Here is a 71,527-nt window from a genome sequence, read left to right on the forward strand (position 1 = left end):
AGGACTCATCAAGCTGGGGTTTTTTAATTGCTGATGAGCAGCAAAGAGAGCTCCTTAGTCCTACATTAATTGACATGAGCAAGGGTATTGCTTTCAACCAGTAGCCCTTCAGCATTGCAAGACCTGTGTCAGTCATTGGATGATCTGCATTATTTTTGAACACACAACTGCCTCATTATGCTTTGTTCTTTGATCTTAGGGCAGGAATCCCAACAGAGAACAAATTATGAAAAATTACTTCTGTTTTCAATGTCTCAATGACAGGAGCCTGCTAGAAAAAATTAGTGTCTGGATATGGATTTTTCCAACTTGTCAATCAACTTTTGTGCCAACACTTGTTTGCATATTTCACATGCACTGACAGTGAATGTCTTCAGGTGTGGAAGATTTAATTCTACATTTTCAGGCTGATGCTTGGCAAGGGAGTGGCTAAGGCCAGAGATTTGCTGTAGGATAAGCACCTTATGTTCATAATGCCGTCTAGTCAGCCTCTGAAAGCATATCATAGAAATCAGGTCACTATGTGCCTATGAGAGATCTTAAACTGAGCATGACTTGTCTATCTTCTGCAGGCTGACACAATTACAAAAGTCTCTCACCCAAGAAGATATTGCACCAAGCCAAGTTTCTGTCAGAGGCTCAAACTGCACCCAGGTTGTTAGTTCAAGAACTGTTTAGGCTCATCTGACAATACTGCACAGGTATAAGGTACTCCTTATATAGGAGGCATTCAAGCCCAGTCATTCAAAAGTTCAGTGCATGCAGAAACACCTGTTCAATGGATGGTTGTGATTGGCTGCTCATTAGGCACTTGTACAATCTCTTAACTATATTAATGTGCGCATCTGTTTGTGGTAAGTGTAGTGCAATCAAAGCAGCTAGTGGGTCCTGGCTAATAGGATCTCCAAATCCAAAATGTAAACAGCAGCAGGGTTTCCTTCACCTGACAGGCAAGATAGCATTTAGAATTTAGGTCAGTGAAGAAGAGTGGTTTTCTGCTGGGTTCTGTTTGTTACTTGGTCATCAGTACTGATCCCAACCGCAGAGGGGCAAAGGAGACATTCCCATGGCACCATCTGCTTAGTCTGTGGACAATACAGCTTGCTTTGTCTCTGAAAATCAAGTCTCTGTGGTGTGCCGTTAAAATCAGCTCTCAAAACCAACATGCACTGGAAAATGTTGTCTTTGCTTGGTGCATTTTCAAGACAAAACTTCCTGTTTGTGTTGTTGTAGAGCCCTGTGTCACAGCCATCACCTGCTGTGTGGCATGTTCACTTAGCAATGCTAAAACCTATTTGCATCCCAGAATTTTCCCCGAGAGATCAATATGCCTGGGAAGAAAGATGTTTTCATACAAAAGAAGCGTGAAGAGGTCCATCTGTTGACAAACGGTCTCGGAGAAACAGTGAGATGGTTGAAAACAAGATTTTGAAGGAGATAATGCAACAGTGTCTGCAAGGCCCTCTTCAAAGTGTTCTTTTCAATTCATTGGCTTTCTGGTTGTTAACTTTTTATTACCTGGGAAACAACAAATGATGACAGTTGTCACTGGGCTCTTACCTTGAAGTTGTTTATATGTACCAAGGTTAAACAATTCATTGTTTTCCTCTTACTTAGTTAAATATATACCAGCACTGCAGCTTTCTTCTGCAAAAATCTTCAGGTGAATGGCTGATGAAAACAGAGATTAAAAAAATATCTAAGCTGAAGTTATGTCTAGCAAAACACTATATGCATGATTGACCTTTTCTAGTCATCATCTTTGATGATCTTTGAAAGGAACTTTGCTAGACTTCTATCAATTTCAGTCAAGACAACAGTTTTGAAAGGAGATCCTTAAGTCTGAAAGTGAAGACAACCTGTTCTTTGTGATTTAATGCTATACTGTGCTTTGCACAATTTCTTGTCTTTTGAAAAACAAAAAAAATCTCTCTTCTTCCCTGCCCCAACTTCTTCCCATGCTTTCTTCTATTCCTAGATGCGATTTTACTTGATGCCAAGTCTTCCTGACTAGAGGTTCTCACTGACTACAAAAGTCATCTTGACGTTCTTGCCTATACAGGATTTTATCTAAGGGAAATTGTGGAGAATGACTGGAGTGCACATTGCCAAAAAGGGTGTAAATGGCGCTGCAATGCATTTCTTCTTTCCAGAAATAACTTTTGTACCAAGGACAGTTTCAACTGCATGATTTGAGCATCTGTTGTTGTTGAGGACTGTTGATTGTAGAAATCTGTCCAGGCAAGGGCTAGATAGTTGCTGTAAAGTGTATGAGGGAAGAGACTGACAGTGCCACGTGTTTTTGAGGTAAAGTAAATTACCTGAAAGCTGATTATTTAGGCCTGTTGTGTTATAAACAGAAAATGTTTAAAAAATACATCTTGCTTTCTAGATTAAGAACACTGCTTTGGTGTAAGGCTGCCTCAATACTCAAATTTTCTGTGGTTATAAGAGTGAAAGGTAAAAGCTGAGGTGTGCCCCAGACATTTGGATCTTCCAGATCCTGGCAAGGTAAGTACCTTGAGAGAGAGTTAGTGAGTTGTTGGAATCTGTTCCAAGAGCGATTTAGGCACATGCCTGCATTTCCAAGAGAGGTCATAAAGACTCATCTGAAATTATGGTGTCGTACATGTACCTGAGTAAAATCCAAGGACTGTGCCAGCCTCTGTGCCTGAAGTGCCAGTGTGGTCTAGTGCTGATGTATATAGCAAGGGCTTAAGTTCCCCTGTAGTCTTTGCATCCATCCCATTCCTGTACTTGAACAGCTGAATGTGGTTATACATGGCAGTGAAAGGAACATGTTTGATTTTCATACATCCCCTGGTTTAACAAGTCATATTACTGCCTTGTAATCAAGGCATCTATATAATGATGTCTGTGGCATGCATGCCAGTCAAGATTTATTGGGAGAATGCATCATTTTCTTGCTGTGCTTTGTCTTGTTGTCTTTCTCAGCCACAGAGTAGACTGCTGAGTAAACTATAAAAATCTTGATTCATTCATTATTCCAACCCCAACTCTGAGTTATATGTACAATTTTTACAAGCAAAAAAATGAAGAATACTAGTTCTTCCATAAATAACTGGGATTGTCTGCCTGCTGTTAAATGGCATCCTTCACACAGATCTGTGTCATGTTCCATGGCACCACATCCATCAGAGATCATGCTGCCAAAGTGAATGTAGGCTATACCTGGGTATTTTAGGGACAATTTGTTCATCTTCTATCCCTGACAAAACAATATGAGGAGAACAATATGTAGCTTCCAACAAAGCAAAGCTACTGAATTATAAATGGATTTTGCAATGGTCTTTAAAAACCTCTAAGCTACTAAAATGGCTTACTGAGAATTTTAATTACTTAGAAGAGGTGGCAAATGTTCTCCTTTCCCGAGTTCCTGCAGCACATTTTTTGCAAACACTCTTTGACAGACTACAACTAGGAGAAGCCATGTCTGAAATGAAGCACTGCGAGAGTTACTTCTTTTTCCCAGGAATTCCCCAAATCTTCCCTGCTGCCAACCACAGTGAATCACTAACTCATGGTAAATCATGCAGGCTCTGAGATTTTTGTTTGCAGACTAGCACTGTTTCTGAGGGTTTTAAAGCACTGTCTGTTTACCAGCATGGACAAAGACCTACTATCGTTTGTTGGGATAGGAAAAGAGGGAATGGATTGAAACTCGAGGAGGGTAGATTTAGACAGGATATCAGGAAGAAATTCTTTATGGTAAGGGTGTTGAGACAGTGGAACAGATTGCCCATGGTGGCTGTGACCTCTTTTCTGGAAATATTCAAGGTCAGGCTTCTGACACTGGGAAGTAATCAAGTACCAGAACACCTAGCTTTTGAAAAGGAAATTAGGCATTCCAGTTACATGGCTTTTGCAAAGATTTTCTGTGTGAAGGATAAGGTAATGTGCTATATCTTGCTTGAAGAAACCACAGTTTGTGTGCAAGCTTTAATTATTTGTTTGCTCAAACTTTGTCTCAGAATTTCAAAAGCAAACAGCTAATTTGGGTGCTTCCATTCTATTTATCCACTTTAGGACACTCCAAGGAGGTTCAAGTCACAATAATACTTGTGGTCAGATGCTTGTAGTCACGTCTCTGAATTTTCCTTTTCCTTTCCATGAATGAGTGTTTTTCTTCTGTATCCTGTATCTTCCTGAATCCTTTGAGTTACCACTTCATAGTATCTGATTCTTATCAGACTAGCTATAAGGAAGAAATTTTTTTATGATGAGGGTGGTGAACCGAGGGTGGTTGCCGAGATAGGTGGTTAAGTGCCCCATCCCTGACAGCATTCAAGGTCAGGCTGAATGGAGCAGCCTGATCTAGTTGAAGATGTCCCTGCTCATTGTATAGGGCTGAACTATAAGATTTTTAAGGTCTCTTCCAACCCAAAGCAGTCTATCCAGAGTTTTATCATTCTCCTATATATTGCTGAGCTTTAGCATAGCTCAGGGGATCTGCACTATAAAAAGGGTGTGTAGACAACTGAGTTTACAACTTCATGTTGTTCTTGAAATGCCTTAAACCAAGCAGTACGGTATCACCTTCAACTTTCTATTTCTGAGCTGAGAGAGGTTTATAAATTTGAGCAAGATCATTAATGATCATGTTACTATATTTTGATGACTTTAATGTGAATTTAATGATCTTGGACTGATCATTTATAATATGCCTGTGGTAGAGATGAATGCTGAACTTGCACTCCTGTGAGTCAGAACTGTAACAATGAGATCCATTCAATTAATAACAAGAGAATAACACATGAGAGGGACAAAGAGGTGTTTATTGGCTTGCATTTAAGTCATGCAGAACTATAAAAAAATTCCAAGTAATTTAAACAAATTTGCGTATCCCAAGTAATGGGAGAGAGCAGGCTATGAAGAGATGCATAAACTCTTCTGTAGGAAGTGGCATGTTTTACTGACAGGAAAGACCAGAGTTTGGTGATCCTGGCCAAAGGTTCAAGCATGCATCTGTTAGGGGAATGGTTTGACTCTCAGTGGCCTTTTCCAACTGAAACAATTCTATGATTCTGTTATTGACAGTAACTCCCTACAGCCCCTCCTAGCATGTGATTTAGAGAGAGAAGGCCAGAGTGTAATTTGGACTCTTTCTGAACATGCTGAGGTTTGCATAGGATGTGCAGCATTTTTTATGGCATATTTATTTACATGCACAAATGCACACACAAAAAATGCTGAATATTCCTCTCCAAGGGAACACTTGATGTGATATACACCCAGCACTGGGGAATGAGCATAGGAAAAAGAGTAGCTTGAGTTTTTATTGTATGAATATGAACTTCAACACTTAGCAGTGCTATCCAGAGTCTAGAACAAAGGAGGCAGGCATAAAATCTGAAGACTGTACATAGTTAATATAAAGCAGAGCAGGACAGAGGAAGATAGTTTGATCTCTGCTAATTCTTTCATTTTATTTTTGTCACTATTTTTAAATTATGAAGACATGTAAGCATCCAAAGACTGATTGAAATAAAGCACATTAAAACCTCATACTTATATGCTAAGCAGGTAGGCAGCTCTAATGTGATTGCCTTAAGGTGGAAGGGCTGCCACAATATGGAAAGAGTAATTTATCTCTGGGACAGCTCAGCCTTTGCCCTCTTTGCTCAGACTGCCTGTGCAGGTGCCAGTGGGTTCCAGCTCGGATGCTAGTGACTGAACAGGGGCTGTAAACAGGCATCCTATGACCACCCTCTCCTCCGCTCCACCTCCTCCCCCCTTGCCCCATCGACCAAACAGGGGAAATATGAGCTCATGGTCATACTGCTGTGTAATGTGAGGGGCTGTGGTCTTGTGGCATTTTATGTGCTGTTTTAGTGTTGGCATCTGTTGCTACTTCTCATCTACCCTAGGCTTTGGAATTGTGTCCAAAAACATCTGTCTTGGTGGGGCCTGCAATGCCAAGATTCAGGGATGTGGAAACAGAAACAGGGTAGCTTTCAGCAGTGGTGGAAGCACATTTCTTGTCAGCCATACTTGGTCAAGGAAGACTTCTGATTTTAGGCGAAAATTGAGGTGTAGGGATAAGAAAAGTAAATGCATCGGTGCCCAGGTTTTTCTAAGATTGTTGAAGGCTCAGAGGCATAACAGAGCAAGAGCTGGCAGGGTTTTGTGTGTGGTTAGTTTCATGTCTGGCTCTTGTGCCCTGGTGAGTTCTAGTTTTGGTTTGGATTATGGGTTTGTGGTGGACAAAGAGAAGACTTCATGGTTCAAGGCATCCCAGGGGGCTTCACAAAGCACAAAACAACAGTTGCATCCATGCTGCACCAGCACCAGTACACCTAAGCTGCGGTCAGAAGGGGTGAAGTCTGGAAAAATATTCCTTGCACTTTTTAAGCATCCTTCAATATGCAAAATCTTATAAAATTTGGAATTGTCTAACAAACTCCAATAGATAATGCTAATCAGTGACTCAAACCCAGAACTTTTGTTCTGAAAATGCTGTCTCTTTCTAGATTCGTTTTCATACAAACAATCAGAACACCATGGGAAACCGATCAGATCAGATGTGTATTTTTCATTCTTTTAGGTTTCTTCCTACTTGATATCATAAAAATAAATGAAATAGAAAGTTTCTTCTACATAGAGAGAGGGATCCTTCCATTCCAAAACCTGTTGGGACAGAATATATTGCGCTCCTGAAACCCCCTTCTATCCCTTTTCTTCCCAAGAAGAAAATGTATCCAAACCAGCCTGTCTCCATAAGCTGTATTTCCTTTGATCAAAGCATATTTTCTGACAGGAAAAAATACTCTGTCAGTGTTGATCTCTAACGTATATATCTGAGTGTGCATAGATGCATATTAGCTAGGTTTTCAAACTTGAAGAGGATTAAGAGCTCGAACTCATTGAAATTCAGAAGGAGTGAGACATTTTACTTCCTTGGAAATGCAGGCCCTAGAGATTTAGATCCCCAGGGGATGCAACCAGGGGAAAAGAAAGCTATTAACTTTGACAAGAGCTCTCCATCACTTTTTCTAAGAAAATACTCCACAGAAAAAAAAATGTGTTGTTAGTTCTGGATTGAGGAGGCAGGTGAGGACATTTAGATGTAATTTATGATTTCTTTTGGGCACCATGCAGGTGCATTTCTGTGATTATATCAGTGGTTTAATGTTACTGTTGACAGTGGTGGCATGGTTGAATCTGCAGCAGGGATTACATCTATATCCATCTTGTATGTGTGTATCCCCTCCCACATAACTTTCAGCTTTGGATTCCCATAGTGTGGATTTAAATGCACTGAAAATACATTTGTTTTTCTTAGCTGCCTTCTGAAGGTTCCCCTGAGCTTTACAGGCCACTGCAGAAGTCACAAATTGGTTTGACATGGAGCCTTTGCAAACACTGCTCTACAAGAATAGTCATATGGAGTCACACCAAAGAGCTGGTCTTGTAGGACATGGTGAGAAAAGGATCAAGATGACAAAAAGCCTTTCTCTGGTTTAACTGTTGAGTTTCTGGCGGGTAATTATTTAATGCCTTACCAAGACAGGGTATTAATTTGTCTAATCTGTTTTGGAGCCTTTTTATTTAGGCTTTTACTCTCTGTACTAGTCTTTGGCAAGTTCAACAGTCAATGGTGAGTTTTGTTAATATTGTGCATGAGAGTTTTACTTCTACCCTTTATGGAGCCTTACAGCCAATTTGCTCTGCTGGCAGAGGTGTCCTTCCAGCAGCAGCATAGGTCCAGTGCAATCTGAAGGTAGAGAAATGTCCTGACCACAGCATGGGAGCATCACAGCACAGCAGTTGCAGCACAGACTTCTCTCCCACCACTTCGTCCATCACCCTGCTGTTACAGCAGCTGTTGGGTAAGATACGCTGTAAATATGCGACAGATCTACCTACCAGCTCCCTCTATAGGAAAAAGATGTGAAACAGGAGGAGCTCTGCCCACCGTGTGCGGGAAGGGGCTGGCACCTGCACCCATCCCACCTGCACCTCTGTTGCATACAGTTAGCACTATCCCCCACGGGCTCTGCCAGCAAGAAAGTGGAGCTTCTGTCACATTTTAAAGCATTGCAGTGAGGAACTCTGATTATTTTCTTAGACATTTATTTCATGAAGGCTATTAATTAAAACACAGAAAAACCCATTAACACATCCTTAAAGGGCAAGTGCTTTACCTCAGGTCAAGTTTCAACAGCTTTGCCACTTTGTAAACATCTTCTCCATTGGAAGACAAGTATAGCCAGTGATGAAATTTCTTTTAAGCACCCTATAGCTTTATCTATGAACAACTTTGGAGAGTGACTGGGTTTTTTTTAAACCTCTAATTCCTTGGATTATACATATTTTAAATGAGATCAAACAGCTTTTATGTGCAGAAAGCCAAAACAAATAATGAAAAATGCTACTTTGCTACCTTTTCCTAGGTATTGATGGTTAAATAAACTTTTCAGGTTGTTTTGGGGTTTTTGTTTGTTTTTTGTTTGTTTGTTTTTAATTACATGCTGAATGTAAAAGATGCTTTCAGAAATTAATCCCATTCAAGAGTTAAATGATCAGACCAGCTCATGAAAAGAATATTTTTACTTCTATTGTGCAATTTTCTGTATATTTTTGCTATCATAAATGTGATTTCCTTTTAAAAAAACCCAAAAAACTATTTAATATTTGTTGCTAATGTTAGATTCTCTTTCTAAATAAATAAAGTGAAACCTCTCGTAGCTCACTCTCTCAGGGAAAAAAAGTAATAGAGGACTAGCTTAGAAATTAAAGACAGTTCAGAAAGAAAACAACTTTCTACTTCATTTTCTCACTGTCTTTTTTGTTTTTACAACACTAACAGCAGAACCTATGAGGGTTACACTGACTCTTCCAAATCTTGTCTCAGAAATGAGTCCCGCAGCTCCCTGCAAAGTAATTGGTCTAATTAGGTGGTAGGAAGGAGCTTTTCTAAATTCCCCAGAAATTAAGACGTGTCATCCGCTTAACATCTTAGCATCTGTTACTGGCTCTTACACATTTCTCTTTACCAGTCTGAAGGACACTTTCCTGAACCTTTCAGGGAGGGGGGAAAAAAGCCACCACCAACAAAAACCAAAACAAGCCCTTGAAACCTGGAAGAAATTGTCACTTTCTTTGGTGGGATGAAGCATGTAAGGCATTTCGCCCCCTCCTTTTTCCTCAGCTTGATGCACATTTGCCTGGGTGAGTACAATAATTACTTTGTTAAGTGAAAACACAGGAGGATACAAGCATAACCTTAAATCCTGTACTAATCCTTACTGATGTGGTAATGTTGTCCTGAAATATTTTCCTTGGCAACTGATTCCTGTGCAAATGTTATGCTCTGTGTTTATATATTTGGAGTTTTGTTTCAAATGGGCTATTTTAAATCTCTTAACAGTGAGTCAGTAGAATGACAACTAATTTGTTGTTTCTTTTTTTTGTTTGTAACTTTGCTGTTGTCTGGCAGCAAGTAAGTAACGATTTAATTATGGCTAATTGCTCATGCAGTAGGAATAATTTTAAGAGAGAATGTGCTTAGAATACTGGGTAAGGTACTGAGGCATTGGGAGAGTTTCAGACTTACATGTGTAGAATAAGGGGAGAGGTGTAAAGCCGTTGCAAGCTGAGAGGGTTAATTTTGCAATGAAGCTGTAACTGACTGAGATTTTATAGAGAGACCCTGATGCTTCCTTTGTTTCTGTTGGTTTGGGGTTTTTTCCATATACTCTCTTTCATTATTTGCTGAGTACTGGCACAGTGACATACATAAGTAATTTTATTAAAAATACCTGTGCAGGTAGAGTTCTGAAAGTCCATTGCAGCAGCTGGGTACGTTCCATACTCATAGTATTCCCAAAACAGCTCATGTTTACTAAGAGTCAGATAACAAAGCCAAATAAGTGTCACCTACAAAATGGTTTTCTTTGCCTTCTCTTTTGTTTTAATTGCAGTTCAGGCAAATTATGCCCCCTATTTCTTCGATAATGGAGCCAGAAGCACAAATGGGAACATGGCACTTTTCAGCCTTTCGGAGGACACACCTGTTGGTCAGTATTAAAATTAGTATGTTTAAATTGTGAACTTGGAGCTGCTTGCTCTGTTGATTAGCAACATGTATTTTGTTGTATACTGTGGTCTTACATGTTTTTCACTCAAGCTTGTAATTGGTCTCAATTTAAAATGACACATTTGAATTATAGCTGCACTTTGGAACATGAATTTTAGCTCCCCTTTTCTTGTCTAGCAGTCTATTCACAGCAGCAGGGCACAGACCTTTGGGGTCAGAAATAATTTCATGGTAGTGAAGGGCTTCTTACCAATTCTGTACATTCTTATGAGAAGAAAGCCTAGTTGCTTGAAATTTTATCAGCCTTGATAAAAGCAAGCTCAACAGTAACAGAGGTGTGATTCAAACAGTTACCACATTTTTTTGTGGTAGAAATATTTGCATTTGGAGTGAAAATTAATTTGTCTAAACTCATAGTTTAAAAAAAAAGGTTATACTGAAAATTCAAAAATTGATCTTTTTCAGCTTTCAGCATTTTGAGGCAGGTTTATTAATGCTTCTTGTAACTGTAGTTGCACTAGGAAAAATTAAATAAAAACAAAAAGGTAATTTGTAATCAATATTTTTCCATGGGGGAAGAATAGCTTCCTAACATTAAAAAAAAAAAGTAAAATACACTGTGGTGATGAATGCCACCTTCTATTTAGACATTGCACTAAGGTTTTGCTTAGGATTTGCTTCTCTTTGTCTGTAGCTTTTACAGGCTAAATCAGAAAATTATTTAGCTATTGCAAATTGAATGTCAGAGCACCCATTTATTTGCTGACTCGTGCGTTGAGGAGAGATGGCTGAACACAGGAGGTTTCACTTGAACTTAAGGAGAAATTTCTTTACTTTGAGAGTGACAGAGCACAATAGGCTGCACAGATAAGTAGTGAAGTCTCCTTCTCTGGAAAATTTCAAAACCAGCCTGGATTCATTCCTGTGCAGCCTGATATAGGTGAACCTATGTTAGCTGGGGGGGGGTGGACTTAGATGATCTTCAGAGGTCCCTTCTAACCCCTACTAATCTATGATTCTGTGCAGAGTATTGCAACCTAACCCCTCCTCTCTCAGGGCAGCTGGGAGATAAGGGTGAGAGAAGGATCCAGGGGACACAACTTTCCCTGGAGACCCACGCCGCTGCTTTTGCCTTCCTAAACATGACCAGGGTCACTTACAGCTTTGAGAAGCAGCTACCTGGGATTTGCTTGCTGTCTCAGTTTCTGACTCGACGGTGTTAATGACAGACAAGATCCACATCAGGTACCCTAGGCAGTGAGGAGAGGGTGATTGGAAAGCAGTCCCTTCTCCTTTGCCTGCTCAACCAGAGAGGAGGAGGGGGAGAAGGCAGCACGTAGCGTAGAAGTGATGCATCTAGCCAGTGAACTTAAAAAGAACATGTTTATGATGCAGCAGGGATTTGCAATAAGCTCAGTCAAGCTTAAACGAAAACCTCAGCTGAAGGCCAGATGTAATGTAGTGGCACTTGCAAAAGCCAGAAGCAGACCAAGGAGATGCAGTTTTGCTGTACTTCTGCCCAGATTCACATGGAAACTACACTTGCTCAGCTTTGGCAATTTGGACAGCTCTCCACCTGATTAGTGGAGTAAGATTAGCCAGTGGAATCACTTATTTTAACAGTGTAGATAAGTCTCGTAAAGCCAGGTAGCCAGAAAATGGGACTCCCACTCTGTTTGGGGTGGTGTTTGCCAACTTTTCTGCCCAGATCACAGGCAGTACAAATCGCTTGCCATCAAACTCCCATCCCCTGGTGTGATACCAGCTTGCAGGCATTTAGCATCAGCCTCTTCCTGCCACTTCTGGGAGCCTCCAGCCACCTGCCTGGGGATAGGGACTTAAAGATGGTACAGAGCTGCAGCACAGTCAAAAATGTCCTTCCTACCAGGACTGCAGCGCTACATGGTCTCATGTGACAGCACTTCCTGCAGAAGCAAAGTGCAGCAGTAATTTTCCCACGCTGAGACACAGTATCTGGTGCTCCAGGCAACGGAGTGTTTATGCCTCAACAGCAAAACAGCTGTGTGCAGGATAAGAGCATTCTTGTAATTAGCCTAAGTAAGGATAATGGCAAATATGTGATAGGCTTTTGCATGTGCTTTGTAACAGCAACCAGACAAGGTATGTAGAGGCCCCTGAAGGGTTTATGCTTTGGTAGCTGCAGTGACAAAACTCAGGCTGCTCCATGTTCAGCACTGCTGTGCCTCTTGCTTGCTGGCTTCATCCAAAGTATGTTTACATATGTTTATATTGGCTGGTCTGTACTTCTAGTTTGCTGTATGAATGCTCTTTAAAAGTCAAAAGAGAAGCAGCGTCTGGTGTCGAGCTCTTAAAGGTGCCATCAAAAGCATTTCTGTGAGGTGAAAGGCTAGGAAGGTCTCAGTATATATTTTTGCAAAGCGCTTTGAGAAACTTTTGGGAAAGAGAAGCAGGACTTTACTTTTGAGAAGTACAAATGTGGTAGCTTTGCCACACAGGTTCCAGTGCTTCTTTGCCTTAATTCCCAGAAGGCCTTAACTAAAAGCTATGACTGCAGCAAGGTCCTCTCTTCTGAATGCACTTTGAGAACTGGGACATGGCTGCAGTCTTCCTTGTGCTTCCATAAAGTCTGGAGTCATAGGCAGGATGTTTTTCTGGGCATCAGCCAGTGTCATATCTGAGCACATCCATGGACAACAGCTTTAACAAACCTCCAGGAATTTACAGTCTTTGGACCTGCTGAGGTGACAAGCAGTTGGCAATGTGTTAATTATATTCCCAAGCATCCATAGACAAAGAACATGCCTCAGGTGCACCAAAAAGAGGCAATGCACAACTGTATGAATGCACATTATCACAAATCACATTATCATGTTCATATTATCCTTAACCTTCTTTTCCCTTGTATAATTTTGCTTACTTACAAATAGTTGTAATCTACCAAGTTATGCACATTGTGACCTAAATTATAAAAACAGCAAACACTATTTCTGGGTGAAAGCTTGAAAATGTCTACAGATCCCAGACCCCATTTATTGCAGAGCATGAAAACCCTTAAGGTATTAAGGGTCAGAACAGCAGTCCCTTAAATTGCCAGGCATAAGAAGAATGGGAAGAGTTCTGGACTGAAATTGCTGTTGCAGTTTGTGTGGCTGTTTGGCAAGGCAAGGGGGTGATTGGCTCTTTGCAAAGTGTTGCCTGTGTACATACAAAGTGTACGTGTGCTCCTAATCAAGGTCTTAAGGCATGTGGAGGATGCTATTTCAGGTTGTTTGTTTCATCTTATCTCATTAATCCTCATAAGGCCTCATAGTAAGGACAGAGTGGGACTGGGAACAGTTGCAGGGCAAAGGATTGAAGCATACTCAGAAGGCCTAAGTTCATTACTCTCTCAAAGCCCAAACACCATAAGTGCTCTGGAGACCTTTGCATGCCTCTCATCCTGGCATTTTTCCTTTTTGTTTTTACCCCTGACCCCAGCTATGCACTCCTCTCCATTAAAAGCCAGTTTGCATGGGGGTTATAGAGCTATAGCTGCTAACTACCTACCCCACTAACTGACTGATCCCTTCAGGTACCTCCATCCTTCCCCTGTTGTTTCTGTATGCACCTGGTCTCATTTCTTCCCATTGTTCACAACTGGCTGTAGAGACACCTTTCGTTCCCTGTGGTACCCAGTTTTATTTCTGATCCAGCTGATGCTCCCCCAACTGGTGAGAGTCCCTAGTAATGTGTTTCCTGGACCTTGCTTCAGCAATCCCATCCTGGCATTCTGCCAGTTCTCTGTATATCTGTATTTCATTTGGCACAGACATAGCAGCTAAACCTCCAAACAATTTTTTTTATTATCCCCAATTTATTTTCAGCCTTCCTTATCACACATATCTGAGCAAAATAATTAACACACTGCTTTTTTAAATAACAATTCCTTTCTGACTAGAAAGGACAGAGACATGGACAATTTTGTCAAGCTGTGGCTTGAAATCTAGAGACCCACCAAGACCTCACATTTGGGCTACATTTTTGATGAGGCAAAGAAATTCAACTTTTTGCAGAAACTAAACTCTCCCCCCTAGGAAAGGTAGAGAAAAAAAGTGTTAAACACAGCTGCCTTCCGCATCAGTGCAGCAAAGCGAGCACTGCACAAAGCAGATCAGAGCCCCCTGTGAAGCAGAGCCCTGCACAGAGACACACTGAAGGCTCACAGGTGCAGGCACTGCTGGCACTTTGGGTTTTATTCTTCTAACAGAGACTGCAGATACATCATAAAATTGTCCCCAGATGGCTTCCTCTTGGAGATGCTTGCTTTGAGTGCTGTGGGGACACTTTGGTGCAGTCCGTCGGGAGCTGTTCTGGTCCCCATGCTGAGCACTTGTTACCATAGCCCCTCTCCCCACTGCAGGCACTTGCAGCTGCAGGACCTGTTCTGACTGCTGCGGTAGCAGCCATGCTTTTTTAGAAGAAGCAGTAGCTAGTAATGAAGGAAAAAGAGCTGGTTTTCATGTAGTCTTGTGTGTGTTCCATATCCTCCAGGAGCATGGGCCTTCCCTTTGCTTCCAGTGATGTTGGAGTGTGAAACAACAGTCTTTAGGTTTCATGTTAACTATCAATCATATTTCCTGGTGGAGAAAAAGGTGCTTGGCTGAGCCAGGTGGAGAGTAGATGCCTAACTCCATGTGAGGTGATATTTGCTGTGCTATTGGGAACGGAAGCATCCTGCCCTGGGATCATGGCCTTCTCAGCATCATGTTAATAGATGTCAGCTGGGATGGCAAAGGACAACTGACCAGACTGAGCATGAATCCAAAATGTCCTTGGCTTGCTTAACTTGGAGAGGATTGGATTGCTAGGTGTTGTACAACAGAGAGGGAAGCGTATGTCTTCAGTGAGAGGGAAAAACAAGCCCCAGAGCACATGACAGAGGCTAGCTGTAAATACATGTAAGTCAGAAATTAAATTAAATGGAGCAATGACATCATGGGACAGTCATTTAGCCTGAGTGTCAGGAGCAAAGAGCAAATGACTTCTAAGATAGAATAGGAAAATAGAGTGAAAACCTTCTGGGAAGCAGCCATAGCAGGGAGCAGCATGCAGCTCCCTGAGACTTCTTTGTCCCAACCTGCTGGACCATTCCCTAGATGCTTGGAACATCCAGATCTTCCAATCAGGGCCCTTAGACAGCATTTGCTACATCCCTAGCTAGAGACCCTTCTATTTCCTGATCTTGATGAGAGGGAGATGCTGTTTACTTGGTACTCACTGATAAGATTTTGTCTGGGTTTTATTTATTTCCTTTTCAGCAAGTGGTGGCAGCACACTGTGAAGAGATTTTTTAATTGGCATTAATACTGTTCTGAGAAGTGTTCCAAGGGTGTTAATGATATGGAGAGTATGGTGCAGTGAAATTACAATTCAGACAAAATTAGGAATTATAGTGAGCTAGAAAATAAATTTTGATCCATGATCCAATTTAAAAGGCACACAAATGTTCTGTATGATGGAAAACCAAGCAGTATCAGCTTTAGCCAGGGAGCAAGCAATCCAGCATAAAGATCAATGATGTCCTTTATTGTTTGCTCAGAAACATCAGTAATCTTAGTCTGTACCAATATCAATGTTCATTCACACATTTAGCAGCAAAAAATATTTCTGTTTTCAATATATATACTTAAAAAATCTTAGAAAATGTAGGAGAGAAATTTGTGAGATTGGAAGAACAAGCCTAAGTTCAAATGCATTCACCTAAACTTTCACAGTTTGCTCTTCTCTAGCACCTGCCCTCTGATTCCTGAGCAGCAGTTTGCAGTTTCTATGTGATCAACATTGGTTGTTCAGGACAGGCCCAGTTGCAGCCCTATACCTTGTGTCTGGTTGTTGCCTGTAGTCTTTGAGAGACCCCCACATGTTAATTGTGGTGTCCATCCTCATTTTTCACTGCCCAGGCAGTGCTGCTCAGCTGCTGCTGCAGACATCTGCACAAGCTAGAAACAGGCAGGACAGCCAGCAATATAACAGCTGGAAGGGACAGGAAACATGAAGAAAAACAAAAGAAAAGCCACTAAGAAGTAAAAACTTCTAACATCAGAAAAAACCTGAAGCACTGTATTGACAACAGTGTCAGTGAAGTGCTGATATCTGACACCTGAATTCTCCATTTGGCTCCAGCTGTGATATTAAAACAAAGCTTTTGAAAAACAAGAATAGATGCAGTCAGTACTGGTGCTGCAGAAATTTCAATAGTCTTGAAAGTTCTGTCTCTTATGTAGACAGTTATAGCAGAAGGCAGGTGTCCTTTCAGGACACTATTTTGTATCAGATCCAGTTTATTCCTCTCCTTGCATTTCTTTGTACTTTCAGAGTTCAGTTGTTGCATACCTTCATCATCTTTCCCTAATAATTTTTGGGGAGCTCAGTTATAGATAAGTTGTTATTTTCTGCTCTGTTTTGTGGGAAAACTCCAAGAAAACTGTAGAAAGCATTTTCTTGTTTTATGAACCTGTTTTGCAAACCTTGACTATTTGTTGGCTGGCTGAAACATCTTGTTTACAGGGTCTATTGTTTTTGCTCCTGTGGGCCCATTGGTTTTTGCAACGTGAACATTTTTCTGTATAAAGTTGCCCAAATGTTGTTCTGGTAATTATCATAAGAGGGTTTACTCATAAATGAACACAGATCCCTCATGGTTTGCCATAACCTCTTGCTATGCAAAAATGACAGCCATGTTTTCTAAATATCACTGCTGTTTCCTGGATATTGCTTGTCCATCCAGTCCACTGACCTCTTTGCTTCACATTTGAATGCCAAGAAATATGCAAATGAGGATTGAAAGGTTGCCTTGCAAAACCAGGAAACATTCAAGAAGCTGACCTGTCACTGCTGTGGGCAGTGACAGGTCAGCTCAAGAGTTAAACAGAACCAAAGCTCAAGAGTTAAACAGAACCTTATATATCTGGTTAGTGAAAAATTCCACTGGCACTTCAGAGAGGATATGAGAAAAAGATACGAATTCAGATATCTCAAACTCAGGAGCAGAACAGTTTAAAACTGGAGTTTTCTGGATTCCCTTTAACTTCCTTAGCAGGAATCCTTCCATCATATGTGTCCCACGCACAAGCAAACCTCTTTAATTTACCAGTGAGTTGCTTGGCTACCATATTTCCAGTGCAGTGAGCTTTGTTAAATATAAAGTACAATGTCTGTTCCAAACCTCAGCAATTGAATGTCTCAGGTAATTTACCCAAGGCTGTATGGATTTGAAGGAAACAGCAGTGTTTTATATTTAATGCTCAGTTAACTGGTATTCAAAGTGCTTGAAGTTATTTGGATGGAGATATTAATGCACAATAGAATGACAGGTGTATACATTTTAAAAAATAATACTAATAAACTCTCACCATGTTTTGAAAGTGTGGGTGTTATAACTCCCCCAGGAAGTATCACTTCTGATAAACAACATCAGATTACTGGAAAAACTGGCACCAACTTCTTAAATGTTTGAAAACAGAAATAACACCCTCTCTTTACCCAGCTTGTGAAAGAAGTACATTGATGAGTGTGGTGGGTTGAAGTTTCCACCAGCATTAACTTTGCCAGACCAACTCAGTTAGAAACAAATGAAGCATATTTATAAGCAAAATCTACACTCTAGAATGGAATGCAACGAATATGTACAAGATACACAGTATTTGCAGTATTATACAGATATTTACAATTAGAAAACAACATGAAAATCCCCCTGGTCAAGAGACTGAGAAAGCCATTCCACTGCTCCCCCAACCCCTGTCCCAAGACAGGAGTGGAGAGAGCAGCAGTGGATTAGTCTTAGCCAAGGCCAGCCAAAGCACGTTATCTCTCCCGAGCAAAGCAAAACAGCCGAGATTAGAAGAGAAGAGAAAAGAGAAGAATTGTTATGGTACAGCTCCTCTTATTCAAGATATTTACCCAATGAATTTGTTTAGAATAATCTTTTGTTTTCCTTTTTACACCCAATGGTGATTTATTTTTTCCCCCCTAATTTTCTGCTCAAAATCTGTAACTAAATTTTAAAGGCATAGCTTAAAACCACAACAATCCACCCTTCTAAACAATTTCATTGGCTGCTAATACTGTCCAACTCATCTAAAATAATATCAACAATAAGTAAATTAAGTTCATAGTCCATTCTAGCTATCTTAGATGTAGATGATTCAGAAGTGCAAAAACCAGGAAACAAGAGGGGAAAAAAAAAAAAAAGAAGAATAAAAAAAAACAGAAACCAGTTTGTTTCTCCACAGATGAGGCAAAGAAAAGGAACAGGGACTCTTAGGTGACTCAGGGCTCTCAGAGTTCTTAGGGTTTGTGCACCATAGATTCCTCATGGATTCTTCCTTTGGGCACAATGTTGTATCTGTACAACACTCTGAATTTAAATTCTCTCAGATAAAGTTTGATTTCTTTGTGGAATACACTGGATTTCACCATTCTCTTGCATTACCCAGTAAATATGATCAGGACCTTCCGCAGAAACCACCCCTTGGACAGGTTTAGCCTCTCCTGAAGGAGAAAATACCCGAAGAGTTTTACCCAACAGATTCTTTTCTCTAACAACAGGAATTCTATCACACTCTACCTTTTGTAGCAAATCTGAGTGTGCAGGTCCAGCTTGATTCACTGAACCTCTACTATTCACCAGCCAGGTTGCTTGTGCTAGATGTTTCTCCCAGTTTTTCAAAGATCTACCCCCCATGGCTTTGAGAGTGGTCTTCAGCAAACTGTTGTAGTGTTCAATCTTCCCTGCAGCTGGTGCATAGTAGGGGATGTGGAATATCCACTCAATGCCGTGCTCTTTGGCCCAGATTGTTTTTGAAATGAGTTCCGTTGTTGGACTCAATCCTTTCTGGAGTTCCATGTCTCCACAGGATCTGTCTCTCCAGACCGAGAATGGTGTTGTGTGCAGTTGCATGTGGAACTGGATAAGTTTCCAGCTATCCAGTGTTTGCCTCTACCATAGTAAGCACGTATTGCTTACCAGAACAAGAACGTGGTAGAGTGATATAGTCAATCTGCCAAGCTTCACCATACCTGTACTTGGACCATCTGTCACCATACCACAAGGGCTTAATTCGCTTTGCCTGCTTAACAGCAGCACAAAAGTCATAGTCATGGATGACTTGTGTGATAGCATCCATGGAAATGTCTATGGATTTGTCATGAGCCCACCAGTAGGTCACATCTCTGCCTTGATGTCCTGATGAATCATGAGCTCGCCAAGCTAAGAATATCTCACCTTGGTGTTTTCAGTCAAGATCAAGATCAGTGTCCATGTCTACTTGAGAAACTTGCAGCTAGATCTGCCTGATGGTTGTGTTGCTGTTCCTCAGTAGCTTTGCTCTTAGGAATGTGAGCATCAATGTGTCTCACCTTCACTGGAGTTCTCTCAACTCGATCAGCAATGTCCTGCCGCAGGTCAGCTGCCCAAATAGGCTTTCCATTTCTCTGCCAACCATTCTTTTTCCAGGCCTTTAGCCAATCCCACAGAGAATAGGCTACCTCTTCCTACAAGCATCTAGTATCAGAAGTGGAATCATTGTTTGGAGAATTTATTCAAAGATATGAGCATGAGTTGGTGTGTCAAGGAGAAAATTTGAAGACAGGGAGCTAATGAGGGACGGTGAAGTAGGAAAGACTTTTGCATCTAGTAGTTTTGAAAGTAGAAAAGTCTGCAAATGTCCTGAGCTTCAGAGCCTGAGCCCAGCCCTATGGGAGCTCTGCCTTTAGTTGCCAGATCTTCTGCCTGCTTGTTTGCAATTTTATTCTTCTCAGAGAGCAGAGGATTGTTTGGGCCTTTTGATACTGCTGAGATTGTCTCCTAGTCATACAACATTGCTTCTGACTCACCTTGTCTGTGAGTTAGCTAAGAGCTTGTCATCTGTGTAAACACTATGATGGGAACAGTATTGATTTTGGTGTGGCTCCACAGGGAAGGGCCTGAAGTGAGAGAAACCAGCAATGATAGACTCAGTTTAACCAGTAGGCTAAAAAGTGACAATCAGGACTATTGAACTGTCTGCTTATCCATATTTCCTAGCAAGTGGGTTTGACTCACAAAAGCTTTGCCTGCCACAGGGTAGCTAAGTCCCTAAGGAACAGACCAGTGAAATACTCACTGACTGAAGTAACCACAGGGAAATGATATTGAATGTCAATTTTTCAGGTACCCATGTGTACACTCTGAATGGAACTGATCCAGAAGGAGATCCTGTGACATATGGCCTGGCTTATGAAGCTGGATCAAGACACTACTTTTCTGTTGACAAGAATCTTGGAAATGTTACACTAGTTGAGGAGCTGGACAGAGAGGTACAGTGAAATGGTACTACTCTGCATATGTGGAATTTCCTTCAGTTTAATTTGATCCTTGGCTTTGGGGGACAATGCCAATTTACTTACTCCTGAAAAATGTAATGTTCTTTGTAATTCTGAGAAGATGTACTTCACCCATCATGTTGTTTTCCAGCTGACTTGTGCCACCGACATTGCTATCAACTTTTTTGTCATTTGTCTGTCCAGCTTTTACCAAAAAAGTTTACTCTTTATTCCTATTTTCCCACACCTGCACCCTAGCAAGACCATGTGGGTTAAAGATGTTCCCAGTGGCCTAAAGACAGCCTTGTTCTGGGAACACAGAATATTGTATATTGAGAAATAATAATTTTTAACAAATCATGCCTTTTTAGGGAGTGTTCCTTGAAAAAGATGACTGATTCTCACTAGTGCTTTATAGGACAATAGTGGTTCCCAGACCTACCATTTTTTGACAGTAACCACAGAAAGTCCGAGGAGCCCTGCAGCTGGAGCCTCTGAGGGATCTTCCAAGCCTCTCTGTGATTGCTTTGTGGTATTAGTTGTTACTTCCATCTACTTACTGAGACACACTTAAACCTACAGTAGCTTTCTCAGTTAGGGCAAACACTATCAATCTAACAAACACATTTTCTTGGTTTACAGAAAGAAGATGAGATTGAAGTTATTGTCAGTATTTCAGATGGCTTGAGTACAGTAAGTATTTAATTGTCAAACTGTCCTCACATACCTCCTCCCATTAAATCAACTTACAGGGGCCATCTCATTTTATCAGAAAACATAATCTCATTAGAATCTTACCTCCTGTTTTAGGAGTGACTTAACTCTCAGTAACTCAGGTCTCATGCCAGCTCTTGTTCAGCTCTTTGAGGGTAATTGCAGTGTAATGCAAGATGAAAGACTTGTCTTAGTGGCCCACTGAATGACAGCAGCCACCTATGAAGATTCACTGTCAGCTCAGTAGAACTGATACACAAGAAAGATCTGAAAGATTTTTGCATGACATTATAGGAACTAGTGTTGGACACCCAAGAGCTTACTGTCTCTCTACACCCTAAATGTTGCTCTAGCATGACATAAAAATCATTTGCTTAGGCTAAGGTGATGGGGGTTTTCTTGTCTTCTGCTGAACAAAGCTTTAATCATATGTAATCATTAAGGGCTTATCAAAGATATTGCCCAAGCATCCAGTCCTAGTTCTACAAATTCTCTTGGCATTTTCGGTTTACAGACAGGTATTGTCACAACCAGGATATTAATCTACCAATAGGAGGAGCTGAGCTTCTTCACTTCTTCCATAAAAGTGAGACCATCTTGCTGCCCACAAGACTGGATAGCATGGGAGCTCTTCCTTATCTTGAACAAATTAATTGGGATTACTACAACAAGTGCTCAGGAGGTGCCAGCATCCTATAGGCACAACTACCCTGTCAACCTCTGTAATAAGGAAATAATGGTATCACATCCAGATATCCACTTGCAAACAACTGAGAAGTTTTGTTGCTCATATGTTTCCTTCTGTTTTTTTAGAAAGAACTCATATTTTGTTCAAGACAGATTGTTACATATTAGTAGCAAGTATTTGTACGTCCATGTTATACATGCTATTAACTAGTATCATGATATCAAATGAGGCATTAACGAATACTCTGGGCTGTACTAAATTTTAGTCTTTAATATGTTCACATAAAATACATCACAGTATCTTGAATGCCATAAAGAAGAAGAAAGACTTTTGAAAATCAGCCCCAATCTGTAATTTATTACGTAGTCTGAGACTCCTTATTCAGATTTGAGATAGCTGTGTGTTCTCCACAAAACAAATTCCTCTGGAGTATGGGATTTTCTGTATTCTGTGTGTTTAGTTTTGGTAGTGCAAAGATCCTCTATTAAAGCATAATTTTTCATTGCCTTTGACTACACCTTAATAGGCAAATGTACAGTATCTGTTGAAAAGCAACTTGTCATGATGCGTTCCTCATATTCTACTCCAGGTTTCTGAGAAAGTCAGAATCCTTGTAATGGATGCTAATGATGAAAGCCCAGAGTTCATCAATACACCTTACATAGTCCACGTCCCAGAGGTTGGTGAAATTCTTTTGCATATTGAAGTATGTTTCAGTTGGGAGTATGGAGGAGCTGGTATGTTTTCTGTAAAATAACAAGATGTACAGGACTAATTTGCATTTTTTTGGTTTAGAATTTGGGCAGATAATGAATATTCACTGAAAACTTAGTGATTAAGTCTCTAGGTACTTAAGGTGTGCTTTTCTGTGGGTAATCTCCAAGATTTGAGTCACTGAGAGTTTTTAGAATTAACTTCAGTGGGAATAGGATGTGCTCCATTTTAGCTGAGATTTTCTGTCATTTTTATTCCAAAAAAAATGTTCCTTCCTTCTTGTTCTTCTCCTGTTTCCCCCATTTAGAATCTCCTCCCTCTTTTCTTTTTGCTCTTTAGTTCTCACAGTGCATATATACTCTTGCTAACATCACTCTCTTTTTCTGCCTCCTTGCATGCTCATTTTTCATTTATTCTAACTCTCCTGGTCTTCCACTTCTGTGTGACTCTGATTACTCTTTCTGGTCATAGAACACTCCTTCTGGCAGCAGTATTTTTAAGGTTGAGGCAGTGGACAAAGACACAGGTTCTGGAGGAAGCATCACCTACTTCTTACAGGTAAGGCCCTCCTCTTTGAGGGTTAGACTTGGTACTAGTGTCTATTGGACTAATTTGTACTGTGCACAAGAAAAAAAGTATTGACAACACAGATACTGACCATTGCAAGCAGTCAAGTGCAGTCCAGCAGGCAGAAGGAGGAGTTAGAATTGCCATCCTTGCCAACAGGACTCCTCAGAGCAAGTCACTTACTGACCCATTCTTTGGAGTGACAGGGAGAAGCAAGTCTCATATGCAATCTTGTAGACATATGAGATTTCTAAAGCATAAGATAGCTTTCTTCAGAATGCAAAATATACTGGAAACCCAAGTGTGAATTTTGGTGTAGCAGGCTAGTGCATAACTGAAACTTGGATCACAGCGTGAAATATAAGGTACTAAGTCTTCTCACTGATAAAACCATGTTGGCTTGAAACCAGCCTTTCAGTTACTGCCAACTGGTAAAGAACAGAAAGGGCTTCACATTTAAAGCTGATTTTGTGTATCACAGAGTTTCTACATGTCAAAAGGGCAACTTTTTGCATTTTATTCTTCCAATTCCTTCTTCCTCCAAGCAGCTTTTTCCAGATGAGCTGCAGTTCTCCTTATTCAGAAGACAACAGAAGAAAGGAAAAAATCAACCAGCCAAAAAACCCAAATTGTTGCAATAGTTACTTTGTGTACACGTGGGAAGATATTTACATAGCCCTAAAAGTAATCCTCTTTAGAGCTTGGACATACTGTGAAAGAACACCTTGAGTACTGTCTTGAAATTTAGTTTTGTTTTGACTGATTATGATGCATTTAAAACAAAATAAATGCAGGATTCAATTATGCACAGGGCTTTTTCCAATGGGCTGAGGCCAAGGAACAGCAGTTTCAAAGTTTTATGTCTAGTTAATGTATCTGTGCGGTTAAAAAAATACATCTATTTGTTGAAAAAATATTGCCACATCTTTTGGCACAGTCTCTGGGAATGCTCAAGTTGCATAGAAAAAATCTCTTCAAAAGCCTAGTATGGACAGGTGGTGATGCCTACTGAAAGGCCAAGATTATCTCTGCTGTGAAGATAGGCTGAGAGCGCTGTGGTTGTTCAGCCTAGAAAAGAGAAGACTCCAGGGGGACCTTACAGCTGTCTTCAAATATCTGAAGGGATCCTACAGGAAGGCTGTAGAGGGACTTTTCATAAGGGTGTCTAGCAATAGGACAAGGAGAAAAGGTTTTCAACTGAGGCAGAGTAGATTTAGACTGGGTCTTAGGAAGAGGCTCTTCAGTGCGAGGGTATCTACTGATACCATCTACAACTACTTGAAGAGAGGTTGTAGCCATGTAGGGGTTTCTCTCTTCTCCCAGGCCACCAGCAACAGAGCAAGAGGACACAGTCTCAAGCTGCACCAGGGGAGGTTTGGGCTGGATGTTAGGAAGAAATTCTTCACAAAAAGAGAGACTGGCCATTGGAATGGGCTGCCCAGTCACCATCACTGGGAGTGTTTAAAAAGAGACTGGATGAGGCACTTAGTGCCATGGTTTCGTTGATTAGATGGTGTTGGGTGATAGGTTGGACTCAGTGATCTTTCCCAATCTGGTTAATCCTGTATTCTGCCCAGGGAGATTATGGATGTCTCCTCCCTGGGGGTGTTTGAGGCCAGGCTGGTTGAGGCTTTGAGCAGCTGAGTCTAGTTGAGAGGCCTCCCTGCCCATGGCAGAGAGGTTGGAGAAGATGATCTCTAAGGTCCCTTCCAACCTAAGCCATTGTATGATTCCATGATCTGACAGTGAACATTATGTACGGATATGCAAATGAGCTGGCTTACAGATAGCTCCAGTCCAGAAGAATGGAGGGAAACATTTTTAATTTAAATTAAATTAAATTGGATATCTTTAAGTTTTATTTGTATATATATAAAAAAAAAAACAACAAAGAAAACAAACACCCACAAAACTACTTCTCTATGAATGCATGCATTCTATGCATGCAAACTTTCTGCCTTATTTTTGAATCCAGTAGAACTCTGCAAAACTAAGGGATAACACCTTTTTAATTCTTCTTTTTCCCCTTATCCTTTTTTGTCCCTGTCATGTCTCTTCCATGCAATGAACTCTGTTAACCAAAGTTTAAGATTTTGCAATGCAATACCAAAAGATTTTTTAAACTCTACATTGCAGGTAACTGATTTATTCTGAATAATGAGAGACCCTTGGCTGGTTCATGAATTGTTCATAAACACATAGAGGTGAAATTCATCAAATGTATTATTCACCTAAACCATATCATTATTCTAGACTTTTCCCTTGGCAGATGAAATAAAAGATTAATCCCTATGGCAATCTTATTACCATAACTGTAATCTCTTGCTGTTTTTTCTTTTCTTCTCTTCTAGAACATCCATGCTAATAAGTTTACAATAGACCGCCACAGTGGTGTCCTGCGCATCAAAACAGGGGTCGTCCTGGACTATGAGAAATCAAGAACACATTTTGTTGTTGCTATAGCCAAGGTATAAGACTTTTTCAGGAAACTAGAGGAAGTGGGGGGTTGTATTTGAGTAGAACTGCCTAGTTGAGATATAGGTGTGCCTTAGCAAAGGTACTCACTCTGTAAGGTCTGCAGGTGGGGGGTTGTAATATTTACAATTTAGGGAGCAAACATGATCAGTGTCTGCTCTTGCACAACATCTAGAGGCACTGGGGACTGAGTTTCCCACATTTCACTCAGGCCCTGGTGTCAGAATAGTGAGCCCCACTGCAGAAGGTCACCTGTGTATTTTGAGTCACCTAGAAGCGAAGGATTGCCATATGTGGCTCCAACTTCAAGAAGCATTAGCCTCTGAGCAAATGCAAGTTCTCAGGGCTCCCTCATGCTGTCCAGGGCATGGCTCTACCACACAAGGACAAACCGCTGGCAGGCAGACCTGTGGGTCAGGCACAAGCACAGCTGGGCCCAGTGCAGCACATGTGGTGGGCTTCTGTTCTGGAAATATCTGTTGGTGTTTCGTTCTTTCACTTCTCTGGTGCCTTGTGGCAGGAGCTTATGCAAATCCTGCACATTCCTTCTTGCCACTGTCTTTCTCAGAAGGCAGAATCCTCAGTCTGAGGATTCATTAAAAGTTTATGGATTCTGAAGCAGTCTCTCAGGATCTTGTGGGGACCTGTCACAGAAAAACTCACTTGGGTGGAAAGAGGATATTTTTGCTTATGGGGACTTGAATTTCTCATATTTTATGAAAAATGTACAGATCTTTTTTGGTATTTATTTAACCAGAGTTCATTTGAGGAGAAGTAACAAAATTTTACTTAAATGCTGCCTTTAGGGGAGTAAGAAAGAAAAAAAGCACATCTTTTAAAAAAAAGAAGGAATTTTTTAAATTGATACAGAAGACATGCTGAACAATTCATACTCATATACACCAGCATGACTACTGACCTCCAGCCAGTGCTCTGAGGACGTTAAAAGCTTCTGAATTTGCGAGTCATCTTTCTAATTGCCTCTACTGTATTGGTAGCAAAGAGTTGATTGTAGTCAAGTCCCCAAAGATTGTTAATACACTGATGGCTATCTAAGTTCTTGGCTGCACAGTTCCTTTTCTGCTTTCACTTTATCATGTAAAAGTTCCTAGAAGACTTTGATCATGTGCGCTATTTAATTTCTCCCTCGAAATGCACTACCTTGCTACTGCTCATTGTCTTGAATTTATGACAAGGCTATATGTAGAATGAAAAACTGTAGACCTTAGTCACTAACCTTTTGCAGCAGTTTCTAGCATTCTTTTCTTTCACAAAAGAAGGTTGAATTCCCTGTTCCCTGTGTTGTTGATGAAAGATCACGTATGACTGCATACACAGCCACTTTTAATATAAGAAATTACTTCTGAGACATTGCAAGCTGTCTTCCTAACTAGAGAGAGAGCAGGACAAATGGAAAGGAGAAGGGAATACGGCAGCAGGGATTAATCTGTGCATTGAGACAGAGAAGGCATTCCAGACACCATGCTTCTGAAGGCTCATGAGGTGCATACAATGCTATTAACTGACTTGCAGATATGTTTCAGCAGAGGGATCTGATGATGACTTCTCTTCTAGGATGGTGGTGGGAAGCTCAGGGGAGATAACAAAGTGTTTTCAGCCACAACAACAGTTACTGTCAATGTGGAGGATGTTCAGGACACTCCTCCCATGTTCATCGGGACTCCCTACTATGGATACGTCTATGAGGATACGCTTGCCGTAAGTGCTGGATTTCACCTCAATAAGAGAACAAGTGCAGTCTTTCACATCTCAGTCAAAATAGCCCTTTGCTTTCTAGCTCAGGCTTTATTGGAAAGCAGAACTTAAAATTCATTTGACTCATTTGACTCTTAAGTGAAATTAGGTGACGTGTTCTTATTTACAGGCACGGGAAATGTGCTGTGCAAGGCTTCCTTTTGCTCTTAAAAGTAAAAAAGAATTCTGCCTAGTTATGTTGGTCTAAGCCTAGACTAAGTGCTCCTCTGAAACCTGAGAGGCACTTGGCTGAAGGCTTAATCAAATTGCCATTTACCTCACCTGAACACATCATGCTATTTGTGTGCTGTGTGCTCTCACAGTGCTTTTATTTTCAAACAGATCAGCCAGGCACCTGGCAAGGTGTGGGGAGAATTTATGCCTTGCAATACAGCTTAGCAAATTAGTTTGTTATACCCACCACAATGCTTTCAGCCAGCTATTATTCTTGAAGCTGTAAACTTATTAATTTTCTCTATACCTAAGCAGTAGCATGATATTTTATCATGCTGATCTTTTGTATGGATCAGCTTTCACCTTGATTCATAGATTTCAAGAATGGCTTGGGTTGGAAGGGACCTTAAAGACGATCTAGTTCCAACCCCCCTGCCATGGGCAGGACACCTTCCACTAGATGAGGTTGCCTTGAACACCTCCATAGAAAGGGGCATAAAATTTGATTAAATTTTTTTTCTTATATATGACAAGAAGTAGTTTCTACTCATTAAATTACCCAGCATTAGACTACTGATTTCTTTGGCAGTGTGATTGCACACTCTTCACCTGATCCTCCCTTGAGTTTCAGGAAAGGTCATGTCTTTTCTTCCTGTCCAAAACCCCAATGTACTTGGCAGCCCTTGCATGATTGTATATTGCAGTTCAGTGTGTGGGCTGTTACATTTCAGCAGAGCAGAGAAGCAATGCTTGTGTACTTTGCAGACATTTGGTATGAATTATGTTATGAATATTGATTTATTCTGCATAGTTACATATAGATCTTAAAATAAATATCAGGTGCACACAGGAGTTAGTGTTTACTATGGAAGTGGGTGTCAATAAATGTTAATTACATCCACCTTGAGCTCATAACTTACACTATTATGATATTATAATGATGGAAGCACAAATTGGTCCTTCCTAGTGTGGATTTTGCTATTAGAATGAGCTCCACAGAGAGAGACACACTAGCCAATTTTAGTGCTGTTTACACATTTGGTGTTAAGTTTGTAAACTTGCTTCTTTTCTCCTTGGTGGAGTTATTACAGTTTCCAAGTACTCTGTCACCTTCAAAGGGACCACAGTATCTTTTGCCCACTAGGCAGATTTAATTGCAGCTTCCTGCATAAATGATGATAAACACAGTTCTGTATTTCTAGTTGCTCTAACAGAACCTTGCTCTTGTTTGAAAAATTCACTCAAGGGTTGTCATGAGCATGTTCTTTGTTGCCATTTGTGATTAACTGAAAATTACTTCAATGTTCCCTGTTTTTTCAGCCCCAAACAGTAAGACTTTAGTTCAGTTGGGCGAGCATTTTAGTGCTGACAATCATCATCCCTCTGTGTTGATAGGAGTAATCGCACAAACAAATGGTCTCCAGCACACAAATCCTGTTCCTGTGGCCCACAGCCACACATGGCCTTCTGGTATCTTAAGGGGGCCTACAAGAAAGCTGGGGAGGGACTTTTTAGGGTGTCAGGTAATGATAGGACTAGGAGGAATGGAAAAAAAACCTAGAAATGGGTAGATGCAGATTGGATGTTAGGAAAAAGTTCTTCACCATGAGGGTTGTGAGACACTAGTGTGGGTTGCCCAGGGAGGTGGTGGAAGCCCCATCCCTGGAGGTTTTTAAGGCCAGGATGGATGTGGCTCTGAGAAACCTGATGTAGTGTGATGGGGTTCCTGCCCATGGCAGGGGAGTTGGAACTAGATTATCCTTGAAGTCCCTTCCAACCCTAACAATTCTATGATTCTTTGATTCTATGATTACTTGTGCAGAAAGACATTGAAGGTTTAAGGACAGTTAAATCACCATAGTTTTCATCAGAATTTTGTACTCTAAATGGTGTATGGGCCAAGTTGATTGTGATCTTTGTTTACTTTTGCTGCCTGTCTGAACTTAATTCAGTAGGAACAAAATGACCCTATGGTTCCTGCATCAGCTGCCTGTCTCTCAGGACATTGTGTGGCCATGGGGCCTACAGAGCTGCTACCAGAGGGCATCTGGTCTCAGACTGATTGCTGTAAATCCTCTGTCCAAGTTTGTGGCCCAACTTAGGTGCCCTTGGCCATAGCTTCTAGCAGTTCCTGCAGCCAGACAGCCTCTGGGGCCACATGGACTCTGAAGCCATTCCACATTTGAGTAGTCAGCACTGCTACAGCAGTGTGCACAAAGCAGCTCATGGTGAGTAGTGCAGTGCTGCTGCTGGTCCTTCAGTGCTCACCCAAACCTGAGTTGGAAACAAGGACAAGAGAGCTGGATACTGGGCAGACTGGCACTGGTCTCTTGGCAGGTGCATGGCACGCCCCATGGCTGCAGCAATCTGTGGCTCTCCTTGGGCAGCTGAGGCCCGTGCACCAAAGCAGTGTTCTGCCATCAGCACAGGCAGTGGCATGATGCAGGCAGCAGGCTGGAAAAGGCAGGTCACAGAGCAGGTGCATAGGAAGTAAGCAGCAGCAGGGGTGTCCCCACTTTGTATGGAGGTACAGTGCCTGTGCTGCAACATCACTGGGAACCTCTAAAACTATCAATGTAGGAACAAAACAGAGTTGGTCCAAGGAGTAGCATTCAGCTCCTGCTCTGCAAAGCCATGCACTAACTTTTCTCTGAGTGGGAGTCAATGGCCTTTACATTGTTCCCATACAGCACAAGCAAAAGTACCCACTCCCCCCATCCATGCCTCACTGTAGAAAGCTCAGTTTATTAATACAGAGTTACAATTTCACTGCTCTTTGGTCTCGGCACACAGACTATGATTTCCCATTTCCTCCCAGGGCTCCGAGGTCCTTACTGTTGTTGCTCTTGATGGAGACAGAGGAAAACCTAATAGTATTCATTACTGCATTGTAAACGGTGAGTAGACTTGCCTTGTATGAAATCTGAAGGGCATTAAATTAGAATGGGATATGCCAGAGTTTAATAAAACTGAGACAAAATCTCGTGAAATAATGTCAGGTACTTGAAACAACTCAAGGGCCAGAGAACAGCCAAGATACAATTCACTGAATTTTAGCGCCTGTTTCACAGAACTACCTCTAATTTGCCAGTGAAGAGACACTAAGTGTAAATGCCACTGGAAATAGAGTTGATGTTTACAGAAGATGAAGGTTTTTCATCAGCTATTCTGAGAGCGTCTGTCACACATCTTTTAACAGCATAAATGTGAGACACATGAATTGAAGGTCATTAGCTGGTGAAGTTAAACTCCAAGCCACAACTTTAGGTTTGTTTGATTCTCTTTCCTCTAAAAGAAGACTTCCATGACACCCAACCTTCCAGGTGTGAGATAACCCAAAATTTCAGAACAGAAATCTGAAATATAGTTGCAGAGATATGTAGTAAGTTCTTCCTTGTGCTGTTATCTAAACAGCAAGGTCCAGAGAGGTCAGAGAGGGTTGCAATTCAAGTTTTGCTTTGATATGGGATGGGACCCATGCTAAGGTTCCTTCTCCTCAATGCAAGGGAATAAATGGAAGAAGGTAGAAATGTTGAGACAAAAAAAGGTTGCAAAAGAGAATAGAGTGAAAATGATAAAAGGTAAAACAGAAAAATGGAGAATGAGAAGTAAGGACAAATAAGTGGGATGAAAACATGCTAGACAAGGGAGAAATTGAGTAAGGAGAATGGGCAAAAGATGATGAACTAGTCAAAATGTCAAAGCAAAATAGGATTAATGAGGAAAGATAATTAGATTTCCAAAGAAAAAAATGAGCAGGACAAAAGAAAGGTGATATGGGATTTGAAAAAAAAAAAGGTAAGTGATTAGGAAACATTAGAAAATGAAGATGGAAGGAGATGGCATGTGAGTAGCACAAAATATGACTTAATGAAGAGCAGACATCTTTTGTGCTCATTAATACCAGATTTTGTTAGCCTGAAAGGGAAAACAAAGGAAGAGAATGTGCTTTTAGTGCATAGAACGTTGAAGAAATAAAGAACAGAAGAGTACACCAGGCTTCTGCCCCTGCACCTCAGAACCTGCCATTACTTGTGATAAGCCATTATTCCAATACCTGCAGGCTGGGTTGTTAAAGGGCAAGAAAATACTAACAGCAAATAGGAAATTATTTATTCTTTATAAGCAGTATTTTTAATGCAGAAGAGTGTGTGATAATTTTTAGAAAACACTCCAGTCTTCAGAGCATGCTGTGTGAGGGAACACACATAGTGCTCTGCACTCAGAGTTATCAGTTTCCCTGTGATAACTAGACAATAACATGAGGCACGATGGCTTGAAACCACTATTGACTTAAGCTTCTTCTCAGTCAGGATGTAGTTTCCAGGCCAATGTATCTTAATAATTGACCATTGTATGAGTCGATGTCTGTTCAATGTTGTGTCTAGTGTACTTTAATGAAGTTGCAGTTATTGCAGGTATTAGCAAAATGGGAAATTATCAGATGGTTTAAAAATCCATGTTAGAATTGAATTAGTGAAAAAGAAAAATTACTGAGCTTTCAGGTCATCATCCTTTATTCCTGAAGGCTGATCTCCTTCACTGTAAGGGTTTTACTTGGTTTTCATTTCAATGGTAGGCTCTCCCACAAAGCATATGTTGTGGTCAATATTGTACCTGAGGTAGCACACAGGGATGCCCATCACCCCTTGGCAGAAGATGGCAAGACCTCCTGAACTCCTGGAGGTACCAGCATGCTTTTGGCCATGCTGGTGAGATGAGTGCAGTCAATGTGATGAGACCCCACTGTCTCACTGCAAGCTGGCATTTCCTGGCCAAGCTGGCAGCCCATGGCTTGGAGAGCAGCACTCTGCACTGGGTTAGGAAATGGCTGGAGGGCTGAGCCCAGAGAATGGTGGTGAATGGTGCTGCATTCAGCTGGCAGGCAGTCACTAGTGCTGTCCCCCAGGGATCAGTGCTGGGCCCCATCCTGTTCAATATCTTTGTTGATGATCTGGATGAGGGGATTGAGTCAGTTATCAGTAAATTTACAGATGACACCAAGTTGGGAGCAGGTGTTGATCTGTTAGAAGGTAAAAGGGCTCTGCAGAGGGACCTTGACAGGCTGGACAGATGGGCAGAGTCCAACATGATGAGCTGGGGTTGCTTAGCCTGGAGGAGGTTCAGGAGAGACCTTATTGCTGTCTACAACTACCTGAAGGGAGGTTGTAGCCAGGAGGGAGTTAGTCTCTTCTCCCAGGCAATTAGCACCAGAACAAGAGGATACAGTCTCAAACTGCACCAGGGGAAGTTTAGGCTCGAGGTCAGGAGAAAGTTCTTCACAGAGAGTTGCTAGCCATTGGAATGGGCTGCCCAGGGAGGTGGTGGAGTCATCATCCCTGGAGGTGTTCAGAAGGGGATTGGATATGGCACTTGGTGCCTTGATTTAGTAGTCATGAGCTGTTGGGTGACAGGTTGGACTTGATGATCTCTGAGGTCTTTTCCAACCTCATTGATTCTATGATTCTATGATTTGCTTCAGCACAAATTGATCGGGTCTCAAAGGACTGCAGCCCTGTAACTGATCTTACATGCAGATCAATGGAATTTAGGTGGGCAGTAGCAAAGTCAGCCTGCAGCTCTGTCCTGTCCATGTCAGACTCTGCTGCAATGCAAAAAGCCTGAGGCTTACCCTAGATTCTCCAGAATCCCTTTTTATTCAAGACAGACATGCAAGAGGCTGAGAAAATTTTAGCAATGGAATGTCTAAGGCCAGGAGATGCTTCCCCAGAGAATCCTGTCTGTAGGAAGAGTGACTATGCTCCTTTCAGACAGATTTTCAGACTTCACACCTTAGCTGATATTAGTGAAATGTTCTTGTTTCTCAGAGACTTAATTATGCATTTGCTAATTAAAATGAGGAATGTCTATTTTTTGTCTAAACCAGCATATAAAGAAGTCAGCATAATGGAAATAAATACCAAATTTGCATGCCTAGTTGCTGAGGCTTGAAAAGAACCTGACCAGGGTGGGAACAGGAAAGTGAGGGCAGCTTCCTACGCTGGCAGAGCTTCACAGTGATTTTGATCTTCATCTGTCTTTTCACCTCACTGTGACCAGGCATAGAAATGCATCATTTTTCAAAAGTAACTTCCAATCTACTAATAGATATGAATGAACTAAATAGATATGTGAACTAAAATGTGCTTTATAAAGTGTATAGTTAATTGCTCATGCTTGTTCAGGGAAAGGAAATACAGCATATAACTAGAGAATCTTTGTTTTATTGCAGGAAGTGAAGGCTCTTTTGAAATCAGCAACACAACTGGAGCCATTTCTGTTATAAAAAACCCAAATCAGCTGAAGAAAGAAGTGTATGAACTAAAAGTTCAGGTACGTTCAGGCCTGTTAGTCTTAAATGCCATGAGTAGGCATGATTGTCTAAAACAGCTCAGTTTATAGGTGACTTTACATGTTTTAGACACTACGTCCTATGTTTGAGCAGAGCACCAAATCTAGAGTGCCTTTGTTCCTTGGCATATTTAATTTCTTAAATTACTTCTTTCAAATGAAATGACCTTGTCCTAATTTCATGTCTGAGTCTAGAGAATCAACATCCTTTACAGTATGTAGATAACTGTTCGCTGTGTTTTCAGATTTTATTGAATTAATGCCTTGTAACCTGAATGTGGTGCGAGAGGTAACTGTCAAATCTATTAGTAATAGGACTGAGACAGCTCATGCAATATCTTACCAGTATCAAGTCCTGAAACATTGATCAGCAAAATACAGATACATGCTAACACCTTGACAAGCTAGTATCAGTGTGTCAGACTACATTACTTTAAGCAGTTACTAAAGACCAAGAGTTTAAAAATGTGGACTTAAATTGTGAGTATTATATTATTTTTCTTCAGCAAATGTGTATTACCATACAAGAGTTTGTCATGGCAAGGACAATGTTGTCTAAAGGCAGCTTTAAGGCCGTGCACACTGCCAGAAGCAGTGTAACATCCTCAAGGGCACTTACTTGCTAGTAGGCTCAAGCAGCTTCTGAATCTGGAAGATCATAGAATTCCCACTGTCTGAGTTAAAATTGGGCACCATTTCTTCCCCTAATCTCTGATTTACTGCAGTCTGCTAGAGCCTCCCAGATATAGGATTAGTTAAGCCCTTACAAGCTTTTCTGATCTCCTAATTACATCTGTGGTGACCTAGATCTCATGCAGCCTACAAAATCTGCCTGAGGAACCAAAAGGGTGTTGTGTTACCCAGCATAGGTAGTGACAGGCACCTCAGTTACCAGACTAGCATCTTTAGAGAAATTTAGCAGTCTAGTGCCTTGGATTTTGAGTCCTTTGAGCAAAAAAGCATGTCAGAGAGAGCTGTTCTGTTACAAAAATGGCAGCCAGAGTTTTTCTTCTAACACAGGAAACATTTTTGATTCAATGCAGTGAATCAAATTCCATGTTGGAATTGTTAAAACTGAGACAAATTTGATCTTTCAGTTATAAAAATGCCAGCTAGGTTTGCTTGTCTTTCCAGACTGTATCCAGTTTTAATTAAACATCTAGACAACAAAACTTAATTATAAATCAGAGACTAAATCTCAAAGTGCATAATTTTTCTCTTTCAAATATTTGCCTAAATACCACAAGTATAATTTTTATCATGGTTTTCGAGGCTGCAGTCCTTGCAGCAATGTGAGAATCAACTACCTGTGGTACCACAGCAAATGTAAAGATTGTATTCCTTTTCTAATCTGTCAATACTTTAGGCAGGAAATTATCTTGCCTCTATTAGAATAGCTATCTTTAGAGAACTGCTTTCACCTAGGGTGAGTTACTAAACTCACAAAAAGAGGAGGAGAATTTTTTCACTGGGGCTTTATTGGAACTGGTTTATTACCATAATCTTCTAATCATCACAAACTTCAGTGTGTAATGGACTGAGATTTCTAGAGAAATATAAGGTTGTGAATCTCCATACAAGTTAGTGTGTTAGTGTGACTTGTACATGCAGAACAATGCCTGAACGTCAAACTGAAGAAAGAAGAGTATATCCTCATCATTCTTCTCTCCCTCTCTTGCCTGCTGCAGGCATCAGAAGTCAGTCAGGAAGTTGACAGCTCAGTGTACGCTTTTGCCACGGTGACTATACGGGTGGTCGACCTCAACAACCATCCACCAACATTCTATGGAGAAAGTGGTCCCCAGAACAAATTTGAACTGACCATGTATGAGCATCCCCCAGAAGGTGAAATCTTAAGGGGACTGAAGATTGCAGTCAATGATTCAGATCAGGTAAATGTAAACTATGTGGCCTTTCAACTTTCATGACCTGTTTTTCCCAAAGACTAAAAAGAGCTGTCAAGTGGGGAAATGTCATTTCAAGAACTCAGCTATTTCACATGCATTCCACCAAAGCCTAGGGCAGATACAGTAGTTGTAGGGTCCATTACCACAGAAAGTCTGGATCAGAAGTATACATATTCTGTAACATACTGTTGTGTCAATGAGAAGGGTCATCCTAAAGCTGCAACCCGGTTCTTGTGGTGACTAAAGTTGAACAGTCCTTGTGAACGTCCCCTAACTACTATTTGCATTCATTTGTTGTCAGTCTAATGTCCAAGAATGTACTCCCTTTGGAGATTTACTTAGTTGCAAGTCAATTTAGTAACTTCAAGTGCAATTGCTATCTGCATCTTCTCAATCCCCGGAAACAATACAGTTTGTAGCCTTACATTGGTTTTATTACAAGATATTGTCCTTCTGATCTTTATGTTACAGCCAGAGTCTGCAGTGGATGCTCTGATAAACGATTCCCATTGGAACAGTAGTTTTAAGTAACCTTTTAAAAGTATGCCAGAGCCAACTCTGACAGAAAAAAAAAAAAGCAGTAAAATTCCATGGATCTCAGCCTGTGATCTAACTGACCTGTGAGGCACATAGATGCTATGGTGATGGTTGCTATAGGGATGGCTAAGCTAAATGCTGTAAGAATGGCATCCATGTGAGTTAGCCTGGAGTTAGGTAGTGACAAGAGAAAAGCTTAATGCATCCAAGAAGTGTATTTCTATTGGAAAGAGTGCTCTTATATAACTCTGTATGTAAGAGCTCTGTATTGTGCTGTTTTGAGTGTACTGTACTTTATCAAACCCACTAGCTTCTTCCTCCTCCCTCCTGCGGCTCTGCAGCAAGCAGATAAATGACTGCTTTCAAAACAGTGCTCCATCTATCCTGCTGTTGTCACGAGGGATGTTGCTGCAGAAGGAAAGAAGCAAAACCATCTCTTCCACTGAGAGACAAAATATATATATGTAGTATATGTCAGCTGACAAAATATTCAGTCTGCAGGTTTGGCTATAAAATAAGCAGAACATTGCTAAATACACTGTATAGATTTCTCAAGAAGCTTCCTAGTACAGCATTAAGATATCACTCTAAGGGCGTTGGGTTCCTTCTGTTTTATGACATAGAATGCAATGTTTTCCCTTCATCTCAAGAGAAGAAAATTAAACATATGTCTGTTTCTGTCACAGCCACTGGTGACTTCTGGGGGAGTGGATGGTAGTAGGTGAGGAGGAGGAAGCTATGGGCAAGGTCTGTCTTAGGACTACAGTGTAATGGATCACTTGTAAGAACATTATGCATACATTTCTCCCCCAGCCCTCTTCATGTGACAGACATAGCTTAGGGCACAGTGCTACGGTTCCTTCAGTCATTCCTGTGTCCCATGGCTGTCCACTTGAAGACATGTAGCAGCATGACTTGCTCCAAGGATATCTGCTGTGGACATCACTGTCAGAAATCACGCAGCTTTAGGAGGGAGACAGCTGTATCCCTGCTCCATGCCACTGTTCCTCCAGCCACCTACAGTCCTCAGTGCAGAGGACTTGGTATGGTTGGGTGGTTTATTTTCCCCATCAGCACTATTTTCCATAGTCCAGCAGCAATGTCATTGTGTGTTTGGCTTTATTACAGCAAAAGAGAGCCTGTTCTCATCTCCATAGCTGTGAGGTTTTGTATGACCAAAACGTTGAGTTTGGATCCAAGATCATTCTGTGATCCTCGGGTAGTTACCACTGAATGCTTTTCCTCATGACATGAGCTATGGTTGTAACAAGAGCTGCTCATAACAAGCCCTCCAGGGATAGAGCTGAAAGTAGTTATCCTGTTTGAAATCCATTATTAGAAATTCTTCATCTTGAGATTCATGCTAGGAGGAGAAGATGACACCAGCCAGGCTGTTAATTTGGCTGGTTCACCACAATGTAAACATGACATTGTTTGAGAAATTTGTGAACTCAGAGTGTGGGTGAAGTTGGGCTCAGCTCAGTTTTCCACCTCCCCTGTATGGCAGGAATATGAGAAACTCCATTTCATCTTTTCCCTTCCATGCTACATTTAGTTTTAAAAGAAGGTCTGGACGTCTAGCTCTGGCTCACTCTTCCCTACTTTCATGCAAGTGGTGGTAACCTTTTAGATATCACTGCTTCCCATATCCTCAATGGCTAGGAGGTTTATCTATATTATGGTATTTGGCTTCTCACTTCACCTGGAGCTGTCAAATGTGTGTCAGATTTTCTTCTGCACAGCTGGATCCCCTCTCTCCCCCCAAGAACATCAACTTCCAAAAGATTTAGTGGCTATAACTATGGGCTAGTTTAATGCAGTCAGTGCAAACAGCAGAGTACCACTTCTCTTTGGAAACTGCATATCTTCATGGACCTGCTTGGTCATTCCAGGCAGTGAGCTTTTAGGACAAAAGACGGGTTTTTGAGGGATCCACTGTCCTGACTCAGGCAGTTCAGTTGTCCTTCCTTGGCAGGAGCCAAGAGGAAGCAGCACTTGCCTGCCATTGTGCACCTGGTGTCATCTTTGTCACCTGACCTAGCTCGCAGTGTGTGGCATAAAACTTCACACTTCAGGCTTGCCACAGAAGTCTCTCTCTTAGCCAGTCTTACTGCAGGGTTTTCCCATTGTGACTGAAAGAATAACCAAACTTGTCAATCTATTTTAAGAAAATCTGTGTCCATCTTATGACCAGGGCTGGAGGGATTATATAACTAAGCTTCTTAGCAATCTCTTGCCCAGGAGGATGGAGAGCAGAGGGCTCTAAGCAGTAAGACTCATTCTAATTTTATACAGTGTGAAGAAACAAAGCCAATCTAGTCTGTAAGAAATGCATAACTAACTGAAAACAATGCCATATCTGCTTTTATTCACAGGGAGCCAATGCTAAATTCAACCTCCGTCTTGTTGGACCTGGTGGTATCTTCCGAGTGGTTCCCCAAACTGTCCTGAATGAGGCTCAGGTTACAATAATAGTGGAAAATTCTGCTGCTATTGACTACGAAAAATTCAAGGTGTTAACCTTCAAGGTACTTCTACTTTCTGAGTCCTCTTTTTGCATATGTATATGATATGCATATGATGGGTTATGTATCTGATGGGGTTTAGCTTCTTAATCCATCTGGAACTGTCTGATGCATTGTCAGTGATGGTATATTCCATGTCAGGGAAACAAATTTCTTCTTCTTTCAAATGTTTAACAGATGCATCTGTGGTCTGATTATGTCCAGTGGGTAAAAAATACTGAGTATTACCTCTCTGTGGAAACTACACATGTTGAATCATTCTATACTGAAGCCTAAGGGATTTCTGCTCTTCCAATGATAAATTCACAGAATGAAATCCTAATTTCTGTGGAGCTAGAATTTTACCTGCTTAGTCCTAAGTGACTTGGTTCATGATCATGCTTTTGAATGTTGGCAGGCTGCAGATTCCAGATGACTGAAAGATAATTTCCAAAAACTGGTCACAGCCTTTGTCAGTGTTCTGCCCATATAGCCTTTTGCAGGCTGACCTGAGGCTATCTCACTCATACTCTAAGCCAGCCAAACATGAGCCAGCTTTCATGAAAAAGTCAGACCCTTTCATTATCCCTTTCCATGGTGGATTCATTGGCTCATGAGCAAGATAACTAAGTTTTGTCTCAGCTGCCTCTAAGCATGAGGATAGCTGGTTTGGTTCTGACTGGAAAAAATAGTGTAGACAATCCCTGTAATCATTAAAAATAAAAATATTTTCTAAAGTTACCAAAACCATCTAGCTGGGAATTAACATTTGATAGTTTTGATTTTGTACAAAAGTGGCATTTTTCCCACAGTCTAGAGGCAATTTTCTGGATTTTGTTCTCACCCTTGCTACACAGTTTGCTTTGTGTACTTCGCATGTTTCACAGCAGCATGCTTCATGTCTCTTCTTGTGATGTTCCTTAGTAATTTTGAGCTTTAGAACTTACATATAAATGCTACAAAAATATGAGGCATTATTACTTCATTAAAATGGAAGATTCTGAAAGGACTGTAAAGTGCTACTGAAACTAATTGTAATAAGCACACAGTTATTCAGGTAAAGCTACTGAAAGCCCAGTAAAGAAGTTACACTTGACCTTTTCATCAATACTAATAGAAATCAGAGTATTTAGTGTGATTACCATGACCACCAAGAGAATTAATTACCAGGAAAAAGTAAAAGCTAAAGCAGTTTTGGGTTTTTTTGGGTTTGGTTGGAGTTTTTTTTTGGTTTTGTGTTTGGGTTGGTGTTTTTTTTATGGAGAAAGACCATAAGGCATTGCTAAAAATGTGGAGCCTTTGCTTAGATTCCAAACAGAGAAGGTGCAGCTCAATGATATGGTAGTAATTTATGGCAGCAAATACTTTGTAAAGACCTCACTGCTGTCCGCATTTCCCTGAAAAGTTCAAATTGCTTCCTGCACAGTTTTAGTTGCCAATCCAGTCATTCTGGTTAGAATTTTGGATTATATACATTCTTATTTCTATTTAACATTTATCCCATATCAGCTTTGAGAAGCTGTTTTCGGTGTGAATTCTTCTGTAAGCAATGATTCCCTCTCCTCTGTTTCGTTAATGAACAGTAAAATGCCAGAGAGGAATTAAAGCTAATTTAACTGGGAGATGCACTGCGGAAAAAAAAATTCTCTTACATCTAGGGCTGGCTCTTAAATATAGCTGGGACGTCCTTCATTTTCAGCTGTCCATGAGCTAACGTGTTTCCCAACTGTTGCAGCTGTGGCAATTCATAGCCCTCCAGTCTGACCTCTGCCTGCCTATTGCTGTCCCACCTGCTCATGGGCTTTTGTGGGTCACACCTCCTGTCTCCATCTCCTTCAGCTTAGAGTACATCCCACCTGGAACATAACCTGCACATTCTGCATTCCATAGACCAGAACCAGATAGGGCTTCAGTTGCCAAAACAAAACTGTTTTAAATATTTACCTGACACTTTTAAGACCACATCTCACATTGCTGTTCTGGAACTTGTGTTAATTGTTGATACATAATCCTGTGAAGTAATAGAACAGTATTTTGTTCCTTCTCTGCATAAACCAAGTGCAGCTCTGCATAAGACATTGCTGGCAAGTAAGCTGACAAAAAGGCCTCTCTGAATGAAAATGCTGTCAGCATGTTGACATAACTGGACTACAGCTGCTAAAAGGAGAGGAAATAAAAATTGAATGTAGAAAACAAAGTAAAAACACTAAGTTTTCATCAAGTGTACTAAGATGGGCTGATTCCATCAGCAAAGACTATTTCACTGCAAATGTTATAATATAGTTACAGCTCCATGTGCATGATGAGCAGTATGACTTTTTCTTTCTACTTATTTTGAAGCTGAGATTGCTCATGAGCAGAATTTTTCTGATAGCTGTATGACTGTCTCTTCAAAAATTTATTTTGCTGTAACACCATCTGAGACTCCAAACACAAAAGCTAGCAGAGAGACCCAGTGACCAAAGTCCCCTTTTAGAGCAGATGTATAATAGTTACCAGCAGTCCTTCAAGACTGATTTCTTCAGGAGCTCCTTCACGATTTATTTCCAACCATTATAAATGTTCATCTAGCAGGAACAGATCCCGGAGATGATACTGAGCCTTTTCCCTGTTTACTTTAACTTCTCCCCACCTTCCCCAAACCCTGTCATCTCTAGGTGATTTAAATGTCTTTGAATTGAGCAGAGCAGGGATTTGAACAGATTATGTGCCCCATGGACTTGCACCATGCACTACCTGTCCCTTGGGGAACTGTGACAGGGCAGGAGAGTCTGAGCACCTGGTGAGTGGCACAGGAAGGATGAGCTCCCACAGCCCTCAGACTCAGCAAGGTGCTGCACCAACAGAACAAGAGACTCTGAGGCAGCCCTGCTCCACCTTCCAGAACTCAAAGCTCTCTTAGACACTCACCCTCTCTGATGAAGCTCCAGGAACATACATCTACTAAGAATTAAAACCCAACCAAATAGATTTTTTTCAGCTGAGCCTCTGATACCTCAATTAAATGTCCTGCTCACTAGTCTATTAGTGACATGTTGTCTTCAGTAGGTTTCTAGAGTCCTACTGCTTTGTATTAACCAGGCATCTACCCAGGCATGAAAACTAAATGGCTAACCCTTGGTCATTGTGTCAGTCATTTGAGTTCAGCCCCTACAGAGACCAATACTGATGTCCTAGTGCTGATTCTGTGTGGTGCAGGCACCCATAGAGGACTAGATGCCTAGGCCACAGTCTGCAAAGGGTATGTGTATCTTAGTACCTGTTGTTGAACCTGCTCTTTCTTGCTCAGAGCATGAGCAATAGGCTTGCTGGTTTACCAGCTCAGGCTTTCTACTGACACTCCCCTAATCTACAGAGACAGTAGAAACACTGCTGCTATTTTGTGTTAGACTAAGAGAGAAAACATCTGGTGCTAAGGAGATGAAGTCCTGTGGAAAAGTGCTTGCTTGAGCCTTTGGAGATGACTCAACAAATACTTACTCAGGTCTGTTCCCATACGGGGATCTGAGAGCTCCCTGCTGCCTACCAAGAACTGTCACACACCAGATGCTTGGTTTATCCTCTTCCTTCTCTGTGGTGGCTGCTCTATCCTGCATCCATTAGTTGTGCATTAGGAGGCAATGTGAGAAACCAACTTGCTACCCCATCAGTGCCATCCTTCAGCTGATAGATGAGATAGGTATGCACTAATGTTAAACTCTACTGACAGCCATCCAGAACATCTGTGCTGCTGGTTTCTCCTCATCCCTAGTCTTGCTGTTGTGGCTGCTTGCCCTTTTAGATGAGCAGTTATGAGAATGTGTTATGCCAGGGCTCTCTTCTTTCTCAGAGGCAGTGAGATGATTTAAAATCCCACTAGGTATCTGAAAAATCCCAATCAGCATCTAACAGTCAAGACAGAGTCCCAAGTCTGGTGGTAGAAGATCTTGCAGACCTTGTGAAATGGGATTCTGCTGTACATGCCTGATCTGCCTGATGCGTGCCTGTCAGGCATTTGGGATATGAGAACTGCTGCTTCCAAACTTCCCAGGGTACCAATTCTCTCATCTCTTTACCCTCTTCAGTGCAATTTATTGCCCTGACTTCTTCCCCAACGGCTATGCAATGCAAATGGCCGTGACTCAACTTATATTACTCAAAAGTATTCAGTGTATATGTTTCTCTAAGTTCTAGGAACTGCCCAGGGATGGGTGTTTACTTGCTTCTATTACAGCTTTTCAAGCTGTGTGGCTTAGTTATGACTGATCATATCTGTCACATGAATTCTAATATGTATATGCAGGTTTTAAGTCCTTTTTCCACATCTTGATTGCCCGTTGCAAGCATGCGCAAACAAACCTACTGTAGCTCATCATCTCCCTGGTTTTGAGCTGTCTGGTCCTGCCAGGTAAAATGTGTCAATGTGCCATGAGTAGTAGAAAGAAGGTCCTTTAAGAGGTAATAGTAGCTACTTTGGAGTAATTTCCTGGTTTTCTCTTCTTAGCTTCTTGCAATAGAGGTGAACACACCAGAGAAATTCAGTTCGACAGCTGACGTAGTCATACACTTGCTGGATACCAATGACAATGTCCCAAAGTTCTCCTCCGACTACTACATCGCCAGGATCCCTGAGAACTCCCCGGGGGGCTCAAACGTCGTGGCTGTTACGGTAAATTTCATTCATCTCAAGAAACACCCCGCTTTCTAGGTGTGTGTGAGGACAGTTCATGTGCCTTAGAAAGAGTGTGCCGAGGCAAGTAGCAAATCTTACTCACTCTTTAGCTTCTGGACTGAACTCCAGTTCCTTTACAGAATAATAATAATAAAATACATAAATAAATAAATAAATAGCTAAATAAAAAGCAAACAAACAAAAAAACCAAACCAAGACTTCTGAAAAAAATAAAGTTGTAGGCAATCATTCAATCATTTTTCAGAACAACAAATGTACTTTGTTTTTTGACTTAAAGACCATCTGCTTTTCGGACAAATCTCATGATCTCTGAGTACTAAGAAAGCCCTAGTCCAATCAGTGTCCAGCAGGAAGATTCAGTTATGACTAAGTGGAATTGGATTTACTGGATTTGCTTGCATAAGAATAAGTAAAAAGAAAACAAGATGGCTGCTTAGTAGGTGTTAATCTCTTCCTTATGGGAGGAATCTGGCTGCTAAATTCATAATTAGACAGTGGAATGCTTAGAGCTAGGAAAGAAAGATCCCCACATAAGTCTCTAATTAAAGCAGAGAAAAGATGCCTATAGATTTTCCAGTCTCTCACATTTTCATAGAAAGAAGGTCAGGGTATTACATGGGTCCTTGTGGAACTGCATAAGTTTCCAGCCATCCAGTGTTTGCCTCTACCATAGTAAGCACGTACTGCTTACCAGAACGAGAACATGGTAGAGTGATGTAGTCAATCTGCGAGGGGGCTTCCCCCTGTGGGGGGGGGCAGAGCCACAGCTCAGTCGGTAGAGCATGGGACTCTTAATCCCAGGGTCGTGGTGGTTTGAAAGGAAAGGCTCTGCTTTCTCTCCCCCACTGAGAAAGAGACCACGGCTAAACCCAGTCGGAGAAATGAGAGTATATTTTACAAGGAAACAGATTATATGTAACACAACAAATACAGGTATTTTACAGTATATACAGGAATATACAGCAAATAAACTCAACCAGAAACCAGACCCCCCCCCACAGAGGGGGCTTCCCTTTCTTAAAGGCACAGCGTCAAACGGCCACAGTCCTGTTTGCTGGAGAAGCAATTCCAGCCAGGGATGTGAGCTGTCTCTTTAATGCAGCTGTTGGGACTGGAAGCGTCTCATGCCACAAAGTGAGAATGTGGCTGGGCATGTGGGGCTTGGTGGGTGATACAGGTCACCTTGCAGAGACCTTATGGGTAAGGATGATGTAGGCAATTGGCCAGAGACATCCAGCACATGCTGGCTGCATGTAGGAAAGAAAATTAAATAATCAGAATAATAATGTGATGAAGGCAAACTTTATGGATGGAAGAATGAAAGAATTAGTGGAATATAAACAAAACAGGAAAGCGGAAACAATAGGGAAAGCTGTGGAAAACAGTGACTCCCAAACATCACCATCTTTACAGCAAGAGGAATTAAAAAAAAAAAAATAGTGGGTGCACAGCAAAAAAATAAATAAATTAAAGTTTGCAAAACTCTGAGCCAAAGTACATAGGACAGCATAGCTGAGGAATCTCCTTAAAATTTACTGTCACATGCTGTCAACTAGCTTAATACTTGACCCAGATTCACAAATACACTTAACAAAGTGCGATACCTCAGGTACTCAGGATGGCAATTCTGACAGAATTCCCAGGTGTTCAAATGTTTTAGGAAAAATTAGGCAGTCCTAAAGTAGACTGAGGTCAAAATTATGGAGTGAGACAGGCTGACAAACTCATGTCAAAGAACCAAAAGACACCTATCAGTAGGGCTGCAGGTGTGTTATCTTAACCATGAAGGAATCAAAGATATTGTTACAGTTTTCAAATATTTAAACAGGAAAATGAATGAATCAACCACTGCTGCCATGAATTTTAATGGCCAGATAGAAGAGTTTAATATAACACCTCCTCAGAGCTATCAGAGAAGAGGGAGCTTATGGAAATAGCTGCTATCAAATCAATAGCTTTCCTAATCCTGAGCTAAGGAAAAAGCCAACAATAGTCCAGACCAAAAATATCATCCTGTGTAGTATCTGCATTACTAAATGTCACATGGGCACAACAGTGATTAAAATATGAACAAAGCTGAAATACTGTGTATAACAGGTTGAAAGAGTTGTTATGCATTAATTTAAACTGCATAAATGAAACAAGCTGAGACTCTAAAAACACTCTATCAAAAGTAAATAATTTTGTCTAAGGGGTATATGTTAAAATATAACTGATAATTGAGAAAGCTGGAGAGCTGATAGTCTGTTGGTGTCACCACGACCGGCTTCAACTCTCTCAAAGCCAGGATGTGTTAAATGTCAACAGATGGAGCCATCTAGTGGCTTTCTCTCTGCTAGAGTCTCTGGGCACCAGCCTGGCCAGGAGACAGGCAGCAGCCTGGCAGCTTCCCTGGACAGCCAGTGACGTTTCCTTCTGTTCGGTTTTGTAGTTTTCTAGAAACACATTTGTTTATGTGATTTTCCACTAAAAATGTGATAGCAAAAAGTGGGAAAATAATTTGGGGTTTTACATGGCCTGTTGTTAAAAGAAAAATGAAACATTAATTTTTGCAATTTGGTAAAGGGTGACTCTGATCTTCTTTTTTTAAGGCTACAGATCCAGATTCAGGGCTTTGGGGAGAAGTCAAATATTCTATCTATGGAACAGGAGCAGATCTGTAAGTAAATTTAAGTTTAATTATTTAATAATAATAATGCACTGCTTCTTGACCTACTCATTTCAAGGACACTTATGACGTGTTTTTTTTTTGTGAGTTCTGTAAAACCAACAGCAGAAAAACTAGTGTGATCATTAAACATCTGCTTCATGAACCCATGGCATTTTATCCACAAGGCCCCAAAGAGGCATAAGGCAGCTGATGTACCAATACACGGGATCTGTTCAATCATCATTTGAAAAGTGTTTGCAAGAGAAAGAGGATGTTTTGGTCTAGTTCTGGAAAGTCAGTTCTGGGGGCGGAATATCTTCTGTTCTTTCCCCTTTCCATGTATTTGTATAAACAGTTGTTTCAACTCCTGTCAAAATAAAGACAACAAAGCTTTTGAGCTTTTGAAAATACAAACTTTAACTTTGGAGGCCAGCAGCATTTGTGGTCAAAGCATTTTATATGTTTAAACCTAATAGTACTGCATCAGAAGAGAAGGGAAATATGATGCTTACTTAATTTTGCAATGATGCCTCACTCACTCTCTTTGTCTTTGTGGACAGTGCTGGAGGAAGAACATCCTAAGACACTATTTTCTCCCATATTGCTTCTGTCTGAGCAGTTGCCTTGGCCCATTGTCTGGGGGTTTCCAGTCTTGGCTAGCATCACTGGTCATCACAGATATTGCTGCTGGAACCTGCAGCTTCTGGGCATTGTGGGTCTGCAGGGCAGAGTGTTGGACATGCATGAGCTTCCAGGCACTCATCTCCAGAATCCATTTTTCTCCATACGTTATACATCTGCAGTTGAAGGTTAAACCCGTCTTGTTAAGGTGAAAACCACTTAGGAGACACAATCAAAGTCCAAAATCTCTGTAGCCACAAAGATAAACATATGGGAGCATTTCCAAGATGGATTATTTTGAGCTCTTCTCTAAGTCTTTAAGCTAACAGCTAACTGTATAGAGGCAAGCAGGTAAATGTCATGTTGTGCAGGCAGACCTCTTAAGTTTAGAATGTAGCAGCTAGTACAAAGAAGCTTGTGAAGGTTGTTGATGAAGGTGATAGAAAAAAATGTGAGCATAATTGTATTTTGACTGGAGTTATAGGGTCAGAGTTCAGTGAGGATATTAAAACATGCAGACTTTTTTTTCTTTACATCTTAAATGTGATTTCGTTTTCTCTTGTGCCAGAATGGCATGGCTCTGCAAGACTAGATTGATTTCCTAACCCAGATCTAGGAACATCTGATCACACAGTTTGATGCAGATTTCAGAGTTTCAGTTAAGAGGTGTGATTTTTCTCCTGTTTCTTGGGTTACATCAGTGGATATAGAGTCGTATTGGCAGAAAGATGAGTTGTGCTAGAGTAAGAGGAGTAGTGTTAACTGCTGAAGATAAAACCATTATGTTGGTAATCCTGCATCCAAGGTGCCACTGCTGTAATTGCTTCACATCTTACTTCTTCCATTCTTCCACAAAAATGGGGGTCAGTGAGAGGCCCCTCCACATGGCTAGGCTGGGTTGAGTGCTGAGCAGACATTCAGCACAGGCACTGTCTCCTACCGAGAGTTTGCAGGGCTCTTTCCATCTCCAGGCCTTGGCTTTCATCAAGGTTTGTACTTAACCAGGTAATGAAAACAACTGAAGATTTTGAATTATTAAGTGCCCCTTCTATAATCATTCTCAATTGCACTCACAGTTGGAATACAGAAAATATTTTGTTATCCTGTACATTAATTAAAGGGTATATAAAACCTTTCATCTGTTAAAAACCCTACTGCTTGGAGCCTGCACTGGCAGTCCATTTTTAAAATATACCATGTTGGGATCTTTATAAATCCAAGCTTTTGGCTGACACTTTTGACAGCACCACAGCAATTACGAATGTGTGGAATTGAACTTGCTACAGATAAATCTGAACACCCACTCCATCGCAGTGCCAGTCTATGGAAAAGTGATTATTTTTGGAGGAGATAATTTGCTGTGCACTTAGGGAGACTGGAGAGGAGCCATTTTTCTTATCCATTCTGAGAAGTGAAGAGCTTAAATATGATGTGGAGCATGCTTCTCTTAGCTATTGAAATTATATCAATCAGTCCTAATTTATGCAGGACATGGTCTAATACGTTGTACTTAAAAATGGAAAAAAACATAGGCAGTTCCTTAATGATTTAATAGAAAGAAATCACTCTTGGAGAAGGCCATCACACTGAGCAATTACTGAGGACAAAGGCTTCAACAGAAAATGCAGCTAAATTGGTTAATGTACAATAGATAGAAAAGCAGCAGTCACTGATAGTTCTCTCATTTTCAAGCCTAAAGGGACTATGCAAGAAGAGGTAAAGGGAATGGATTGGAAACATAAGCCAGAGAGGAGCTGGGTGAAGAGTACCAATCTTTGAGCACAGCATAGCAGTGTTTAGAGCCCACCTCTGCCCTGGGCTGCAAACACACATTAAATGAACAAAACCCCAGAAATTCTTTCCCTGCTTCTTTTTCAGGTTCCTAATCCACCCATCAACAGGTATAATTTACACCCAGCCCTGGGCTGTGTTAGACGCTGAAGTGAACTCAAAGTATAATTTCTACGTGAAGGCAGAGGACACAGATGGGAAATACAGCTTAGCTGAAGTGTTCATCACTGTGCTCGATGTCAATGACCACTCTCCAGAGTTCAATGAAAACATCCAGGAAAAGACAATGATCATCGGGTCACCAGTAAAGATAGAGGTGAGAGAGTACACGGTGTCACAGAGTGCTTTGGAAAAGCCTCACCTCTGCTATTCATTGCTCAGGGATCACAATAAATGTCTGAAAGCTGAATTTTCCTGGGGCTTTGTTTTGCACATCCATTCATATGTAACAAATGGATTAAAGTACTGAATGATAGTATTTATGGACTGCTAGGTACAAAGGTATAAATTCTATAGGCAAAAGATTAAGTTCTGTTACATCAGATAGTGGAAGAACCTGCATTATACAGCAATCATAAGAAGCCCAAATAAGGTGAATGAATCAAAGTATAGAGTTTTGAATACTTAACCTTCCTGAAATGCCTTTGTGCTCAACCACACAACTTTTTTCCCTTCACTTTGCAGAACTGTATTCGTTGTTCCAGGGTGGAACAGGAGGTAAAAAAATTACAACGGCAATTCACAGGCAAAGCAGCAGAACATCCTATCTTACACATGTTTGAATACCTATAGCGAAGCCTGATTACACAATACCTCATGCTAGTAGAATAAATACTACAGCACAAAAATTAAGGCAGCTATGGTTCATAGTGTGGAACTAATCCCTTTGTTCTCTACCACTTCACATTTGTCCCTCACTCTCTGTAAGAAGCTCCCCAGCAGTGGACCATTTGCATTCTACAGAAAGGCTAAAGTTCAGTTTTTCCTCTGATTATGTCAAATAGAAATTGCTTGTACAAAGAGAATTCTAGTTGTGCTGGTTTTCACTAGAAAATGTAGCATAGCTGATACCAGAAAAGGGGAAATGGTTTCCAAAATTAATCAGAAACAGCCCAGTCATCTCACAGCATGGATGTTGTTGAAAGTGAATGCTTAGAAACAGAGTTTTGTCTTCAGGCAAAGATACAAACGATAAGATCTTTGTTCTTTATGCTTCCCCTACCAGGCTATAGATCAAGATGCAGAAGAACCCAACAACATTGTGGATTATTCCATCATGCAAGCAGATCCAGCCAATGTGTTTGATATAGACCAAAGCACAGGGGAAATCAAGCTGAAATCCTATATCCGTTCCCTGGATATCATCCACAATATCACAAAGAACAAAGACTGCATATGGTCAGTGGTGGTGCAGGCCAAAGACCGAGGCTCCCCATCCTTCAGTACCACAGCAGTTCTGAAGATTGATATCACAGAGGAGGTAAGGTTTTAGAAAAACCCTTATGTGAGATGATCCTTGAGAGGCACCAAAGAGTAGTTACTGCTTTCTCCACTTCTGTGACAACTTTAAAAACACTTCAGGAGTTGAAATCAAAAGCCAAAACATTGCCAGCCTTTGCTCCTCCTTTCTTCCTAGCTCTCTTTTGTAGAGTGTTTCTTAAGCCTTTTGATGAAGCTGGATTTTACAGCCGCAAATGTAAAAGATGTTTTGATCAGAGAAATGTCAATGGGACAAAGATAGGAACATAATGTGGTTGGGAGATGAGTTCCTGTAATAAAATAGTTTTTTAATATATATTTTATATTTAATATTTCCTGGTGGTGGCGGTATCTTCAAACGCCACCGTAGTTTATTTACAAAGTATATTTACAGATTCTGTTGTTCAGCTGTGAGGGATACATTTCACATATGAAAACAGTTCAATGATTTAAGCACAGTTCTAAGAGTTTCCAATACAGTGATTCAAATTGGAAATAAAGGTTCTGTGACCTGCAGTTTCTCACAAATGGGATTCCATGGCAGATTAGCTGGAGGCTCACAATTTGTTCCTCCATCCAGTATCTTCCCAGATGCTGTGACTCATGGCTCTTGGCTCAGAAGGGCCTAGGGTGCCTCTCTCCTCTCGTGCCCAGTTCGTGGTCTGGAGCTTTCTCTTGGATCAGAGAGGGTTATGGGGCTCTTCTCTCTCTCTTGTGTGCTCTGTCACCAGGCTGTAGCTTTTCCATGGCTCTTCTGGGATTCAGTTCTCTTGGAGCTTTCCCTTTTCTGCCTTGGTCCATGTGTAAGATCCAGGTGTAGTTGGCTTGCTAGGGCAAGCTCTTCAGCTGCAACTCAGGCAGCATTTGGCTCTTGTTGCTTTCCAGGTGACAACAAGGCAAAGGCCTACCTTCCTGAATATTTTAAATACTGTCCCAAGACAAATAATGCCCTTTGGCAACAGAGAAACCTGACAACTGAACCTATAGGATGGGGCGTATCCTAACATGGCCAGGGGCACATACCGTTCACAAGCGTGTTACAAAGTTAATTACATGTGCTACATATTTATCTGGACCCTGGGAAGTGTCCAGGTTTGCACATTCACAGGTACTTAACCCATTATATGTTTTGCGGTTTGACCCTTCAAGACAGTTCCTTGCATCTGATTGTTAGAGACAGATGCAAATTAAAGACTATAGACTCCTGAGAGTAAAGGAACAACTGACTGCTGAATTCTGCTTTTTTTGCTGTCATTCAGGAGAAGGAAGTAATCCTTTTACCCTACAAAGAGTGAGTGAGTCAAAAGGAACCTAGGTCAGGGTGAAATATATGAGGCCAGTTTTGCAGGACAACACAAGTGACAAAGGAAAAGTGAGAAAACTTTATAGAAATGCTTTAAAATACATAGAATTTTGGATGTGACTTAAATAATAGCAGTATTATTAGCAGACAAAACAAGAAGACTCTAAAAGATGCACATGTATGTTGAGAGCTTCCTGTTAGTCCAGCTTTTAGTTTAACCAAAGAACAAGCAATAATTTACAATGAGCAGTTCATGCTTACATGATTCTTATTTGTTGTAACTGCCTTGCCATGTCTTTAAGTAGGTACCAGCAGGGACGAAATGGTCTTTACAGTAGATAAGAAACACATCATTAGCCTGACAGTCTCTGGACCACACACATACTGGGCAAAGATGCAAATTTTTTTCTACAGACAGCAGCTGGCCTTCTCTTTGTTTAGTCAACATGCACCCACTGCTCCTTTATCCATTTGGATTTGTGTTCTGCATCTCTTCTTGTTCCACTGATCTCATCAGGTGCATTTATATGATAATTCTTGTACACAGATCAGAGCTTGATGTCTGCAGAGACCCCTTGTGCTTGTCAGCAAGGTAAACTTTACCACCAGCAGCACAGGAATAATTCCCAGTCTCTTGTCAGCACCTGCCCTGCCAGGACTGCTGGAGGACTCATGTCTGGCCTGGCAGAGGTGTGCCTGGAATGGGGCTGCCGGTTGGGGCTCCATGAAAGCTGCCCGCTGGGCCTCTGTGATAAGAAAAAGATTTGGCCATTTTTTCTCATACAATGGAAACAAGTTTCTTAATGCTTTGATTTCCCACAGAATTCGTAAGTTTTGGTATTTATTATACAATAAATAAGAATTGTTACCCACAGCCAACATTGGGAGCATCCACCCTTCCTGCCCTTCTTCCAGGCTTCTCACAGGGCACACGTTTCAGGAGTATGTAGCACCAGGTGGCCTCAGACAAGGTCCCCTGTCAGCCTCCAACATCTACTCTCCAGCCTTCCCTCCTAGCCCGGATGAGTTGGTCACTTCTCTGTTGGCATCCAGGGTTAAGGTACAGGGCTGAGGGGTGTTAAGAGGAGGAGGCAGGATGCCCCCGCACCTTCTCTGCTGGGGAGCAAGACATGCTTAACTGGCTGAGGAAGGAAAAACAAGAGCAGCTGATGTTTTGTGATAGAGAATTCCATGAATTTCTTTCTTCAAGCAACATTAGCATTTGTTGAAAGATGTCTCATACAAAGTCCCCTCTGCATTTCCTTTTCACTCTATCCAGCAGTACAAATTTGACACAAAGTGAGAGTGTACCCCTCCTGATAAAGTGTAAAGGAGAAGCAGAGAGGACTGGACATGTATTCCTCCCAGTTTTCCATGCTCTTCTTGATGCTAAGTTCCAATGCAGGGCAACAGCATCTTCTTTATTCACTTGAGTAGGTCTCCTCAGCCAGATCTTCACTACTGATCTGATATCACATCCTCCATAAGCTTTTCTACATTTCTCCATTATTTCTTCCATTACTTGCAATGATTTAGATTGGGGTTTCTTTACCCAACAGTATTGCACTTCCTTGTGAAAACCTCTCAAACTTCAGCTTGTGTGTGAGATGCAGTGCTAGTGTATATAACACTCGTTCCCTCCCTGTGTCCCAGTGACAGCAGAGTCACTTCTAACACTTTGTGAAAAAGCTAGTGTCTTGGTGTAGGGGCTTGGTGTGTGCTCTCTCTGTCTCAGGGCCTGTTAGAAGTGTACATTTCATCCCTCTGTATTCCAGCTATATGAAGTCACTTTTGGTTAGCTCTTTGGTGGGCATTTATGTATTACTGACTTTGGATAAGGAGGATGGTTTTTTAATGCATTCCCCCTCTTTGAATGCACTCTCTAGAGGTTTCCTGCAGTGTTAATCACACTAAGTAATTAAGCAGACACATTTTCTGATTAACATTTACCATGGCAATTAACACAAGGCTGGGCCCTTCAAGATAGATAACTTGTAGCAAAGTTCAGCAGTGTTGCACATCAAGAGGATCTTTTGCTCTTGGAATAATATAGTGATAAAAAATTCCAGAGGACTTTTAATGTAACTGAGTCTGGAAATTGATGTTGAGGCATCTGTTAATCTATCATTTCTCAACAGCATAAGAAACATATGCTGAAAATCCACTCTGCTTCATACTTCTGTCTTGCTCAAAAATCTACTACCTGAGATTTTTGTAGAAAGCTGATTCTCACTACTTATCCTGAAGGCTGGCCTTATGAGGAAGATCCCTCTGCCTCTTCATGGCTCTACTGAGGTTCTGCAAATATAGGGGGATGTTTATTTACACCTCTTCATGAACTGAGGCTTAACTCCACATTTAGACAGGATAATCCATGATTCTTAATAGCCTTGGCCACTCATTTACCCTTCTAAATATAGCTGGTGAGTCTCGGGTTTTGATTCTCTGAACTGAAAGGTTCAAGAAGTTCCTTCTGTGCATTAATGTGGCCATCTCCTCCTCTCTCATGCTAACTGTGGTAACTGTGGTTGCTGATGGCATTAAACTTCCTTTGCTATGTGTGCTGAGCAGTTAGCATCTTCTTTCCACAGTTACATGGATCTCGAAAAATAATTGTTCAGAGAGGATTGGTTTGATTTGAGAAGTCTTGCCCCATGATGGTGTTTGTAGTGCAAAGTGATGTAAATGCAGCCTTCATATATGGGTGGTAGTGCTGCTCTGTGGGTTAAGCACTGGAGGGGGCAGCTTGTGACCTTCCTCAGATCAGGAATTGCTTCTGAAACACATCTGATAATCCACACACACTGTAGGATGGCTCGTATCTCAGATATCTCTTAGCACACAAAGTGGACTTCATTCAGATGAAAATGTGTTTGGGGAGCATACCTAGTGTGCTTTGGTGCTAGCAGATAATCCATCCCTGCATCTAGACTAGAGAAATCTGAAGAAAGACCCCAGGAATGCTGGATATGTGAAAGTGGGCTCTTAAGAACCAGCTGGTTCATTGCTCAACTTGCTCAAGTTGACACAACCTGAGTTGTCTTTAATCTGTGATAGCTTGGGCCATTCGCATCTTCGCCTGCTTAGGCTTCTAAACGTGTCTGGTCTCTTGGTCAGACAGCTCAACCACACACTCCTGCTGGGTCCAACTTCTGGATACATAGTCCACTTGTTCTGCTCACTGCAACCCAAGCATTATGGATGGTTCTTGAGAAGCTGCCAGCAGGTGTGGATGTTTGCATACTGCATATTGAGAGGAAACAGAGAGGAAATAAGTCACAGTTTCAGTAGTAAAGGGAAACATGGCACTTGCTCTGGAAAACTCCTTTTTTTTTTTTTTTTTTTTGAAGAGGAAGCCACTGTGGAGGAAGGATGGCAAGAATAATCCCCACATGCTGCAGAGGGGTGTTTTCTGCAGCCTACGCTTCATGTACGCAGCCTGAAAATATGTATCTATGCTCAAAACTGCACAGTGCTGGGGCTTCAATCAGCTTCAAAGATTTGTCAGCGTTTGAGCCCCTCAAAAACTGGTGAATCCCAGTGACTGCTGCACCCTTCAGCACCCCACAGGACTTGGGCTGTGGGAGGAGCATCTCTGCAGGGGGCAGACAGTCACAAAGGTTCTGTAAGAGACGATATATGCCCATTAAATAAAACAATAGGTGATGTCATCTTTTAATCCAAGCAGTAATAATCTTGATTTTGTTCTTGTCCCAGGACTGGTCTTCTTTCTCAAAATTGATACAAGCAATTTAGCTGCTTTCCAACTTCTGTCATGGTTCCATAACTCTCTAATTGTCTTCCCCTGCTCTGGGCCAGTGTTCATTATAACTGTGAGTCACAGCAAAAACATAGCACAGCATTATTTGGTTCTGTGAGCAGTGGTTTTTTAACTCGTTTGATGGCTATGAAGAAAGTCTTTCTTCCAAGTTTTGGACAGTGCTTCCCATACCAGCTTTCATTTCACTGTGAAAAGAAATTTGCTTTTGATTTATGTGTACAGGACAAATCAGTACTCTTGAAATGCAGCGTGCTTCGTAGGAAAAAACGAACAGCTAAGTAACTCACAAAGTGGTGCTATTTGTTGACCCAATTCTGAGGCACTGTTGGTAACCAAATGCAAGGACTTGGAGGTGTTTTGAACATACAGGGTAGTGCTCAGGGCCAAACAGATATTCAAATGCTCCTGGACTTTCATTGTCAGAGGGTGCTCAGACCTCTCTGACCTGTTCTGTGTGTTAACTGATTAGGCCACAGACAGGATTGCAAACCTTTTTTGGTGACAAATGCACTTACCATAAGCCCCTCTGCAGGCTAGCTACAGGCTTGGTTTGCAAGTTATTCCTTCTGTTTGTCCTGTGTCATGGCCATGACAAACATTCCCATGCTGTATGCTTACAAATGCCTTGTGTTCTTATGCAGACATTACAGAAGAGTTGTTTTCTGAGACTCATTAGAGGCAAAACTTTGTATAGTACAGGCCCAGTAGCTAGAAAATAGGGTGTAGCAGCTAACTATGAACGTTTTTGTTTGGGTATTAATCACCGCTTCAAATCTGGAAACTCTGAACAGGTGCCAAACTTGGCAAGACAAGGAGGAGATGAATGGAACTGAATTCTGAAACTCCTCCCATATGATTTCCATTAGTTCTTATCCCAGACCTATTGCATGTTGACAACACAGACACGTATTTCTGTCTAATCCCACTTATTCGAGGTTTTTCAAATAGCTAGTCAAATAATTAATACTTAGATGTGACATCTTCTTAAGTATGTGTCATCTTTTTCCTTGTGTTGGTCCTACACTATTTAACCATCAGTGCCACACTCCTCCTTGACAATGCTCATAATAAGTGGACTCATTTCAGGTCATGTAGTACTTAGCAGGGTTTATCTGACACTTAATTCATCAGACTTTCACATGAAGTAAGCCAGGGTAGAATTTCTGTCATCTGATGGAACTTAATTACACAAAATCCATGTACTGCAGAACAGCAAAGCTGATATGAATCCAAACTCCTCCACAGTCATGAGTGCTCTACTTTTGGTTTCTGTATCAAGTCTGTGCCTATTTAAATAATGGGAAAGATCTTTGCATAGCAAAATGGTTAAACTTGGTCACTATCTGTAAGGTAACATGGCCCATGAGTTTCAATAGCCCATTTCTCTTTGCCAGTAGGAAACGCACAGGGTAGGGGGAAAGTAGATTCGGATAACATATTTGAAATAGGCTATGAAAATACAGAAGTGAAGATAATGGGATGTTTGTCAATGAATTTACATTCCCTACATTTAGGGATGCGATTTAAAAATAAATAGTGTTCCTGTGTAATATATGGCAAGAGTTCCTCTGAAGTGTCCTTCGGGGCTAGGCTTAATTATTTCCCTCCACAGACTGGGAAGGGTAAAGAGGTCAGTGTCCTAGCTTAGAGTCACACGGGGAAATCCATCTCATCTCACTTAAAATATCTAGAAGTCAGATGTTCAAGTCCAAACTAGTCACAGGGCTCTCCTTACACTCATTGTCTTTAATACCTATTTTAGCATGTGTTGACTACTACACTTGGAAGTATTCTTTTCTCCCCATCAGCTAGAAGCTTAAACCACTAAATAAAATGCAGATCACCTGTTACTGGACAGATTGGGTGATGATTCTCTCCTGGAACTGAAGCCAGAGGACTGGGGCGTGGTGGTAGCCCTCTCTCTCTGCAGCCACACTTAGCTTTATTACCAGTTCTTGGTAAATGAAACTGCTCATGAACATGCCATTTTTGAAGGCTCTTCTGGCTTTGCACAACACCGCTGTCTGTCCAGATGTGACTGTTTAAGGCTGTGCCTTTAAGAAATGGACAGTCTGGCTGAATATTTTGTAAATATTGATATTCCAAACGAATTTCATTGGTAGATTGGTAGAACGCAGCTTTAAGTTTTAGTGCAGCTGGAAGTTTCCTCAGTTCGGTTCCTCTTCACTCTCCCTTTCCAGCCTGTCTGATTCTGGGAGTTTTGCCAGAAGGGCCGCAGATAACAGAGAAGCATTAATCCAGCACTAATATTTCTTGCTACTAAAATTCTTCTTTCTTATAACTGCCTTTTTCTCTCTCTAACCCTCTTTGGGAAAAAAGGGAGGTAGCGGGGAGAGAGAGGGGGTACAGGGGGGCACCCCCTCTGTCCAGGGGTTTAGTTCCTGTATCCCTTTTTGCTGTATATTTCTGTATATATTGTAAATTCTGTATATTTGTGTACATAAATTCCCTGCGTCTCACATTGCTTTTGTAAATACAGCATTCCCTTTTGCTTCACTGGCTGAGTTAGCTGTGGTTACTTCTTCTTAATGGGGGAGGGAAAGCTGGGCCTTCTCTCTCAACCCACCACACCAGATACCATTGCAGGAGCTTGTATTGATTCTGAACTTCTCTTGGAAATCTTGTACAAGGGTGGACTACCACGCCACGAGTAAGGGTGATCCATGTGCCACACCAGTACCTGTTATTCTCTGATCAACCAGATGTCTGAAGTATTTCCTAACTTCTTTTAGTATTTCTGGATTCACTTCAATGTCATTGCAACTACCTTCTCTCCTCTGCCTAGTTCAACACTTAGCTCCCTTTTATTTTCTGTGCTTTCTATCTTGTACACACTTCACCCTAGTTCCCTAGCTCTATTTATTATAGATACTGGCCTCTTTCAAATATAACCATGTGAGGGTTGACCATTTTTCTTATTTTTGATATTTCCAGATCAAGACCAGGGTAAAATCCTATATTTTAGGCCTCAAGAAGCGTCCATGGACAATATTTGGAATTTGCATGAGTGGCGTCCTTTCCACCATTTCTGTAACAATGGTGATCTCCACTATCATGTACTGGAAAAGTGTGAAAAGATCCAGGCTCCACCCACAGGGCAAAATCCGAAAAATTATACGGGGACCTCCGAGACGTTCAGTGTGCTAAGCTACAAAGTGAACTGGCCATTCATTTGTCCTTAATATGCCATATGTAGCATATGTTATTGCTTATGTCTTTTATTTCTAAAAGCAAAGCTCTTTCGCTCTACTCATCTCCCCTACCTCAAAGAGTTTTGTTATGTCTGTAAAAGAGTACGTGAAAACAGAAGGCAGCACATACCTGCTAACTACTCATTTGTAGACTGTAATTCTATAATGTGGAGTTTTCTCATAATGTTTTCAATGCCGTGCTCATTAGTAGTCCTACAAACTGCAAACTGGTTTTGGGAGATCATTTTCTACTCAGAAAGTAGAAAATGGGTTCAACACTGTTATTCCTAGGAAATTCATTCTGAAATGTCATACAACAATACAGCTGCAGATACTGGAGCCAATTATTTTCTTGCTCAGTTCTTGCAAGTTAAGCACTATGGTGACATGCAGGAATCCGTCCTAATTTGGCGGTAATACTCCTGTAAGCTTTTGTGTTCAAGTGTCATCAATCTCACAATACCATAATGCTTGCCCAGTCTGCTGCTGCATCTAAATTCTCCAAACATGGACTGGCTTCTATGACTCGCACCTTTTTTTTAGTGATAACTTCTATTAGTCAGCCCTATTTGTTACATATTTTGGACAAATGAAATTTCTGGGTCACTGTCTGTCCCACAGAGTAAGTCACATGTTTTATTTGTACTCTTTTACAGACTCTTCACAAAGGGCCTATGGCCGCCTTTTTGATGCAAACTAAAGATAACCCCATGAAAGCCTTAGGAGTGCTAGCTGGTGTCATGGGCATAATGGTGCTGATAACTATCATGATCTCTACTGCCATGTTCTGGCGCAACAAGCGGTCCAACAAAATCATGCCGGTAAGAAGGATCATAAAAAAGAGACAGATCCCACAGACTCGGACAGTTAGGATGGAGTGGCTGAAGTTCAAGAGGCCCAGCAATGCTGCAGAGAAGTTTGTGGTTGAGGATGATACCAAGAGCCTACAGAACGAGAACAGCAACAACAACATCCACGTTGCCCCTGTGCCACCAACTGCCCCTGTGCCCCCGCCACCCCCTGCACTGGCTCCCAGGGGGGACACGCCAGCATGGCGGGTGCCAACTGTGTCCGGCTCCCTCACTCCCAAGTTTGTAAACAAGCAGATGAAGAAGAAAGGTCATGGTAGCGCCCACAACGCTCTCGTGTCAGAGCTCAAAATGAAGTTTGAAAAGAGGAATGCAGCTATTGGTGAGCCCCACATCTAGATGCTCTTGGCAGCCCCCAAAGACTGTGGATTGTGGCTTGGACATGGACATATTTATGTGCTGTGGTCTTCCCCTTGTCTGTCAGCACCCTGTGAACTGAGAACAGCTTCTTGCTGTGAAAACTACCCCTCACCTTCTGCAAGTATTACATGCTACAGTCATCCCCACCCAGATTAAATGCTGTGGTCTGTATCCAGTTGCCACTGCCGTTCCTTCATCTCATGTCCCAGTGCAGCTGCTCACTCCCTGCATCTGCCTGACCAGGGTGCTGAGTACCAGCCACAGTCTCCCCAAGTGAACAGGGATTCAAGTTGCCCGTATTTCGGAGGTCCCTACCCAGAGTCCTGGTTTTCAAACAAGACACTCTGTAGCCAAGGCACTGGAGGATGCCACTTCTGACCCAATCTGGCAGATGGATTTGAGGCATCCAAAAATCTGTCACTTCAAATCCCAGACCTACTATTGAAGATGCTGGTCTGGCTGGGGCACCACCACTAAGTCAATGTGCAGATCTCCTGCAGCAGTGACACTGCAGCCTGCAAAAGGGTAGCATGTAGCTGCTACCCGTTGTCCTCAGGACACAGTGTGCTTTGCAGTAGCTGCTAGAGTGATGTGCTCGTGGTCTGAGTACCTCATTCCTAAAAGGTGAGCACTCAAGCTTGTAGAAGTTCTTCATTTTCTTGTGGTTTATGTTGGGTTTTGCCAGAATACACTGACAGGATGCTGCATTTCTGTTCTGCTCTGGACTTACCTGCCAATAGGGGGATGAGAAAGGCACATCAACTTCCCTAGACCAGCTGGGGCAAGATTTGAACACAGTTCAACAGCAGTGCTCACTCCTCAATACTGACACCATATTCCCCAATGAGGGGAAGCAGGAGGATATGATTAAAGCAGCAGGGAAGGCACAGCAAAAATCAGGAGAAAAATTACAAGTGAAAAATACAGACAGGTGCAGGAAAGGCACATATGTTGGTCAGGGAAGTGTCTGAAAAGACCATTTGGTTTCGTATGCTGCTAGCAGGAGGTGTTGTGGAACATATTTCATCACTTTTCCCGGCTTGCTGTGGGAACTGTTGAGTGTGAAAAAGGTTTCTACAAAATAGTTTGTCCTATCAGTATTTTTGCGCAAATTATGCAACAGTTAATGGAGAGGAGGGCAGCTGACACCTTTATATTTTCCTGTTATGTAAAAAAGGCACTGAAGGTAGACCACATTCTTCACTGAATCTACCCACTGAATTTCTCCCTCTTGTTTGTTTTCTGAGATGATTTTCATCTGGGCCCGGCAGTTTCCCATCCCTTGTGGGGAAGGCAGAAGGTGCCAGGGTGTCTGGGGAGCAACACCCTGCACCCTCTGCCTGAGCTCTGGTCCCACAGGGCAGCTGTGCTGTCATAGATCAGCACCACGAACATCAAGATGAGAGCAAACCCTACAAAACAGGACACTGGGTTCATTCAAGGGGTTCATGAGACTCTTCTCCAGTTGCCATTTCAGCAGGAACAGCAGACCTGACCCTCAGGGCTCCTCTTCTCTCATCCCATTAGCTGGTCTAATGACTTTTGTTTGCACAAGGATTTCAACAAGAAGTTACCCACTGATGGGAATAATCCTGTATTTTTTAACTTCAGTATCCCCAGAAGCCAAAGGGTGACCATGGTTCATGTCACCTGTGGGCTGATCCAGGAGCTGTAACCAAGAGAGGCATCATGGTCCCAGGTGGGGGCTGTGGCAGCACCACTGCTCCCAGAGCCTCTCCTGCCATGTGTCTCATTTTCTCCACTGTTTTCCTGCTTACCCTTCCTCCTGTGGCTGCATGGCATGAGGCCCAGGCTCTTGTGCTGTGTATAGTCACCTTGCCCTCCAGCCATGAGCTGGTGAGAGAGAAGGGATATGTAGCCCCTAGCCCAAATCCTTCTGCCCTGTGCAAGCACACGCTTTCTGCCGGGTTCTACAATGTTTCCCAAGGTACCAAAATTTTGCAATTTATTCTTCCTCACTACTGTTTTCCTTAATGTTGTGTTGAAGCCAGTGTTCATTCTCCAATGAGGAAAGCCTGTAAAGACCATTCAATTAAGTGAGATTTAACAGGAATTATAGGCTTATAGTCTTAGAGATTACATTTAAGAAGGAATAAAGATGTTTCATTACTATATTGTGAGACTTTTTTCCAGTTACTCTGTATTGCAACTTCAAGGTTGATATTTTTTTTTTAAATAAATACATATTTAAAAAAAAAAAAAAAAAAAAAAGTGGTGGTGGGTTTTTTTTCTGTGCTTCTGGTAACAATGCTTTGTCAATGCTTGTTATGTGACTACAGGGGCCCAGGCAGGCAGATGGCTTCACAGGATGACCAAATGGTCCCTTTTGCAGGACGCAAGTCAGGAGAGGGGGTCTAAATCTGCTGGGCAACATCAGCCTGGAAAGAGAGGAAGCAAGAAACAGGATGCCAAGAGAGGGGGGCAAGGTCACAGGTGACCACCTGCTGTGCTCTACAGCCCACTGTGACATGGCCCTCAGGGCAATTAGGCTCCTTGAAAGGCAGCAATTTTATTTTGCTGCCAGCACTCCCTGGCAGTGTGATTTATTATGACCTTTCTACATGTGGTGATGAGATGTTTGCTCTTCCTTGGCTGTTTCCTGGCTGTGATTCACCATTTCTGTCTACAATCTCCACAGCTTGCTGTCAATTCCTTTGTTTTGACTGGGCTGGGGGAAAGAAGACACAGTCTCAAGCTGCGCCAGGGGAAGTTTAGGCTCGAGGGGAGGCGAAAGTTCTTCACTGAGAGAGTTGTTAGCCATTGGAATGAGCTGCCCAGGGAGGTGGTGGAGTCCCCATCCCTGGAGGTGTTCAAGAAGGGATTGGACATGGCACTTGGTGCCATGGTTTAGTCATGAGGTCTGTGGTGACAGGTTGGACTTGATCTTTGAGGTCTCTTCCAAACTTGGTGATTCTGTGATAAACAGTCATTACAGGCACTGGTTTGTTTTTCACTCCCCTTGTACATGGCCCAGTGTACCATCTCCCTAGAGGTTTCTGCAGGACAAGGTTATCTCCCTGCTCAGCTAACTGCTTTCATCACTTCCTCACCATTCCAGACCCCTCTATCACACATGTTGCAACTTCCCTGCAGCCAAACCCTGGAGCTCCTTGCCCTTAGAGTGTCTTTGTAATTTTTGACTATGAAAAAAAGATAAATGAAGCAAAAGACATCTGTGTATTCTGAAAAACCATGGAGTTTATTACTTTGACACTAAAAGACTGGCTAGGAAGTTCCTTAAGTAGAACACAAAGTCAGCACTGATGAAACAGGTCTCTTCTGTTCAAAAGCTGTGCAGCAAGTTACAGCAGAAGGAGTTGCTGGGGGAGAAAATGTGGGGCCTGAAGAGAGACAGCATGGTAAACACACAGCAAAAACCAACACCAGCAAAAAATACAACTAAACGTCATGCAGTGAAGCGCACATTAGGATTCATCTCTACTTACAGCTGAGGTTTCTGTTATACTTTTTCCTATTGGAGGTGTTCTACAACAACAGATATGACAAGGTCTGCAAATCTGTTTGCCACATGCTTTGGTTGTGCTGGAAAGCATGAGATCAAAAAAAGAAAAAAATAAGTCACATGTTCTCAGAGCCCCCAGGAAACACATCATGAGCTGATTTGCGAGCAGGGGGGCAATATTTGGGGGGGAGGGAAGGGGTAAACGGGGTTTGCCTCTAGAAAGCAGGTGAGTTTGTTTCAAAGCAGAAGGGTGGACAAGTGGCATGTCTGCATTTGGGGAAGATGTCTGTCTCACACTTTGGGCTCCCAAACCCTGACTTCACCACCCTCTCTGCTCCTGGCCATTTATCCTGCCAGGCCAAATGTCCCTGTCACCCCACATTACCCTGCAGCCACAGTGCCATCCTGGGAAAAAGGATGCAAGTGATGGGCAGGGTGGAAAGGGGAACAGCAGTTGAGTGTTTGCCTGCAAAAGATGAACTGTGCATTATTTCACCAGCCCCTGTCCTTAACTTACCAAAGAATCTATTAACCCAACACTTCTGTATCAATGACCATTGAGGGGGGAGGAGGGATATCTGTCTACATTATGCTGGTCTTCAGTAAGTGCTCGCAGTTTTCCTGTTTCTGGTACAACTGGGGCTGTAAACCTCTTAGGGCTGTGTAAACCTTAAGGATGAGTAAGAAAACGACCACAACAAGAGAAAGCAAAATACACAAAATAAAACAAAGACCCTCATCCCCCACACCAACACGCAACACTCCCAATCCAAAAAAAAAGGAAAAGTCTTTTCCTCCAAAGGAAACAAAACAGCTCCATCACACATTCACTCTGTTCTCCCTCACATCTTGTTTCTAGTTATACCACAACTCTGCCCTGGCTCCCCTGCTGTGTTTCCATGAGGCAACACACAGGACAAGTGGCACCTAGCACAGGCCAGAGCTGCAAACAAGCCTCCCCATCCACCCCCAGCTGGGAAAATAAGGAAACAAAGACACGCCTGGAGGAGTTAGCAAGGGAGACCTTTGGCTTTTCGCAGCATGCATTGGTGTTGGGTTTGGATTGGGTTGGTTTTTGGTTAGTGCTTGTTCCCTGTGTGTATGTCTGCATTGCTCCATGACAGCGCTGCAGAGGCAGCCTGAGACTGCAGGAGCATGGCCACACATCCGCAGCCACACATTCTGGGCATCCCCATTCCCAGGGCTCTCCAAACCTTCTGCAAACCCCAGCCACACACTCCACCGAGTCCTTGCAGCACTGAGCCTTGCTTGCATGGTCCTTCAGGAGAACAAGCATGTGCTGTTCAATGTCATCTGAAAGGTGCCACTGCAGCCATGTTTCCGGGGCAGGCAGGCCTGGGCTAGTAGAGGTCAGCGCTGTTCCTGTGGGGTGGACGGGTCTTGCCAGCCTCCTCGTGGCCTGGGGGTCGCCGGGTGCCACGACCACCCTGAGGGCGGCAGAGCCCATCCTCACTGCCAGCGGGCAGGCTGTCCAGCGTGCTCTCCTTGCTGCCAGCCCCCTGATCCTGGCCCCCACGGTGGCGGCGGAGACAGGCACCAGGGCAGCGGGTCAGGCAGCCGGGACGGGCCTCGGCAGTGCAGGCATACATGCCAGCAGGCACGGCCAGCACCATGGCGCAGACAATGACCACAATGTGGATGAGCTTCTCACGCTGTTCCAGCTGGCTGATGTCACTGCCTGTGACAAAGACAACACACTGGCCCTTGCGAGGTGCCTGGTTGCGCACAGCCACACAGACCTCATACTTGGTGGCAGGCAGCAGATCTGTTACTGAGTAGGTGTTGACACCGGGACCGATGTAGATGGCATCCTTCTGGGCTGCATCATAACGGCCCACCAGCAGGGTATACCAGGTCTCTCCTGGCTCTGATGCTGCTGCTGCCACTGCAAACCACTCCAGGGTGATGCCATAGACTGTCTGCTTGGCAATGCGCACCTCTACATGGGCACCAGTTTCAGCAGGGGCGACAGGGGCCCAGTCTGGGGAGGTTGTGGATGCCCATGGAGCCCCCACCTGAAGGGTGATGGTCACAGAGGTATTGCCCAAAAAGTTGGCAGCTGTACAGGTGTAGTTGCCAGCATCTGCTGGCCGTGCCACCGGGATCAGGAGCTCTGAGCGGATGGTTTCCTCGCTGATGGGCTCAGTGGACACTGTGGGCAGAGAAGAGTTGTGTCAGTAGATGGAGTCACCTCCTGCCCATGCAGGCAGGGAGCCACCATGCCCTTGGGGCAGCCCAATACCACTCCAAGGTGGGATGGGGGCCAGGAGGCCAGGCAGGACCTACCCTGCCCAGGGAAGGAGCAAAAGAGATATAGAAGTGCACCAAACCCCACAGAGCTCATCAGTGAACTGTTATCTGGGCCAAAAGACAATAAATTCACCTGGACACTCAATCAGAAGAGATAGGAAGTGTGTCCAACTCCCACCCCATCATGAATTGTTGGGGATGCTGCTACTGGCGGAGGCCAAGCTGCCCATGTGTCATCAGCCATCAGTGTGCTCAGGTTAGGGCAAGCCAGAAACAGCCACTGAGGTGCAGGAGATTCTGCTATAATTTTGGATACATGCTCCATCCACTCTCAGGTTTCAGTGTGAAATAATGGTGGTTGCATGAGGCATGGGGCAAAAAGAGGCTCGTGGAGCGATAAGTATTGTACTGGGAATGAGAAACAGCTTTAAAAACAATATGCAAATCTGTTAGCTACCCAAAAAGGGACATCTGGCCCAAGTCAGGAAACACCTATATGTAACTAATTCAGCACATGCCTGTGGAAAGATGCACAAGTGTTGCTACAATGCTGCAATTAAAGCAAATGTCAGTCCAGTATTAAAGGCTAATTCTATCTTATTCAGCTAGCTGGCTTATTAGGAACACACGTAACCTGTGTGGTGCCCACACGCATGATTAGCTTACCTGATGAAAATAGCAACTTGTTCTATTGAGAGCTCTTAGTAAAAATGCACGTGAGGGAGGGCATGCAAGAGCCAAGGTGCATGGAAAGGAAGTGGGAAAGGCTTCACACTATGAAGCCCTCGATAACAAGTAGAAATAAGCAAGGCTTATGGAGAATGACAACCTCTGCTTTGGTTGTAGAAAATTAATGGACACAGACAACAGGGCTGCATATGGCAATGGTATAGAAACAAGCAAGTGCTTGTCCAAACCTACAAACACACCCATACATATAAATATCATTAAGTAGTGTGTACCTATATACATGGCATATAATATATACACATAGCCAAGTATTTATTACATATATATGACTAATACATATGTAATAAATAATAGTTCTTACATCGTGTGTCATGATGAAAGAGCTACTATTAAAATTCCACACATAAAATAACTGTGTAAAAAGGAGGCCATTCTTTCTGTCTTTGACTGATATGCTGTGTGAAGAGTTCTTCTCATACCATTCAGATGTTCTTAGACATGTAGGATTAATTAAGATTATTTAGATTACTGCCAGCACAATAACTGTGATTCTCAAAGAGTCTGAGAGATGATATAGTGACTGACGGCCTGAAGACTTTCATAGGTAGAATAGCAGAACATACTGGGGGGTGAGGGTGAGAAGAAGAAGAACAAGCAGTTCTGCTTACCATTAAAAGCCCTTAAAAGTTTGAGTGCATAGGTCCACCAGACAGCTGGAGAAGGGCTGGCTTCCACAAAGCAGGTCAGAGTGACATTCAGCCCCACTGGGACTGTCAGGTTGGTGTCAAGGGCTGAGATCAGGGGCTTCATGCAGCTGTTGAGCTCTACTTCATGAAAAAACTTCCCTGCCCTGAATTTTGGACTTGAACAAGTTAAATAGGAGTTCATCAGAATAATAGGTGGGCCAACTGACTTGATAAACTGGACAAATCCCCGCAGGCGACAGTCACAAATCCAGGGGTTGTCATGAAGGGCCAGGACAACATTAGAAATAGCTTCTAATTGCCCCTCTGCCCTCAGACTTCTCTGATAGACAGGCCAGCTGTAGAAGACATCCTTGGATATGACAGTAAGCTGATTTGAGGATAGGTCTAAATAGGTCAGGTTGGGCAGATGACGGAGCGCATGTTCTGGAAGGACATCGAGCCGGTTGTGCTTCAGATCCAGGATTTTCAAAGCTGGGGTGTCTTGAAATGCTGTCCATGGCACTGAACTTAATTTGTTCCCTTGCAAGCGCAGCTCCTTCAGAGACGGTAGATATTCCAGGCTCTTGATGTGCATGACCGTGATGTTGTTAAAATTGAGCCAGAGATACTCCAAGGCACTAACATTCTCGAAAGACCCACGAGGCAATTCTGTTAGGTGAGAATTTTCTATTCTAATTTTCCGGATGTCCTGAGGGATGTTTGAAGGGATCTGCCTCAGCAGTGCAGACATACAGAGTAAGCTCCTAAGGAAACCAGAAGGAGGAAAACAGAAAATTCTCCATGTCCCACACCATGTTCATCACTAACAAACCAATTCCCTATACACATCTGCAAGCACTTGAATAATTGTAAGGTCTGGTACATAGGGATGAACAAGCCATGGATCCATCCTTCCTTGTGTTTTACACCCATTTTTCCACAAATAGTCATAAAAATGGCTACATATGCAACTACATACCTCAGGAAAATAAGAAGAATGTCATTTTATGCTCTAGTACTATTTAATTAGAAGAGGCATACTATGTGCCCATCTGTTTGGTGCTCACATCACTAGCTAATATATATTGGGATGCTCTGAACTGCTTTGCCAGTGCTATGACTAGAATAAGAAGTGTTCTTACCTTCCAAAGGTGTCTCGAGAGCAAGAGCATCCTATGACACAAGATGAAACAGATGGGTTTATCTTGTAGAAGACCACAAGAAGAAAGAAAATATGACAAATAGGATCCATATTCTCCTTCAAGAAAGCACTGTGCAGGGTTTGCACCAAACATGCCAAGAGCCTCCAAGAAGCAAATCTTATTAGCTGTAATCTTCCCTGACGCAGAAATAAATCCTGCTGGGGACCCGACCCTAAAAAAGACAGTAGCATGGTTCACTGCCTGTGTCAAAGTGCTAAAAAATCACCCCAGGACCACTCGTGGCATTTATTCTTTAGCTGCAGGGATTCTGATAGGCATGTTTACTTGGTTGATAATATGGTGATGGAACCAAGCGGTTAACCAGGCCTGTTTTGGTTTGTTGTTTGTTTTTTTCCCCAAGGGATCTGTCTGTTTATCAAGGAAGTTTATCAAGGCATATATTAAGGAAGAAAAACACAGTAAGGACAAGACTTCACAGTTATAATTTGTCAGTATGTAGCACAGGACTGCACACTCCATCAGGACCCAGACCCTGCCCCAGCTATTCCAGGGCACATGGTGAGCACAAAACCTTCTCCAGAACTTTGTTGCTCTGTCACAGAAACATAGTATGGCACTATTTTTCCTTGGAAACAACTCCTTTTGTTCCCACCACTATCTCCATTCTTATGCATTGGTAGTGAAAACATCAAGACAGCTATGTCCAGTCTGTGGGCTTCTGTGAGAAGAGTATCTTGGAAGTTAATCTCTATTGCATAATGTTAAAATTTCTGTGCTATTCTTTGGCTTCCCTCTGAGACACGTGCAGATTTGCTTTAGGGCACCTTGAAATACTCTGGCTAAACAATTCGATGGGAAGGGATTTGGAGTAACCAAATTTATTTAGTTTGGGGTTTTTTTCCAATCCAAAATAGCAGGGTTTGGTTATTATTTCCAATCAGTGCTGCGTTCTCCTGGGGCCATCTAGTGTGTACAGGCTTCATTACAGTCCGCAGGAGGCAGTGTGCCACCAGAAAAGGGCTTAACCTTGCTACCAGTACGTGTGAAGCTGGGTCACAAATCAAGATTAGCCTGAACCTACTTAATCTCTAACCTAAGGGACCAGCATAGAACAATATTTATAGTGTGATGGCTTAGATCTATACATGGCTGTGGGGGCGGGTGCAATAGCCCAAGAGCTTTAAGGATACAGAAGGCATAGGGTTGATCCTGCAGCTTTTAAATCAACAGGTGCTTTGAATTCTAGGCAAATCAGCAAAACGAATTGATAGGGAAACTGGTGGGAACTGCTGCAGCACTTCATGACTGCCTTCCATACACAAGCAGCAGACCGAGTAAATGGCATGTTGGGCTGCAGTAGCTCTCTGTGGCCAGCATCTGACCAAAAGTACATGGGGTGGGGGTTTTTATTTATTTATCAACTGAAAAGTTCCTTATTTGTCAATGATGCAGTGCTTGGCATTTAAACAGCTGCCCTACATTTTAATATCAGTAAGTGAAGTAGGAAAGCTGATGGTCTGTAGCTCATGAGATGCCACAGCTATAAATCCCCATCTGACTGTGCCACTGGGGACATTTCCTGATGAAGTTGCTGATGTTGCAGTGAGAGTGGCACCAGGACAAGCCACAGCGAGCCAAGGCAGACACTCCTTATGCAGTTTCTCTATATCTTAAGAAGCAATGGGGACACCCATCAGTGGGGCTGGCTGGCTCGCTCACCTGTGAGTGCTGCGGAAGCAACAGTGGCAGCTGCAATGGTAGTGTGTGTCCTTCTTGGTCCATCAGCCATTGAAGTGGAGGGCCTCAGGGTCCCCATGCCCACCCTGCATGGACATGGACCTGTGGGGAGTCAAATGTCATACTCACCTTTGGTCCTCTTTTGCAGTCTGACCTGGAAATATTCCCTAATAAAACAATGATATTATTTTCTAATACTTATAATTTTAACATTTTGCACTGCAGTATAACTAGTAATAACAGCAGTAAATTACATACACTGTAGTTAGTTGGTTAGAAAACAGCTGAGTCAGGAGGAAACCTAGAATTTACCTGTGAGATAAAAATTTGCAGCAGAGGCAGAGGAAACCCAGTGTCTTGATGGTGTTCAGGGTTAGAGGTGATGGGTCACCTTCCTGTGATTGGATAAATGGCTGAAGTCTACACAGATCATTACAGTATCACAGTATCACCAGGTTGGAAGAGACCTCAAAGATCATCAAGTCACCACAGACCTCATGACTAGACCATGGCACCAAGTGACATGCCCAGTCCCCTCCTGAACACCTCCAGGGATGGTGACTCCACCACCTCCCTGGGCAGCCCATTCCAATGACGAACAACTCTCTCAGTGAAGAACTTTCTCCTCACCTCAAGCCTAAACTTCCCCTGGCCTAGCTTGAGACTGTGTCCCCTTGTTCTGGTGCTGGTTGCCTGGGAGAAGAGACCAACCCCCTCCTGGCTACAACCACCTTTCAGGTTGGCAGCTAAATCACATTCTCAAAAAAAAAAAAAAAAACCAAAACATGAAAAGTGTTATTAATTAATAAACCCATATATAGACAGTAAAAGTTATTGGTGACTTTCCTCTCCATGTTCACCTTTGGGCAACGTACAGGTGCATAATAACCAATGTCCTAGGATGCCACAAGTGACATTTCATCCAGGCTTCTCTGTTAGAAATACATTAATTTAAATAAGTTGATGAAAAGAAGGGAAAAAAAGAGAATTACAGTTGCTTTCTTTTTCCCACATGAGCTCTCCTCACAGTCCTACCTATCTTTTGCAAGGCTGGAAAATGGCCTTTCAAAGAGTGGAGTCAGTCAGTATCACAGATTAAAGCTCTGGCTGTTTTCTGGCTGATGTTTATAGGCTGCTTGAGAACCCATTTATCTAAATAGTAGCAAAACCAATCCTCAGTATTAACCTGAGAAACTAGTGGTGAATTACTTATCAAAAGCAGATTAAGTAGTAGGTTGAGGGCAGAGAGAGATGACAAAAAAAAATAAATAAAAAAGGGGAAAAAAAGTAGAGGTAAAAATATCCCACAAAAATTGTTTGCCACAGTAGCCTTGTTTATGTTCTCTACTGGAGTGGAATTTTCTTGCCTTCTTAATTCAGCCTAGTTATAAGCCTGCCTGTAAATTTAATGGTCACTTTTGTGACAGCAGACATCCACTTAGTTCAGCTGCTCTTTAATGTCGTGTGGCATCCTGATCGAAGCCAAAATGCAGAACATGCTGTCTAAAACCCAAGCTGTCAAAATAAATCTCCATTGAGACATTATCTACTAATCTATGGGAAGTGGAGTATGAGAGGCTGTACTGATTGCCAAAGCAAATGCAAAAGGATGCCCATTACATGCTCCCAGCAATGGTGAGGCACTTGAATTCCATCCTGAAGCGACAGGCACACACAGGTCTGTAAGAAATCAAGTCCAGACAGATGCTTTACAATTGCAGTCCCTCTGCCAGGGCTATCAGTGTTAGAAATCCCTGCTGGGGAGGCTGTAAGAGGTGAAGATTGTAGTTGGGTATTTCAGATTATGGTGCATATAACACCAAATGTACAGGCTTGAAAGGGCAGTTTAGAAAAAGAGGAAAGTGACATGAAAAGTGGTCATTAAGATTCTTCTTATACAAGCCTTCCATAACAGCAGCAGCTGTACAAACTTGCCAGTCTTTCCCCAGGCTTTTTAAGTAATCCAGTGCCCCTACCAGGGTCCTCTGG

General features: G+C 42.1%; 2 protein-coding genes across 2 annotated transcripts; one reads left to right on the plus strand and one right to left on the minus strand.

The window, feature by feature from the left end:
- Window positions 1–8,994: 8,994 nt before the first annotated feature.
- CDHR1 (cadherin related family member 1) lies at window positions 8,995–60,049 on the plus strand. Its single transcript, XM_009901721.2, has 17 exons — window positions 8,995–9,192; window positions 9,945–10,040; window positions 20,232–20,377; window positions 21,026–21,076; window positions 22,375–22,464; window positions 22,971–23,057; window positions 25,418–25,534; window positions 27,117–27,260; window positions 30,289–30,367; window positions 33,703–33,803; window positions 35,510–35,713; window positions 38,641–38,793; window positions 43,253–43,417; window positions 46,033–46,100; window positions 48,591–48,819; window positions 49,729–49,983; window positions 58,935–60,049. Exons 1-17 carry the CDS (start codon window positions 9,132–9,134, stop codon window positions 59,484–59,486), a joined length of 2,598 nt encoding a protein of 865 aa, XP_009900023.1. The 5' UTR covers window positions 8,995–9,131; the 3' UTR covers window positions 59,487–60,049.
- Window positions 60,050–64,255: 4,206 nt separating this feature from the next.
- Window positions 64,256–67,967, minus strand: LRIT2 (leucine rich repeat, Ig-like and transmembrane domains 2). Its single transcript, XM_009901731.2, has 3 exons — window positions 67,781–67,967; window positions 66,621–67,402; window positions 64,256–65,164 (listed from the first exon to the last, which is right to left on the minus strand). The coding sequence occupies exons 1-3, from the start codon at window positions 67,888–67,890 to the stop codon at window positions 64,353–64,355; spliced, it is 1,704 nt and encodes a 567-aa protein (XP_009900033.2). The 5' UTR covers window positions 67,891–67,967; the 3' UTR covers window positions 64,256–64,352.
- Between the last annotated feature and the right edge of the window lie 3,560 nt (window positions 67,968–71,527).

The sequence above is a fragment of the Dryobates pubescens genome, chromosome 8 (genome assembly GCF_014839835.1).
Source record: "Dryobates pubescens isolate bDryPub1 chromosome 8, bDryPub1.pri, whole genome shotgun sequence".
Lineage (NCBI taxonomy): Eukaryota > Metazoa > Chordata > Aves > Piciformes > Picidae > Dryobates > Dryobates pubescens.

Bases quoted from the DNA above. Each gene is read 5' to 3' on its own strand.
- CDHR1 (XM_009901721.2), top strand. From the start codon at position 9,132: ATGAAGCATGTAAGGCATTTCGCCCCCTCCTTTTTCCTCAGCTTGATG. The intron at 20,378-21,025 runs GTACAGTGAAAT...CTTGGTTTACAG, and splicing joins TTGAGGAGCTGGACAGAGAG to AAAGAAGATGAGATTGAAGT. The intron at 23,058-25,417 runs GTAAGGCCCTCC...CTTCTCTTCTAG, and splicing joins GCATCACCTACTTCTTACAG to AACATCCATGCTAATAAGTT.
- LRIT2 (XM_009901731.2), bottom strand. From the start codon at position 67,890: ATGGATCCTATTTGTCATATTTTCTTTCTTCTTGTGGTCTTCTACAAG. The intron at 67,403-67,780 runs GTAAGAACACTT...TGGTTTCCTTAG, and splicing joins TCTCGAGACACCTTTGGAAG to GAGCTTACTCTGTATGTCTG. The intron at 65,165-66,620 runs GTAAGCAGAACT...CTCTGCCCACAG, and splicing joins ACTTTTAAGGGCTTTTAATG to TGTCCACTGAGCCCATCAGC.